Raw genomic sequence first — 72,089 nt, 5'->3', positions numbered from 1 at the left:
TGTTTTCAGAAAGTGTAATAACTGCTTAATTTTTTCCCAATGTATCCAATGTATATTTCACATATATTGGAGTCTAGTTTTTACATTTAGGCCAGAAATCTGTCTCCAATTAATCATTATGTATTGTGTGATATGGGAAAAGGTCCCTTTTCTCCCCATATAGACACACAAGTACCATTTGCTCAAAAGACTTTTCTACCCCCATTGAATAAATTTGGCACCTTCATGAAAAATCAATTGATCAAATGTGTGCAAGTCTTTACAGATGCTCTATTCTATTACAATGGAATATTTTTCTTTCCTTATGCCAACACCACTGTAGGTAACACATCACTGTAGATTCCTTACATTTCTGCATGCCTTATGGGCAGAAGTACTGATGGCCTTTGTTCTAGTGAATGTCTCTTCCAGGATATTTACGTAGCAAACAGTCTTGGGAAACAGAAATAGTGTCTCCCTCCAGAGTAAAAGGTATACTTGTTTATTGCCTAATATAATAAATATAATGAAGATGATTCTCTTTCCTAGACAAAGGTCAGGTAGGCTTACTGCCTTTTATAAAAAGATTTGGGTTGTCTGAACTCTTAGGCTCCTTTCTAGTAGTGCATCCCATGCCGTGTGTAGCTGTCATCTGACCCTCTTGTGGGAGTAGGTGCTCAGTGAACTGGCACATGTTAATATTCTGCTATAACTTGCCTTGAGTAATGAAGTTCTTTATTTCTGAACCTGGAGTGTTATAGCTTTTGTCAGCATCCTTGAAACTATGGCTATAGGTTCATTATACAATTCTTATGTTCTGTGTTGGTGAATATTTCATGGTGTTAGTAAAGAATGTGTATTCTCCCATTGTTGGATATAGTTTCCTATAATATCAATTAGTTTAAGTTAGAAGCTACTATTCAGATCTTCCCTATACTCCCTCCCCCATATACTTATTCCATCAATGACTTAAGTTTTAGTATTGAGATTCTAATTTGTATATTTTTACCTTATTCTTTCAGTTTTTGCTTCAGATGTTTTGAAGCAAATTCTAAAATTGTGTTTCCTCTTGTTTTTCATTAGAAATCTTTTTGTGGTATGTGGTTTCTTTAGGGTTTCCTATATGAACCCACATCTTATCACAGTCAACTTGAAATTAATATAATATCAGAGGGTACATAATTTAAGAACCTTAGAATGTTACACTTGATTTACCACTCCCAGATAATTGTGCCAATGCTGTTACCCACTTTACTTGTACAGTGATGAGATTCCCCACAATTCATTTTTATTACTTTAAAAATATTATCTTTTAGAAATATTAAGAAACAAAAAAAATTTAATATATTTGCCCAAATACTTATTTTCCTGTGCTCTTTATTCTTTGTGTAAGTATGAGTTTTTACCTGGTCTTATTTTATTTCAATTTAAGAAATTTCCTTTTATTATTTATTATAGTATGGGTTTACCAATTTTTTAAAAGGCATTTAGGTATTGTTTACTCAAAAAATGTATTTATTTTCTTTAATTTTGAAGAACTTTTTGGGAGGAAATACTAGATTGATAGTTTTTCTTTTGGTGCTTTATAGATTCCATCCCATCATTTCTTGGTTTTTATTGGTTCTAGAGAGAGATCAATGATAATTCAACTTATTGCTATTCTTGTGTATGTACCTTTTTTTCCCCTTGACAGTCTCCAACATTTTTCCTGTATCTTTGGTTTTCAGCATTTTTGGCTATCAGTAGTTTGTTGAATTTGGCATTGTGGGTTGATGTTTAAATTAAAGAAAATTTTGGTCCTTATTTATTCAAAAATATTTCTGCTCAATCTTGTTCTCTTCTTCTGAACTCTGATTATTTCTGTGCTAGATTTCTTGGTAATCAGCTACAAGTCACTCCTTTTTTTCCTTTCAGTCTTTTTTCTCTTTGTGCTTAAGTTTGGTGATTTTTTTTATTGACCTGTTTTCATGTTTAATGGTCTTTTTTCCCCCTGCAGAATCCAAACTGCTATGAAGATCATCTAGTAATTTCCCCCTACATTACATATTTATTAGTTTTGAGATATAAAATACATACATTTAGAGTTTTCATTTATCTGTTGAGATTTTCCATTGCTTCACTCATTTCATATTTTCCTTATAATCTTTGAACATATTATACTACTTTTTTATAACCCTTGTTTGATCATCTAACATCTTTGTAATCTTTCATTTTGTTCTTACTGCCCTTTTAGTGGCTATAGGGGTGATCTGTTGCATTTTTATGCTGCCTTATATGTATTTTAATTTGGATTGCTTGCTTGATGTCCTGAACATTGTAGAGAAATCTGGATTATGTCTTCTCTTAATGAATGTTGACCCTTTCAGAGGTGAGTTAATTTAGTGGCAACTCTGCTTGTTAAACATTTAGTTTCCATTTTAGGCTTTAATAAGATGAATCTAAAACAATCCTTACTTTAGGACTATAAAACCCTATTCTTAAGCATGATTTTGCTGAGATTTCAAAATGTCTAGTGTCCAGTAAGGTCTCACTATTTCTGTGGCCTTGACTGCATGATGTTCCAGGTTTGTGCAAATATTGACATCTACATTCAGAGACACACCCCCACCTCTACCCTGCTGTATTTATTTTTTGCTAGGTTTAATTTATTCTCTCCCTGTACTAGTAGAGCTCAGAATACAACAAAATGCTGAAGGGGTGCACTATGCAAATTTCTGCAGTTATAACTCTGTACAGTCTCTACTCTTTGCTACTTTGACAAAGTCCAGTCACCTCAGGATCCCTGAACCTTAATCTTTCTTTTCCCTTCTCTCTGTGTGGGCTCTACTAATCTGTGTTACAGCTTGGAAAGTGTCCTCAGCCAGAAACCTGACATTTACATCACATATTTCTTTTCTCTCCAGGATCAATCAGCTCTTTTCATCCAAAGTCAGAAAAAAAAATTTGTTTCATATCTTTTTCTTGTCTAATAGGTAATTACAGTGGAAGAATACATCTAATACCCCATACTGTGCAATTGCTGGAATCAGAAGTCAATGATGTTCTTAACTCCTGATTTCTTAACCCTTCTCTTTATGCACACATCCAGAATCATCAGACACTGCATCACCGAGAATCCCGAGGTAGCTTCCTAATTTGTCTTTTTAACACTAGTCTCATTTTCCTGCTATCTATTATTTACATTTCTGAGGCATAATCTTTCCAAAATACGAGTCTAATCAACCAAGTCTCCTCCTTAAAATCTCCAATGATTTCTAATAGCTTTCATGATAAATGTCAACCACTTAATCTTGGCATTCAATATTCCTCATTATCTGGCCTGTGCTTTCCTCTCCATCATTTCCTCTTGCAATTTTGCCACCTGCACCACATTATAATGCTAAACCAAACTCTGAGTTCCTAGAATTCTTTATGCCTTTTTTTTCCTTTAGCTGGCTAACTTTTCTTTATTCTTTGGAAATATCCTCTCTTTGGGAAACTTCTCCCATTCTTTATCCCAAAACATGCATCCATACTTTGAAATAGGTGTTCCATTTTTGAGTTCCTATAGTACCTGTAGTTATCAGTAGCATAATTATTATAAAGTTGCTCTGTAATTTTTAATTGCATTCTCTATCTCTCATACTATTATATAAACTCATCAAGAAAAGGAATTTTCCTTTTATTTAGGTGTGCAATAATTGTTCATTGAAAGAATGAATAGAGCATGATCCAACAGCTGTTCACAATGAAAATCAAGGATCACTGAATATGCCTTAAATTATATTTCATATATTCTACTAAAGAATGCATAAAAGAATGTAATATGGCTTAAAAATGCTTCTGTCCAAAATATTTAACATTTGAAACATGATTCAGATCCTCAAAAATGCAGAAAACTGTATCCCAAATAATACAAGTAACAAAGGTTTGCTTTGCTTTTTGTTAGTTGTGTATTTTTAGCAACACTGAATATAACTTTATATATATATATTTATAAAGAATATATAAAGAATATATACAAAGAATGTATACATAAAGAATATATATAAAGAATATATATTTGAATATATATAAGAATATATATATTACATATATATAAAGAACAAAAGAAAAACAGGTTTTAAGCGAAATTACAAACTACTAAAATATAGTATAGAAGGAAATAGAGCAGCTTTCTTTCAGAGAAGTCTATCAAAATTTGTATTCACCTAAAATTATCACCTTCAAGACAGGCAGGTTTCTACCTTTTTGACCAGGGACCAATAAACCTTGGCCCATTAACTGCTACCTGTATTGTACAAGTTAATAATAGCTTCCATTTGTTACTTGCCATGATCTGGTGCCTTATATCAACAAACTAAGAAGTGAAGCAATTTGTTTCTGGTTAAACAGCTTAGAGGTAGTAGAAGACCAGTATTTAACCTCAGTCCTGTGTGAGTGAAGCCTGCAAGTATCCTACCCAACACCCTGGAGAACCAGAGGCCTTTTGATTTTCATGCTGTAGACTGTTAACCTATATAGTATGCCACTTTTGGTGATAACTGTGGATCAGAATTATAGAAACTACAGTAAATATTGTTGCTACCTGTTTTAGAACAAAGCTCTATTACTGGTTAATAAAACCTCCATCATTATTCCAGTTTCACTTTATCTTATTTTGAAATTGCATTATTTATTATTGAGGTGAGATTAGTTTACAACACTATATATGATTTAGCAATGTAAATTCATCCCTCTTTTGATGGTTTTTTTTTTTTGATAATCATTTCTTCTGGGAAGAATGAAAGTTATTTATCATAAAAGTAAATGCCTGGTATTTGTAAGTTATTATAAGACATTTATAGTCAAAACAAATGTCTTCCAAACTTTTTTGAGCTGCTTGAAGAGATATGCATATCAAGGCAAGTTATTAGTGGTTGAAATGTGTTTTTCACAAATCCCACCAGTTGTATTAAATGCAATATCACGGTAACAGTTTGTTCAGCCAAGATTAACATAAGCCAATATACACATTTGTAGAAAATGCAACCCAATTACTTCACGAAACACTGACATATTTTAGATCAAAATGCCAAAAACTCTAATTTTCTTAATAATTAGTTTCAAAAATGACATCTTTTAGGGAAAAACTGTCCTTAAAAACACCTCTGTGCCCTTATGTTACATCTATTATATCAGATATTGAGTTACATAAATGGGAAAAAATAAGAATAGCAACTAATCTCAATAGTTATAGCTCATGTTTTCTTCTAGTTGACATATGAAACAAGTTGCTTTAAAGGTCATTAGCCACGTGTTTTGCAGATAAATCTCTCAACTATTGTAGTTTAACTTGGCTCTGAAATCCTGAAAGTTTCTATAAAGTCCTAAAACTTGAAAACTTGAAGCTATGATAGGATTTTTTTCATGCTTTAATTTTGAAAAGTGAATTAAGAGTATCTCCTGACTCTCTTACCTTCTCAAATACAGATACAAGAATCCCTTTTTTGATCTAAGAAACACATCTATTCATGTAGATCTGGTAAAAAACTGTCTATTTGATTTTTATTGAGACTTTGTGAGTATGAGGAGAGAGGCATCAGAAATAAACCCATTATCTTACTTTATTTTCAGTTACAAGATTAATGAAAAAAGTAAGGGACTATAATGCTGGGTGACTAAGTTTTAATGAAACATTTTAGAGATTAATATGAGGCAGGACTTACTAAAAATTATTATAATTTCAGATGATGTCTGCATGAAAATTTAAAGTACAATATTACAAAAAATTATTATTATAATTTAGGAGTTATGGATGCCAACGGAGAGAAAGAACTTTAGGAATAGATCAATAGATCAAATAGATTTCAAGCATCATTGTAAAATACATACTGTACTTAGAGTTCTTTATTCCATCACAAATTGGTGCAATCTTTCAGACACAGTTCTTTAGTTCCCTGGGCCTGAGACAGTTTCCTTTCTTTCTAAATACCCTAGTGAGTGTTAAATGAGATAAATCAAGGACAAATCCAGTAGTTTGAATGTTCATATAATAGATGATCCAGACAGATAATGTAGAGAAAAATAGGAAGAAAAATTCTTAACTAAATAATACAAGGAAATTTCCATTAATGAGGAATGTGAAAGCACCTTCTGAGGACAAGGCCAGTTATTTAAAAAAAAAGAAGGTAAGATAGATCCACAACTAGTTACTTTCTTGTGAATTTCAGAATTCCAGGATAATGAGAAAAGTGCTAAAATTCTCCACAGAAGAAAATGAAGCAGGTTACATTCAAAAGATTAGGACTAAGAATAATATATTATTTTTGTAATCTGAAGGAGGAATGCCTTAAAATCTATGATAGAAATAATTTTTTTTAATAGAGGCATGTTTTATTTATTTGTTTGTTTGTTTGTTTTGTTTATACATGCACTGGGTACCGTCAGAAGCGCGGGAGGGTGAGAGAATTCACCAGAGCCAGAGCGGGGAACAGAGCAGGCAGAAGGACCAAAGTAAACTGCTGAGGGGAGCAGCGGGCGGCAGGAGAGGTCTGCGCGCCATGTGGGACCCTCCTCCGGTAGCCGGGGAGCAGCCGGGGATCAAACCGGCACCGCAGAGGCCGCGGGCAGCTTCGCAACCCAGCGCTCAACCGCTGCGCCACCGAGGAGGCCAGATAGAATTTTTACCCTCACACATTATCCACAAATTGTAAAGATAGTGGGAGAATCATATAAACTCACTTTCAAGCATATACGTTCTAAATTCTTACATCTTTCATTCCCTACTTTTCATATAGTTACTCTAAAATGAATTACTCTAAAAGAAAAAAACATGGAATCTCGAAATAGGAGAGCTAACACTAAAGGGATGTGATAGCAGTTCCCAAGAAATGGCAAGAGCAAGTGCCAGGATGAGAGTTGCAGCAAATGTATTAAGAAACGAATTAAGAGGGGTCAGGTCAGGAAAAGCTGAGAAATTGACCTATAATTAAAAAAAAATAGATTTTTAAGTAGAAAGTGAAATGAGCGCCTGTTTGGAAGCTTCAAGAAAAATTAGCAATGGATAACCAAATAATTTAAAATTGTAAAGAAAAAAGTGAAGAAATTGTCCATTCTAGGGAGAAATGTAATTTGATTAAGAAAATGTAACCTTTTTGTGGTGATTTATCAGAAACATTAATGTAGATGCCAACCAGATAAGGTACCATATTTTTAATTTCATGGGATGGGGATGGAAGGAGAAGTTTAAGAGCTAAAGTCTTCATATATAAAGAAGTTAAGAACTTAAGTTTAAGTTGATAACATCAAGACATAATAGATTAGGTATATTTTTCAAAATGAGGAAATGCCAGAAAAAAGTCACAACATCGCAAATGACTGTTTGTGGTTACACGATAGGTTGGGGGGACTGTTGTTTCCATGACAGGACTTTAAACCCTATACACATTGCTTTGACAAATAAAAACATTTAATCAATAATTTTCTGAATATTGAGATAAATGAGAAAGCCAATTGTTTTTACCTTGGTGTCTAAAGATGTCTACACTCTAAAAGAGGGGCACTCCTTTGTCATCTCATCCTGAAATACTGTGTGGAGTGGAAACGCCCATAGTACCTGCATCCTATGATCTCAAAGATCAGCCCAGACTGCCCTGTCTCCAGATAGTCTTTGTGAAGGGAACATTGATGACATTGCAGGCAACACCGGTGATCCCTTTACAGAAACCCTTACTTCCTGCTTCTCTAGTTCCCGGAAGGAAGGTTTTTCTCTTAACGCTTCAGTTACTCTCTAACCCCCTCAACGGGTACTCTCTAACCGACCTCAGCAAGGAGGAAACACTCTACTGGTGGTTTTGAGGAAGAGGAGGAGCTGGGCATGACTATTTCTGCTCCTTCTGCTCATCGTGGCAAGAGGTCACCGCTTAGGGTGTGCCAATCAGAGTCGGCTCTTCAGTGTTGTACCAGGTAGAATCTTCCTCTTACCCGGAGGGCACCTGAATGGGAAGTCTGGCCGTTTGTCCAGAGTTGCCAGTAACTATGGAGTTAGTCCGCGCAACTCTGCAGTTTAAAATTAGGACGTCCACTGTTACCCCTTAATGCTACACAAGATTTCAGTAAGTAGTAAAGGTGATTTGAATGTGTTAGTCATCTCTCCTCTTGTCCTCAGTTGTAGTTGTTGACTAGACTGAATCTAATCCAACGTTCATGCTGTCAGATATCTGGCGGTGGTGCCTTCAGCTTTCTCATTTATCCTGTGGGATCTTCTGTGGTCAAATTGGTGGCGGTGTACAAATACCATTTCTGTAAAACCTAATTTGATGGCCTTCTATAAAATTCTTCTTTGCAGTATTGAAGTAAAAAGTTCAACTACTTAATGAGAAGAAAGGAAGAGATAGTTAAATTTCTTTTATTTGCAAGTTACCTACATTGAAAATGTAAATAAAACTTGTCAATTGAGATAGAACAATTTAGATGTCCTCTCCTAAGGAAACCTGGAAATTAGGAATGTAGAAAAGTTGTTGAAAATGACATGTACTTTCTCATTGTATCCCAAGAAAATTAGGTTAATTCACATTAGGAAGTTGAGTACTAAAATAAGTGTGTTATTGAATATTTTCCACTTTCTTGCAGGGATAAAATAGTGAACAAAACAGACAAAACCCGCTACCCTGTAGAGATTGCTTATTTACTTTTTTCAGCTTTCTTGAAGTGTAATTAACAAATGAGATTACTTTCTAATTAGTCAGATGAATAACAAACCATGAATTAGTAAAATATATTGTATTACAAGGCAGTGAATATGAGGAGAAAAATAAAATTGGAAAGGTGAATGAGGGGTGTTGAAACATGAGAACTGTAATTTTAAAGGACCTTAAGGAAGTAGAGACAAGTAACATTTTCATCACCAGCCAACGTGCTATTTATGTCATTCACTAAGGGAGTGAGTAAGATAGAGAAAAGAATGAATAACTGAACCTCGAGATTCCCCAACAATCAGTATTGCAGGTGACGTGAAGGGAGATGAAGAAGAAACGGCAAAGCAGTATGTTGGAATTCACAGCAGTGTGTTGGAAAGCAGTATGTTGAGGAATCAATCACAAGAGGTCCATTATCATCTGGGTATTGGATAATAGAGGGAGGTTGGAGAAGACTTATAGAGGTGTTAACTGAACTTGGCATGAAAGAATAAGCAGCACATTGATGGGGAGAGTGGATAATGTGGATAAAAGTGATCACAAAGGCAATGACAAAGACGTGAAAAATATCAGATTTGGAGGATGACGAGCATTTGAGTATTGCTGGAAGGAAGATTGGTTGGTGCAGAGGTTAGGAGAAAGGGTAGCTGGGGTGAGTTGGGAGAAGAAAGATGAAAAGTGAAAGTTGAAAAGATGACCATATTTCAAAGAGCCGAGTATGCCATGATTTCTAGTCAGTATGAACATTTTAATGGAAGCAACAAAGAACCACCAAAGCCAGTGTACTGATATTTTAGTACAATTACTATGGTGACCTTATAGTTTTGAACTGAGGTAGGATTAATGGTTTAGAACATAAGAGACAGTTCCCAGACTCATAGCCAGAGATGGTGAAAAAATGAAGCACATCATGGATTCCAAGAAATTGATTTTATGTATGACTATCCAGACCTGTCATGTCATGACAAAGGTAAACTTAACTTTGTAATTCCTTGACCTTTTAAAATTTCTTTTCCTCAGTTTATCTAAATGCTACTTATGCTGTAAGGCCTAGTTTGAATTCCATGTTTCCTGTGTGGCTATTTATTTATTTATTGTAATTCCTACTGATTTCTCCTCTTTATGCTTTATAACAAAAAGCTCTATTTTTTTTTTTTTCCAGTTTTCACTATGGTCGCAAACTTCTTTGTTGTTATGAAGATTTTAAGTCAGAGAATATGTTATTTATTTCTTTATGTTTCTGTCCGTCATACTATAGAGTGCTTAGCATTCAGTTTTATTATTGATTAATTTATCCTTGTGAACATTGATTATGTTTATTAGGTTACCTGCTAACTAGGATGCTTTCATGGACAGTGCCCTTAGCCAACATTTATAGTTTAATCTCCTATCATTTCCCACCATTTCCATGGCTCAAATAGTTAGGGTCTGAAAATATGGAAATACATTTAGCTAGATGTGGTAAGGACTTAGTTTTAGGCAGGAACTCTGTCCTGAGTCATGGAAATGGGGACTTTTTATGCTGTTGTCCTTCACTCCCTAGGAAAAGACCTTTAAAGAGCAAACCTTTAAAGATCTGGTTCCAGCACTTATTTCTGCCCCTCCTTTCATCTATACCAGTCCCTTGGCTACAGTGGGTTTTGGCAATGCCCTAAGGGAAACAGAATGTATTATCAGTTACTCAGCAGGATTTTGTTGCATTCCAGCAGGCTGTTCCCTTTTCAGGACTGCATCTCAATGGAGACTTCCTTAATACTTTCATCAGTGTTTTTGTGAATATTTCTCAATGGACATACAGTGTGGGCCTGCATATGTGTGCAAGTTTCCTTTATGTTTGCAGGGGTTCTATATTCTCTGGCCAGCCCACACTGCTCTTTAGCAATTCTTAAAGTGCTTTAGATAAATTCTTTTTATGTGTGTCCAGCAGTATCTACTGAATGTCAAACAAGTTCCTGCTTCCCATCTATCTTTGGAGGGACTTCCGCTTAGTTAACTGCTCTGCAACCAAACTAAATGATGGGTTCAAGTATTGCAGATTTTCCAGCATGTCATTGTTATCTATTCAGTTTGAAGTTACATAGGACTTAAATACTATACCAGTCTACAGAATTTGTTGACTTCAAAAAGGCAATCAGATATTAAAGCCATAGGTACATCTGGCTTCTTGGCTTAGACCCCTCACCTATATGATTTGACTGCACCTCAGGTGCCAGGTAAAGAAAATAGGAGGAGATTGCAAAGTATTTTGTGTTCTGTAGTTTTCTGATCCGCTTGTGAGTGGAACTCTCTAGCCTTCCAACCTCATTTAAATAAGGTTCTGGATATTAATGTTGACAAATTGAAGCCATAAGGACTCAGGAATGATAGCCAGTCTATCCAGCTGTTCCATTCATAGTATTTGGCTATTGGGGGTGCTCTGAAACTGAAGTCTTAAGCCTTTTCTAGTAGGAAGACATCTCTTTAAGGCCCTACAAGTGAAAATTAGGAAGAGCAATTCCTGACCCCTTTAGAGTAGAGGCAATGCTGTAAAGAGTTGGATATTACAATAATCCTTGTTTTCAAATATCTTTGATAGGCCATTTTTTAAGAAAAAAAGAAGAAAGGAAAATGAATAAAAAGACAATAGAGCTTAGAATAGCGCTGACCTGTACTGAAAAATCTGCTGGCCATTCCAACTGTCTCATTTCACTGCAACCATTTACTTGTAATTTGAAAGGATATTTAATCAATTCAACATTGTTACTGCTGACTTCTTGGCATGTTCATTTTTACCTCCTGGTCACACAAGCACAGAGCCTGTTGATCAGAGAATGCGATGACTAACTACTTATTGTGAAATTTAGTCATAGCATTATAGGTGAGTGAAACTCAAATTGTCACAATATCAAGTACAATAAACACTTTATCTGCTTTCCTGTCCTTCCTGACAAACACACATTTCACTTTTCAGAAAGACTTTAAAGTACTCTGAAGTGAAAATTATTCAAAGGTCTCTAGTTTCTGCAGTAAGAACACACAACAGCAAGGCAATTGCAGATCAAACTGATCTCCTAGGTAATAGGATACTCTTTAAATCCCTTGAACTGTGTCTCTTTTGTATACAACTACAGAATTGTTGGAGATGAGAAAGGATAACACCACAGTATCTTTGAACCTTACATTGTAAAAATCTAAGTCATTTCATTTTCAGTCATTAAAACGTCTGAAATCCTGATTTGTGACATTTTCTTAATAGGATTGAATTGCTACTGAAATCTGACAGTGAACTACTTAAATAGTAGTCTTTTTTGTCCTACCTACCCTCTCCCCCTTTTCTCACACCAGGGCCTGCCCTTTGTACCTAAAAATTTCCTACAAACTCATCATTTTTATGCTGCTTTCACAGATAGATGGTCCAGGGCTGGGTTTCTTAGCAATGGTATTGTTCTCATGTCTGATTCTTTGGATAAGTGAAACTACCGATGTATTTTAGTATGTGTATTTATATACTTATATGTTTATTCTCTTTGACAGTTAAGTAATATACTTTTTAAATACAGAAAACATACCTACTCCCTTCACATCACTTTGTATATATTATTCTAAAGTACTTCTTTGATCTGAAATAAGGATTTGGAACCACCTAAGAAACATAAAAAATACCAATGTTTTGGTTAGGAGCCAGGCTTCAGTAGCTTTCAGACCTCCTCAAGTGATTTCAGTGTACAGCCAGTTTGGACACCGCTGATCTTCACTTTTACGAAGTGTGTGACCCTGGGTACTTCTTAGAAAGGCAGAATCTTGGTTCCACCTCAGGTCTACTGAATCAGAATCTGCATTTTCACAAGGTCCCCAGATGGTTTCTATGTTCATTAAAGGTCAAGAAGCACTGGGCTAGACAAGTTTTAAAGACACTGGACATTAGCATCACCTTCAGAACAAATATATACGGACAGTTATTCCTTTGTTCTCCCTTTGCCAACCAGCTGCTTTTTCAGGTATTTCTAGCCTCAGTAGAGATCACTATACCATCCCTGCTTTTTAAAAACCTAGTCTCTCAGAAGGAACTCTCCTGCACTGCTGGTGGGAGTGCAAATTGGTCCAACCACTATGGAAAGCTGTATGGAGATTCCTCAACCTTCTAAAGATAGAGCTTCCATATGATCCAGCAATTCCACTCCTAGGTATTTACCCAAAGGACACAGAAACATTAATTCCAAAGAGCACCTGTTTATAGCAGCACTATTTACAATAGCTAAGCTTTGGAAACAACCCAAATGCCCAAAAATAGATGACTGGATCAAGAAGATGTGGTACATATACACCATGGAATATTACTCAGCAATCAAAAAAGATAAACACATGCAATTTTCAGCAACATGGATGGAGCTGGAAGGGATTATGCTCAGCAAAATAAGCCAGAAAGAAAAAGACAAATACCAGATGGTCTCACTCATAGCAGGAATCTAGAAAACCTAAATAAGGGACCAGGAAAAAGAATAACTATAAGAAAAAATTCAAAATCAACAAACAACTATGAACCAGAGACACACTATGGGGGGGTGGGGAAAGGAGGGATTGGTGTCAAAATAAGGGGGTTGCAATTGTATGGGGAATATAAAAATAAAAGAAAAAAAAAGAAAAAAGAAAGAAAAAAAATCTAGTCTCTCTTTACTCATTCATATTGCCTTCTTCTTGTTCCATGTTGTCCTTTTAGTTATAGGGAATTTCAGATTATCTAGTCCAGTTATTAAAGGCATTAGGACTCTTCATTCTAACTCTTGGCCCTTTCTTTGACATTACACCTAGACAATCCTAAGCAATGAGTAATCCTTTCTGACTGCTTAGATCAGGGTACTTCCCTTTTAAATAAGGCAACAGAAACAAAATAAAGCTAAACTATAAACCTAGAACTCTCTTTGTCTCTGAAATAGTCATTTGTCTATACCTACTCATTTCAGAGCAATTATTAAAAATTCTTCCTGAGGCATCCAGGTAATTTTTTATTAAGCTTGGGTATCTATTCCTATTCATTGTGGCTGTATCTTGTGCCTAAGATATTTAAACAAAAGGAATATTAGAATATTAGCTGTGGTAGCAAGAACTTAGATTATTGAGGAAGATTCTCTAGGGAGGAAATGCTTTCCTGATTTCATCTAACCTCTCCTGCCTTCTTTCTGAAAGAAGGAAAGATGCAGAAGAAATAGAAGTTATGGAAGAGATGCTAAAAGTTAGCATCTGCAATATAATAGTAGGCAGTTCAGTCTGAAATCTGAAGTCCTCAATGACCTTGAGACATTCATAACATTTGCATGATGCTCATGATAAGGACTGTGTCACAAAAAAAAATAGTGGGGGTACATTCTATTTTGTATGTATATTTTAGCAGAGAGGAATATTTTATGCATCTCAATGAGATTTTCATCATAATGATTACATTCTTTTGTAATGTGAATTAAAGTCTTAAACTTTCATTATTTTGCTCAATTACTTATAAGATCTACCCTCTATCTTCCTGGAACACCACTTTGGATAAGTGCAAGGACATGAGCATTTGATCCTCTCACTTGTCAAATACATGCTACTTCCTCAACTACTCTGCTGCTTGCATCTGTACTCTTAACTGCATATCAATATCAGCAGTTCAAATTAACCTAAAATTATATTTATTTGGTTGCTTATTAAAGTATGTTTGTATAAGCTGCTCTCTGTTCCCTTCCCTTAGTCATACCTTTTTCTCACTTTTCTTTCCGCACACCCTTCTTGAACCCTGACTAAACATAATTTGATTAGATTGCTTCCTTACCTTCTCTCTTGCCTCTCTGCTCTGTTACTTATCTCCTGCATTTTTAAAAAAAGATTTATTTATTTATACAAGAGCTGGGGTACAGGCCAGAGGCACGGGAGGGTGAGAGAATTCACCAGAGACAGAGCAGAGAGCAGAACAGGCAGATGGACCGAAGACACTGCTGAGGGGAGCAGCAGGCGAGACAGGAGAGGTCTGCTGTGCCATGAGGGAATCTCCATGGCTGGCTGGGATTGAACCTGTGCTGCAGAGGCTGTGGACAGCTTCACAGCGCTGAGCTCAACCTGCTGTGCCACTGGAGACCCCTTATCTCCTGTATAGAAAGTAACACCTAGAGAATGTCTTTCTTGGTCATTGTCATTGTTCACCTCCAATTTTAGCTCTTCAAATTATATCACACTTCTCACTCAACACATATGCAACTAATTCAGCCTTTTGACATGTTTACTCCTCACATTTATACAAAACATATTTAAACTTTCACTTTTCATTTAGATCTGCATTTCATCCTCTTTAGGAAAAAAAGTCACACAAGAGAAGTATCTGCCAGAGTTCCAGTTCTTGTTTCGATTTAAAATGTGCTTTTTTTTTTCCTTGTTTGACTCATTTAGTAGAGAGAGAAACTGTATCATGATTATGCAATTCTTGGCTCTTATCATCGCAAATAAGATACCAATCTCATTAATATATTTATACCTATGTCTTATTTCTATGTGTGTGTGTATACATATGATTGGATGTGTGTAACTGCACATACAACATATTTATGAAGAGATTAGAAGATTGGCAACTTGCCTGTCAATTCCTGCCAGGCAGGAAATACATCAGCCTCTTTCATAGAGCAAAAATACCAGAGACAGTGCTTTCTGGCAGTTGCTTGCAGGTGAGTGATCAATTGTTCTTTCATTTCCAGTTCTACCAGTCAAATTTCTACCTTAGACCAGAAATACTCTAAAGCCACAATTTACCTTTCCAGTATTTTCATGTTGTAGTGCAGGCTATAGATTTTATCATAAGCACTCAAGAGTTTTTTAAAATTTTGTTGTATAATTTCTTGGTCTCTACTTCAGAATTTGCTCAGATATATTTAAATAACTAAAAATGATGCTGCAGGCAGTAGAGGGGTAAGACAAGCTGTTGGTAGCTAAGCAACAGGCCTAGAAGTGATAATTTATAATCTGCATTGCTTTGTGACCCTTCATCACTTTTGCCTAGGTTTGCGTCTAGTAAGATGGGGCTGGTGGACTGTTAGAGAAGATTGAAGTGATTATATTAGATAACAGACAAAAAGTAATATGTGCTTCTTATATCACAGAATCTCATTTTGCTCCAATCTTCAGTAAAACTCTCTCAGATTATCTGGATGTTATGTCCAAGACCCCCTTTGTGCATGAGGATATCTAAAAATTGTCTGCGTGTCATTGTTTTATCCCCTGCAGAGTTAGGGTTATCCATTGATTCTATCTGCTGTTAACCTCGCTGTGCTATTTGACCTCAGGAATTTCATTAACCTGTCCACTTGTTTGGGCTACTGAGTCTTCTACACAATAAAATACCCAAATCAATCTTTTCTTCCGGTGACTTCTATTCATTTGTCTTTGAAAGACCCAGCTCTGCAATTATGTAGAGCCTGGGTAGCCTGTTGGCTGGCAGTTTCAACTCTTGCCTTCCTTCATAAGATTTGAAAAGCTGCTCTTGTTTTATCAACATAGTCTATTAGGAAGGATCTGTATTATATCAAGTATCCTATCTTGGTTTAGAATATCTTGTGGAAACGTATGCACTTGATGAGCAAGAATTTTAGTGAGGGATTTTTTACTGTTTTATACCAGTGATGTTAATAGAGCTAGGAAACACCAACTGAGTGAGCAGGGAGTAAACGCCTGTGATAGTGCATGTTACACTTTCCTCCTCTGGAAAATCTTGTACTGTAGCTCACAGTGCCTGTCAAACATGGTAATGTGTCTGTAAATTTCAGTTGACAGAAAACACATCAGCTAATCAGCAACCTCAGAAAGTAAACAAAGCTGAGCCACAGAGAATGATTGCTGAGCAGTAAGAGTGGTGCTTGGAGATGGCGTTAGGAAAAGCATACCAAGACTAGAAGAAATAGCAAGCTATTCTTGTTATGCTGCATGGGAGACTGCCATTAGGTGCCCCCCCCCCAATGGTGTGACACCAAATACTTGCCTCCTCCTTTAGTTGGTAATTAGCTGCTAGAATATATGCCTTGATGCTTTAAACTTTGTCACAAAACCCTTTTGTATTTCTTCTTTTTCTATTCTATTTTGAAAAGCTAAGCACACCCACACACACCCTCACACACACCATAAAACTACAGAGAATAGCATAACAAATACCTATGTACCCACCTGCAATTTAAATATGGGGCCATTTTCATATTCTGTTTTGGTCTTAAAGTACAGATAAACTTGACTTTCTTTTCTTCATCTAGCCAGTTCCATTCTTCTCCCTAGCTGCCTCACAGAGGGAACCATTTTATAACTTGATGTGATCTTGCCAGTCAGTTTTCTTCAAACTACTTATAAATGTACCCCTAAAACAACAAATAATTGTGCTTGGATATGTAAAAATGTACATAAATGATAGTCTTCTATATTTCATGTAACCGATTATTTCCTCACATTCCACCTTTATTATGCTTTTGTTGCCTTTTTTTTTTCTTTTGCATGTACTTATCCCTATTTACACCTATATCTGGCTCATTCTATGTCCTTCACTTTCTTTCCTTCCTCATTTTTGTTGTTTTCTGACTTCCAAGACACACGCGCTCGCATTCACACACACACACACACACACACACACAGACACTAGCACACATGCATGCTATCGTCTACACCTTGCAGTTATAGAAACTGCATAGCAATCCCTACCCATCCTCTTGCTGTTGAAAATTCTCGAGATACATTACAGTGATGTGATTCTCATTACTGCAGAAAGAGCACTACGACCATACAACTAAAGGAGAAGAAAAGCATGACTCTCCAATCTCTTGGCTAACTCAAGCATCTAATGATTCTTTTAAGGAAAATGACCCATCTGTGGATGAGCCATACACCTTGTAAGGAATGATCACTGCAGTGATCAATTTAATAATGAATTAAAACGAATGTGCCTCAGTCTTATTTTGCCGCTTTCCTGGTGATTGAAGCAGCTGGAGTTTCTGACTACAATTTGTACAGGGTTATGAGGAATTAGACATTTGAAAGGAACTCAAGACCCACTTTTCCCCAAATAGTTTTATGACTAGGTTTTAGAATTTCCCTAGAGAACAGCAAAATCATTCTCTTTATTATATCTACCTCCTGTTGCAAATTTCTAGTTCATTTACTGGACTCCCACTCAGATCAAAGGACCATATTTATTGACTCACTAAATTCTTGACCAACTCCTGCCCTCTCCTAGGTTACCTGATGCTTTTGCCATGTGGCTTCTTTCCCAGATGCTTCTACCCTCAGTCAAATACTGACACTCACTCGTGTTTCCTTATGTGCTTTTGATTTATCTCTTTCTCTTGCAAGAGTACCATACTTATACTGAGAAAAATGTTAAACCTCTTCCAAGGAGCTTAAATCATTGTGGGAATCCTGTTCTTCATTTTCACGATATTTACATACTCCTTATATGCTGAGGAGAGGGGCAAAGATGTAAGCTACCCTTCCTCCCACTGATTTGGTTGATTTTGTCTAATTCTCTTTTGTATAGTTAATTCTTGATTTACAGTTTAGTATTGTCTGCCCCCAAAGACTTAACCTCTTTGAGGATAATGCTCATGGCTATGTCATTCAGTGTTTTCAGTTGGAGTAGGCCCTATTGAAGCAGCTCCTATGCCATAGGCATACTAAACTATTTTTAGTTTCTTGAATATAGTATGAATATAGATTGTCCCTTTGCCTAGGATATCTCCCATAAATCCTTGCTGTACTCCGACTCTCTTCCCATTTCATCCCAAACTCCATCTAGTTAATTCATCTACAGTAGTATGTCTCAGTTTTGATGTTGCTTTCTCCAAGAAATCTTTGACATTCCAAGTCTGAGAGCAATCGCCTCATCTTTTAAAACACTTTGGTTTTATTGCCAACTTACTTGAGTGCCTCCCCTAGTACATGGCAAGCTCTGTGTCTGTCATGTTCAGATTTGCACCTTGAATCTTCAAGTGAGATAGTGTTCTAGATTAAGGGAGTTTTTAATTTTACTCTGTCCAACAACCTTGTAAAAGCATTTAACTTTTTTCTATCTCTCTCTCTTTTTTTAAACTAGTTTTTTCAACCTATTACAGAGGGAAGAAAATTGTTTTCTTCTCAACCTGTTTTATGAATTAATAGGTTCCATAGCTGCACTTTAAACAAAGGAAGAAAATATCTTCACAGATTTTTTTAGCTACTTGGGTTTGCCTGGCTAAAATCTTTGAGTTTAGTGAGAGTGTAATTTATCTTACTAAATGCTCATCTTAATGAATATGGAATTCCTTAAGTAGAATCCTTGGTTTGAGAAAATTCTTCTGATGACACTTTTACCAGTATTTCATATGTATAATGTATATAACCTTTTTACCTTAGGATTTTACATCACTTTGCTAATATGAATTAACCAGTGAAAACAAATTCCTGGCAGAGAGGTAAAGAGATGGCATTGATAACACCTCATATTATGAACCAGGAAACCCACTTACTCTTATTCACTGATGAGAAAGTATCCGTTAATGGCATATTAGTCCAAGTCTTTTTTTTTTTTTTTCATTCAGGAGACTTTCTTGCCTTTTGCCTAGTTATCCTATATAGATTTTCTATGTGCTAATTATTTGAAAAATTTTGAAATTGAGCTCTAAGAGGATAACCAACCTCCACAATTTCTATTTCAAGTTAAATAATGATTTTTCATATCTCTTCCTTTGTATGTGAGAAGAAAAAAAAATCTGGTAACTCATGGCAAACAAGTAAAGAAAAATGGGCCTGAAATATCCAAAATGGCAGTATACTGAATCATCACATTTACACTTACATTATAACTTATTTTAATATAAATTCAAGCTGCTAAAAATTACTTCCACTGGCAGCTTTGTAAAGTCACTTTTTTTCTCACACACTTCCTTGCAATAACTGAAGTCTTAGAGTAATTCCTTTAAATAGTTATAGAAGAGAAAATGAAGAGTGTGTGTCAATTTCCAAATTAGGAAATTTCACCTGAGGGTGGTGACTGTTTCCTAAAGAGGTGCTCTAGGGAGAGGAGGTTCCTCTTTCCCAGGAGAGCATGTCTTTCCTTGGCTGCTGCCAGGCTCACCTCCTTGGTATGTGGAATAGATGTCAAGGGGGAGCAGGATGCTACAGTAAGTTCAGGATTCCCGAAAACTTTTCCTCAGATATTCTCTCTGCTGTCTTCTGTGTTACTTTAACAATTTATTTGTCATTTATTCTTACCCCCAGGCTTGCTGAGAGGGCCTCCTTAGAATGTAAGTAAGGCATCCAGCACTCTCACTGGCACAGAGTAGTTACTGCCTGCTAGTTCCTTCCTCTTGCCTCTCTTTGTGCCATTGTACCTTCTCTCCCCTTCTTGGTAAATTCTCTTCTATCTTCTCACTTGCAAGAATCGGCACTTACAACACTCTGACAATGTATGATTCCAGTCCATGCTGCTGGCATCCTGTTTTAAGATGCTCTTTGAGTTAAATTTTTCTAGTTTATTCTTAAGTTTTTCCTGAATACTCAACAATGACTGTAGGTGTTTTTTTCTTTTCTTTATGCAGTTGCCCTCACATCGTGAGTAGGCAGTCTAGGCGCTCCAAACTATGTGATTGATTATTATTATCTAAGAGTCAGGGAGATGTATAAGATGTTGAAAAGACTAATCTCTAAAAAGATAAGCACAGTGGTTTATCTGCTTTGAGGTTTCAAACTTTTAGTTAATTAAGCAGCCATCCTTTCATTCTGTGAGCTGACCTACTTTTTAAGTTACACTATCAGCTGGTTGAGATTTTTTATTTTCACATTTTGTCCTGCAAAAATCAAAACAAAACCAAAACTTCCCACTCTGTAATTTCATTTGAATTTCAGTGACTGTCGATAACTAAACATCTTCTTGCTCTATCCTTAACTACATAGATCATGGTTTAAATTTTGGTGGCATGAGAAACAATGTTCAGGGATGATAACCAGTAATAATCCTGTGAAATACACAGAGAGAAGACATCATAGAGACAGTTCTTTGGGGTCTCCTAATCACATAAGTTAAAGAAAGAGGAGGCTCAGATTTAAAGTTAAGTCTTTCTGTGTACAAGTGCACTAAAAGTTCATAGCAAGAAGAGTTGAAGATGATGAGATCGACTAAAATGCTCTTATACTTTTAAATAATTTATTTCAATAAACCAGTGTTGCACTAAAGTAATTATTACCCATCATTAAATATATAAATTCCTGCTGTGCCTCACTCTAGTGCATTGTCATGGAGTTTGCCATTTGAGAAGTAAAATGCAAAATAATACATGCAGTTTGAGTCAAATATTGTGATGTTTTCCTTTAGTATTAAGTTCGTTCAGGGTAGTGCTAGGTTATGCCTGTTGTCCGGGCATAATATTCACCACACCCACTGTTAGCATTAGAATATCTTAGTTTAGACAATGTGATTTTTCTTTATCCTTTTTAGAGGTCTAGTTGCAGTCCTATTTGTGCTCTGTCTTTATAGTGTGTTATAGGATTTTCCACCCTTGTTGATTAAATGGTTCCTGTTGTTTGTCAAAAATCTGTTAAAGTTCTAACTTTATGTACCATATTTGGAAATATGACCTGATTTGGGTATTTGCAGATATGTTAAATGAGGTCTTACTGGATTAGGGTGGTTCCTAAATCTAATGGCCAGTGTCTTTGTAAGGAGAGAGATTTGAAGTAAGGAGGAGACACAAGAAAGGCGGCTATGCATAGACTGAAGCAGAGACTGGAGTATTGTGGCCACAACCTAATGAATGTGAAGGATTTCCATAAACCATTGAAAACTAAAAGAGGCAGGGAAGTATTCCTCCCTGAAGCCTGCTAAAAGAGTGTGGCCCTGCCAACACCCCAATTTCAGACTTCTAGACTCTGGGAGAATATTTGGCAATTTATTAGAGGAATCCTAGGAAATGAATACATGTCCTCAGTTCATCTGGATGGTGATCCAATGGTTCTTTGGTGTTCACAAAGCAGAATTTGTATATTTATATAACTCAAGTTTTAAGTTATATAGAATACCAAATGTATACTTCAGATGAGGTGAAAATCTAATCTATTCTCAGTTTTAACTACCTTAGAAAGTCCCAGATTGAATTTTGCATTCGATACTGAGTCTGTATTTTAAGTCAGATCATCCCAAATATATTCAAGTTTATTGAAAATCTTATATAGTTTGGCAACCACAGGTAAACTGATAAATTGTTAGAAACTCTAAAAATGTTTGTATAAATATGGATATAGGTTTATCTATACATTTTTAAACAGGGTGTCTATACAGTTGTTAATTAAAAAATTATACCATCTCTATGTTTATGTAGCTGTACATAAGGACATTTATCTATATCAATCTTTACCTCTATATGGCATTTTCGTATGGTTTTCTTATGGTTTCTGTTCATTTGTCAATCTGTCATGACTACCTGACAATTGATAGATAGACAATTGATAGCTATAGATGTATAGATACAAAGGTCATTTACAAATCCAGGAAAAGCTGTCAACAAAAAACAACTTTCAGAATATGCCACAAGTAGATTATTTACATTATATAAAGATATTGTGCCCTTTCAGAAGTCTTCCTTCTACTACTGACTCCATTCTATGGGAATAAAATCCACATGCTTTATTAAGCTGCTGTTAGGATTTAGGGAAAACATTCAAGGCCTGATGGCACTAATGGCAGAGAAACCAGGAAGGGGTGGATGCTGCTGCAGCCCTGCTGGGGAATAAGGAATGAGCCATCTGGACCTCCAGCTGAGGCCAATTGGATCCAGACAAGAGCTGCCAGCGGGAGTGGTCTGGATCTGGATGAAGGCCATCCCTGCCTAAGGAAGTGGGCTGGCCCTGGAGCAGAGGGAAAGGGATGCTCTTCTCAGGAGAAAGGAATTGGAAGACAAGTTCCCTCAGAGGTCACAGCAGAGACAGACATCTTATAATTATTAACATCAACTGAAGGCCAGCGAGATGACGAATACTGTTGAGAACATGGAAGCATTCTTGATTTCTGTCCAGGGAGTCATTTATTCTGGTAAAGAGGTCAACATGTTGGTGATCTTGTCCCTTACATTTTAACAGTGCAGAGGAGTCCTTTCACCTGTAACAAAGAGCTCCTAACCATTCTCACGCCAGGCATTAGGTTGCCATAGAAAATTCATTTCTTTTGGTGCTGCTGTTCTCAGACCTTCCTGTTCCATTACTTTGGCATCAACTCCAGAAGAAAAGAAACACCCCCTGGTTCATCCACATCTCTTCCCATAGTGGCGACAATATTCTTAAATGATGTGACTTAGTAGAATTATAGCTATTCTTTCATGGATTGTCCAGTTATTAGAGTTGTATAAGCACCTCTTTAATTCTAGAGCAGGCAAAGGGGAAAATGAAATGAACTCTCACTATCCACTGTAGTTTGTTCATTGGGCTTAAAAATGAGCTCTCAATGAAACTTTGTTTAAATATATGATTTCTCTTAGTCTCATTTATATGAAAGGTGATTGCTGTATTTATTGATCCTGCAGAGTAAATCTGTGGTGTTGGACCCTTCTCTGTACATCAACATCATGAAGGGCATAGTAAGCATTTGCCATGTGCACCATGACAGAGAAATTGAAGGAAAAGTCCTGCCAAGGAATTATTGTTAACTACCTAAAATCATTTTATTCATCAAGTTAGTTGGTTTTGGCATTATATAGGCAGTAAGTGATGGTTAATTATTATCAGAAATGTACATCTAACCTACTTGGAAGTTTTTTTGATTGATTTAAAAATACTTATGTCTGGCCCCTCAACAGCTTCTGACACTTCTGTTTTAGGGTAGATAAACAATGGGTAATTTTGCAAACCTATCTCAGATGAATCTGACGTATAATCCTGAATAAGAAGCATTAAAGAATGTTTTTCTGTATATCACACACTAAGCAATTCAGGGCTTCTGTGACATTCCTTCCACCCTCCTTTCCTGAGAACGCTAGCCTGAACACTGTGCCTAGTGACAGGCTGCTCAGTTGTATCTGTTTGCCTAACCTGCAAACTCAAGTGCATTGAATTCTATATTCCTATTAGTCAAACCTCTCCATAACTGTGAATAACAAAGACTTTTATTAACTAGGCGATTTAACCTTCTCCATAATTTGAACTACAGACAATAATTATTCAAGATGAACCAATCTAGATATCTTTTTTGTTTGTCCTTTCCTTTACCTGATACTGAATAGAAGTGCTAAGAGGAGGGTTGGAGAAATAAACTGAGGCAGGGGTCTCATCACTCAGATAAATGAGTCATTGGACAGCTGTCTCCTGGATATTAGAGAATAGTAGAGACAGAGACAGAAGCAGCAAAGTAAAAAGAGGTGGCTACATAGCCTGCTACCACTGAACACAACACCAAATAAAACAGCAACAAAGGATTAACAAAATAAGAGAGGGTTAAATAGTATTGTAATGGACTATATTTCATTTGAGACTGTTTCTACTGGAACACATCACATGACTAAATTGGAAATAAAGGCTATTAAGTTTCAGTCAACCCATGAAATTATTACAGCAAACATTCATTATTTTTCCAAGCAGCCTATTGACAGCCCTTTGCCTGAGGAAAGAATTATAAACCCAAGTCACAGTGAAACACAATCACTGAAATCCAGATTATAAATTCATCACTAAGCTCATAAACCCGTGCCATTGTTTCAAGTAATATTTAGGTGAAAAAAATATATATATATTGCACTATTTTACTCTTTGGTTGAGATATGTTGCCTCATGGAAATCATAATGCTGAAAGTCAAAAGGTACCAAATTATGAACAGAAGTCAGAATTAAAATATCTTTGTATATTAAAATATAGGACAGCAAATAATACAAAGGTCTGAAGATGTAATTTTTGACATATGTACAGAATGATATTACTATTATTTGAATAATAAGTTTCAAAGAAACTTATTGGGCAGATACTGTTCCAAATACTGAGTGAGGCAAAGGGAAAACAAACTTGAGTAAATCATGCTTTTTATTCTTAATGACAAGTAGACAAGTGAACCAAAAAATACAGGATAGAGCAAGCAATTGTTGTTTTAGAGTCCTGCTCCTGCATAAAGGGTTATGGGAACACAGAACAGATGTTTCAGTGGAGTGTGCTAGTCAAAGGAAGACTTGCCATAGGTGCTTGAGCAGAGTTTTAGAGGACTTAAATATCTTATTTTGTAATTTGCTTGGGTGGAGACAAAGGCCAAGAAAAAGTGAGACTTATTTTGAATGTTAAATAAAAATTCAGATTCCTACCACCTTCTTAAGTCTCATATAATGTCACAAAGTGACACAGAGCTATTCATCTTAGAGTTTAAATACCTACCATGACTTTGAATTCTGATCTTCCAGGCTGCGAGATCGTAAACAATCATTTGAAAGTTGTTTGTTATTTTTATTTCTGAGGAATGCATTTTTGAGGATGACAGACTTCAAGAATTATCTTTTTGTTGTGATCTACAAAGAGACATCAATTTTGTAGATTAAAAATTCCACTTTCTCTCTTCATTCTGAGTTTGGTGGAGTACCGTATGCTGCATTGCAAACAAGCTAAGTAATGGATAGTTCTGTGTAACGAGGACATCATTAAGTGATCTGATACAGCAATTCTGATTGGAACAAAGTAAACTTCAAGCTGAGATATCCATTTACACAGGGCTCCTATTTATCAGAGCAAGACAAATACTTTTTATAGGTCAGCGTATTTTAAGAGTAGAATTTGATATATTTTCAGCATAAATAATGTTAAGAGCTTTTAGATTTCTGTGTTACATTTAAAAACTTCCATTTTAAAAACTTTTAAAAGGAAAAACTTTTTTTTTTAAAGACAACATAAGATTTTTTTTTTGGATTTATTTATTTATTTATACAAGCACTGGGTATAGTCAGAAGCGCGGGAGGGTGAGAGAATTCACCAGAGCCAGAGCGTGGAGCAGAATAGGCAGAGGGAGTGAAGTACACTGCTGAGGGGAGCAGCGGGCAGCAGGAGAGGTCTGAGCGCCATGTGGGACCCTCCTCAGGTGGCCGGGGAGCAGCCGGGGATCGAACCGGCAGCTTCGCAACCCAGTGCTCAACCGTTGCGCCACCGGGGAGGCCCTTAAAAGGAAAAACTTGATGAACATGTATAGAAGGATTTTTTCTTATAGTATGGATATGTTTGACTACAGTGATCACATTATACTAAGCATACACATTGTAAACCAGATATTTGAGGTAAACATAACCTGAGAATAAATTGAAATATGAAATAATTTTTTTTAATTTAAATTTTATTTTTTATATTCCCCATACAATTACAACCCCCTTATTTTGACCCCAAGCCCTCCTTTCCCTGCCCCCCCCCACCTGCCATAGAGTGTCTCTGGTTCATAGTTGTTTGTTGATTTTGATATTTTCTTTCTTATAGTTATTCTTTTTCCCGGTCTCTTATTTATAAGTTTTCTAGATTCCTGCTATGAGTGAGACGATCCAGTATTTTTCTTTTTCTTTCTGGCTTATGAAATAAGTTTTTTAAATACTCTAGGAGTTAGGTTGAATTTGAAACCTCAGTATCTGACATTAGCCAAAGAGAGCTTCATTTTTCTGATTTTTTTTTTAATATTAAAAACTATATGCCAAGTGCCTTTATTCCTCCTACCCTATTTTCTGAAGTTTTGTGATAGGTTTACATGTGCTAGTGATAGAATTTCAGGTGTCTTGAAGACTGTATAATCACATGATGGATTTATAATAATCTGTGAATTTGAATTTTCTAGGCTATATTTTCCCCAGTCTCATGTTCCTCCTTTCCTTTCTCTTTCAAGTCATATAACTTAAGTTTTAAACTATTCTAGTCATCTCTTATCTGATTATAAAAAGAAAGCAGATATAATTTTAATTATCTATGTAGATGCAGTATCTAACATATATGCTCTAATTTAGAGGAGTCTCTTAATGACTGATCCAAGGGAGGAGGAGACATAGATAAGCAACTGGGGGAGACACCCAGGATTTCAAAGATTTGAACTTTTTATATCTCCATTTGTCATTTAGAACTGTTTTTAATCTCATTTTCTACACCCACCCATGTGTTGATACTTTAGAGTCCTGCAGAAGGGGGTTATTGGAGCAGAGATGTTTCAGTGGAATTTGCTAGTCAAATTGATACAGGAACAAAATCAAGATTAAAATCTGTTATTGTTAACCTCCTCCTGGGTCTCTCACCCACATCTCTTTCAACCAGTTCAAGGCCAAGAAGCAACTGCAGCTTCTTTGCATGTCTTCCTGCTCCATGTGCCTCCTCCAGGTTTCCTTCTAACTCTCCATCTTTCTTCCTTCCAGTTCCCTCTCAAGCTTCTCTAGCTTCCTCAGCTCCACCATTTGTTTGTTTATTTATTTATTTTTTGGGTGGGCCAGGGAATCTGGAACTTCCCCTTTTCCTGGGGACCACCCGTTAGGAAAGGAGTACTTACCATGGGCACTTGAGCTGAGTTCTAAATGACTTAAATATTTATCCCATAATTTGCTTTGGGGTAGACATGTGTTTGATACTCCAGTCACCAAATTTGCAGCGCAAATTGCAGCGCATTTCTACTCCCCTGTGTCTGCTTATGTTGATTGCTCAGTTTCCATGCAGGAAAACCCTTCCCATCCTGACAGTCCAGTTCAGGGGTGACTGTCTAGATCTGGTGGGAGGACAGGGCAGACACAAAGAGGCACAAGTTCTGTCTCTTACAGTTTAGATGTCTTGGGAAAGTTATTTAACTCCTTTCAGCTTTACTTTCCTCATCTGCAAATTTGGGATAAATTGAGTAAGAAAAAAATGTTTCCCTCTGTCTCCTCCTTGACCAACTCTTGTGAAGCTTTCTCTGATGATGCTAACAGTACTTCCACATCAAAAACCTTCCTTCTTGAGAGTTACCATTCTTAATAATAAAAATACCTTAATTATAAAAATACACTCTTTTTTCTTTTCTAACAGGTGTTTACATGTCCATTTTCTCTAATGAGTGGAAAGCCCCTTGAAGGCAGGGACAGTATTTTGCCTAGTGTATATTAAATATGCAGTAAAAACATGGTAACACTTGATAAAATGGGAGTTACCTGATTCCTATTCTCCCACCCAATTTTTTATACCCAGAATTGTCTTTAGGCATTTGCTAAGATCTGATATTGTAACATATATAACACTAAAGTGGTAACAGACAGTAGCTAAATCTCAGCTCAGTTTTGTCTACTTGGTAGTATGTTTTGTTTGTGTTTAGGATCAGAGGATTACATACTCCTGGGTGAATTTATTCTTATATTGTTACATTTCAGGATGCCTGAGTTTCTTGTTTGTGTTTCTGTCTGCCACTGCCTACACGTAGATTAAACTGAGCACACAGTTTGGGCAGTGATGAGATAAAAAGCATGACTGACCTCTTCCCTGTGCCCTGTTTTATGCAGAGATTTAACACTGTATTAAAGTAAACCTTTCTTCCTCATTTTGACTCTGTAGGCCCCTTCCAGAAGTGCAGGCAGGAGAAAAGGTGTGGGTGATGAGTATGTGTGCGCTGTGTGTGACTCAGGGAGAGGGAAAGCAAAAGAGCGAACACTGGGTGACAGTGAGAGAACATTTGGCGTGCTTCTTCTACATCTGTTGGAAAGAAGCAGCCAAGCCACCTGTTGTATTTCAATGCTTCATTCCTCAGGGATCTGGCTGCTTGCAGCAAAAGGTTTAAGATAGCAGTAATTCACAAGAATTGAGAAGTTATAGGTCACCCAGTTCTTTGCCCTGGGGATCCCTGTCAGACCATTCTCTACCCTGTGCTCTTTAATACAATACAGAACATTTCTAAAACAGTGCACTCCTTGTCTAGCTTAGTTTAAAACATTTTAAGGGACAAAGGTTTTACTCTTTTCTAAAGGAGATAGATCCAAAAATCCCATTGTTTACAAGGTCGAGAAATGTGTCCCTGATTGTCAGCCAGCAGAGTCACTTTCAGAACTTCCTGGTTTTCTCCACTTCATTTCTTTTGTACATTGGGTCTTGAATGGAGAGGCTCTGACTTATCTTTGCCATAAATACCCTGCAGGATGTTTTAATACACTGAAGAAAGGTTTAATCTATTTCTGTTAAAACCTGTGGAAAACCTTTTCACCCCTCTCCGGGAGCTGCTAACCCTTAGATACATTCTTTCTCTCTGACTTGTTTTCTGTTACCTATTCTTCCTTTCTTAGAGTCACTGAGCCCTGCCTCTGTTGGCTTATTTGAAATGTTAACTTTCTTTTGCTTCTTCATTTCTTTTTATAACATGGTAAAGGTTAATAGTAAAATGTAAAAGTTGCTTTCCCAGTTTTCTAATCCAGAGAGTCTTAATCAAAGAGATTCAGAGGTGGGCTATTCCAACTCTTTCATTATCAATACAGGAAACAAAGAGAGGATGTGCTTTTCCAGGAAAAAAAAGGTAGAATTCCAGTCTCCCAGTCTGGCTCAGGAAAGTGCCCATAATAAGTCTTCCCAGCATGCGGAGTAGGACACCTCTTATCCACATTTAGGGGGTAAGAACTCCACGAATGTGCTAACCTCTGTGAGCACTTGCCCTGGGGTCTCACAGGGGTGTGGTAGCAGCTGCAGGAGCTGTCAAGCATTCTGTACCTGCCTCAGCTACTCTGGCTGGAGATCAGGTGCCTGTTCTATGCTGTCCACTTACTAGGTGATGGCAATGCTCTGGCTCACTTGAGAGTGGGGTGTTGATCCCCATCTTTTTGTAGTAGATGCTCAGCTAATATTAAACACCTGCACCAATTCTGGCCTTTGCTGGGATGTGGAACTTACATGCAGCTTTTACAACAAGCTCTCCTGGCTCCTCACTAGCACAAGCAGGTATTAGGTATAACTCACCGGTGACCCATCAGACTCTGGTACCACACAGCCTGGCTTTGAATCCCCAGGTTATCTCATTGACCAGCTCCTAGCCTTGGGTCCATTACTTAATATCTTTAAGATCAGGTTTCTCATCTTAAAATGAAGAAAATGTAGTGACAAGCAACACAAGGGGCAGGTTCTCCATGGATCTGGGCAGATGGGTAAAGGAGAGTCCTGGAGTCCTCAGTGGCTTTTTCAGGCTTTTAGAGATACTTCTACACCATTTGTAGTGAGGCAACCAGGTTCAGGGAAGGCAGGAGGGTTGGGGGGCCAGGAGGTTGGCAGGCCTGCTAGTCCCCAGTGAATCTTTACTTTTTGGGCTCTCTCTGGGCTTGCCACATGGTTTCTTCCTCTTGTAGCTGTTCCACCACTGTCCGCTGCTCTCTGTCCACCATCCTCTGCGACGCTGCACTTTTAGCCTCAGTCTTTCAGCGCAGGTGTGCCCACTTACACATGCCCACACCATGCTCCAGGAGTACATCTTCAGGCATGTGTACCCTGAGCCCACACTCCCAAGTGCCTCCTGCATTCAAGGCCGCAGGTGATAGCCACAGAAGCCTCTCCCAGAATTAACTTGATGATCTAAAAACACTGGCATGTTCAAAGCACTCAGTAAAAAGCTATTTTTTTTAATCAAGTCATGGTTCCTCTGCAAGCACCACCACATTTCACCTACGATTGCTGTATAGTGGCCTTTAATCAGCTTCACTGCTTTTATGCTGATATGTTTGAGAAAGCAAGGGTGTTTCTGGTGCTCATGAATGAGACCAGTTGCCAGACGGATCTTGCAGGCACCTCTGATGCCTTGCACAATACTACTGCCTCTTCTGCTGGGGTTGCTGCTGCCTCTGGGGTTATTCTGTAGTGATTTGGGGTGGGAGAAATGCCTCTCTACTATTTTTGGATGATCATTTATTAAGAATTCTTCCATAGTAGTAGTAATTTGCTCTCCGAATTATTTTAGTTTTTAGTCATGGCTTCTGACTTAGAACCCAGGTAGGAATCCCTGGATGCCTAGTATGGCAGTCAGCAAACTGGTTTTATCAGCTGAGGCTTTGGACCTGACTCCCTCTCTTCTTAGGAAAAATTATCTTCCAAAATTTCAGAGACTCTTGGGCAAACAGATTTTAGTAACTAGGGCTCTTTGTCCGCATGGTCTCCCAAGCATGTTTGAATCTCAGCTGTGGGGCCCCTGATAATATTCATTTAACCCAAAATGGCAGAAGTCACTATTCATCCGAGTGAAGTTAAAGAAAATGTTAACTCATTTAAGAGGAAGGTATAAGGCACAGTGTATGTAAACAGCCACTTTCTGAGTCACAGGCATGAAAACCTGCCACAAAGGACAGCTTTGGGCTTAACTTTTTAAATCTTAACAGAGAAAAATCCTATATCTGTCGCAGAATGGCTAATTTAAAAATCTAGTATGTCCAAGTCTCATCAGTATTTAAATAAATGGTATTAGTTCTCTCTCTTTTTTCCCCCTTCAAACTCAGCATCTCTTAGAGCTGCCACTTATTAATGGGTTAGGTGTGGGAGATGCCAGGGATAACAAGGAAGTGATTTGTCAGCTTAAGGGATGTCACTGGTCATCAGAGAGTCTTTTTTCTTTGGTATGAGCTATAAAATCCATCTGAGTCACAAAGTCAGGCAGGTGATACTTGGCACATCTACAGAACTGAACATTTATGCCAATTACAGACTCTGTACATGAGGGAGGACAGAACTTATTTAGCCGCTAGACATGTAGCTCACCTTAGGACCCTGAAAAAAAGAACAAATGTTAAGTAACAAATGAAATAGAAGGGTTTGACCTGACTAGTTCCCAATCTCATGCCACCACTCTATTTTATTTCTTTTAGGGCCATGGAGAGAAATCCTCGCAAAGAGGTGGATTTTCCAAAATAAGTTCAATTGGAATTTTGTGAAACAGATCTATGAATATTTATATCCAATATAAAATATATAATGAGTGTAAATGTATATGTAATAAGTATCACAAAGGATTAACAACATATATGATGTGGTTCTTATTTGCAAGATTCTTTAGTCTAGTTTGAATGAATATGTGCACATGGGAAAGAACTGGTAACACCATGAAGTAATTCTGTGCCAAATAAGTGGACTAGACACCTGACACTGAGGATGCATTATTCTTTTATTTGGGATGGTCAGGGGAGTTTCCTGAGGGAATGGATCTAAACTGAACTTTGAAAGACAGGAAAAGTGAATTTTAAGTTGGTAGTAAGGGAGAAGGAGTTATTTTGTTAGAGAAGTGGACTACAAAAAAAAAACAAGGAAAATACAAGATTTTGAGGGGACTGCTAATAGACCATCAGATTGGAGCAGAGGGATGAACTTAGGACAAGAGCAGTGGAAGAAAGCTGGAAATGTTGGGTGAAAGGCTGGTGTGAATTTTTTTGAATGAAAGACTAAGGATTTAATAGGTCCTTGATTAGTCAAAAGAACACCACTAAACTGATATTTATAAAGTAATATTTGGGGGAATCAACTCTGGAATTGCATGGAATGAACCATGGAGGTGAGGCTAAACAGGCCAATTAAGAAAGTTGGAATATTACATGGGATGATCGTTGGAAGAATTTTTAGTGACTGGTGAAAAGAAGAAAAACCTCCTCAAAGGCTGAGGTAAATAATAAGGGGAATAAACCTATAAATATAGAGTTGCACAGGTTGGGAATTTATTGATTCTCAACATGAAAATATAGGGAGAATGAGAAGTATTTTCAGTTGGATGACTGGGACATGGTGGGACTGAGAGCAGAAGTGGGCAGAAAAGGGGAAAATAGTTGTTGCTTAGATCATTGCTAATACTTCCTAAGTGTCCTTTATTCAAAATAAACCCCTTCAGCTCAACAAATTAAGCTTTAATTCTATTCAAATCTCAAGGCCTGTAAAGGTCATTTATTGAGAACTGCGATTTGGTATGTACAACGTAAAGCACGGAGATCGATGACGTATTAAGTGTATTGGCAGCATCATTGACTACTCCACCCTCAGAATTTGTTAGGAATTATTCTCTGAAAATGAAACTTTTATATGGAACTTCATTCATTTCTCTCTAATAAATTAATACATTTCTAGGGTATTAAAAGCAAAGATTAAGTAGCTAACCCTTTCAATGAACAGGTTTCAGCTATTTATTATTTTCTTTACAAGAAATCTTCATAATACCATTTGAAATTTGAGATTGGTGAATTCTTCTATATTACTAAACTGTTGTTGCCAGATGGGACTGAATTTGAATCCTTGCTCTTCACTTAATAATTATATGTTCTTTTGTCAAAGGAGGTCCTTTTGTAGATAAGACATGGTGAAGATTAAATGAGTTAATACAGGTAGATTAAGTGAGTTAATACAATGTCTGGCATATGGTAAGCTTTGAATACATGTTAGATGATGTAGTTTTATATAGACTCACCAGCAACTATGAACACCTGAGCAAGACAGAGTCTTGTTTCTTTAAATAGTCTATTCAACATAACTTGGAGCAGCTATGTTGGCAGTATAAGAAAATCTCTGTCCTGGCAGAACCCAGAAACCCAGAGGCTAGCTTAGATCCTGTGGATAGCTGGGATTATAATCAATTTGCAACAAGAGGAAATCAGCTTGTTGGTTGTCTTCAGCTTCTGTTTTTAGTGGGTAACTGTTACAAATGGTTTTGCTTCCCTGCTGTACTTTGCTGAGAGTCCTCCATTTCAGGTCCACATGGAAAGAGAAAACCTTCCTTTCCATTGAGTCAGAGTCACTGTGTCCATTGCCAAGTGCTGTCAGAGAGCTGGATCCCCAGTGCTGAGCAGCTTGATCCCCAGTGTCGAACAACTTTAGGTTTCCATATACACACACTCAAACCTACACATGCTCCACATCTTTATTTTTTTCCTGCATCAAATCCACCTGCCAGGGTGGCTGGTGCAGGTAGGTTTTCCACAGAAGCAGCATGTGTACAATACAACCAGGCCCAGTCTGGAGCCTTGCTCTCTAATCCAGAAACTGTTATGATGAATTTTCTCTGAGCAGCTCATGAGATCCAAAATTGCTAGCTCACCTCAGCCATACCAATCTTAGTCACCTTGATGGGTTCAAATAAACTCAACCTCTGTGGGAACAGAGGCTCCATTCCTTTCTTTCCAGAAAAACATCTTAGAGATGTTCCCATTTCCATCCCAGCATCCATAGCACTCTCTACTCCAAGCAATATGTGGTGGAATAGCTTTAATCATTGTGAAAAATAAAAAGGAAACATGTTTACCTTTATCCCATAGCAATGGAAGTGTATTTATATTATACATTTTAACTAAATATGGTTCTTTCCACAGCAAATTGATGTTTGGAAGCTAAAGGGATTGGAATTTTTATTTATTTAGTTATTTATTTGTTTGTTTGTTTGTTTGTTTATATAAGCACTGGGTACAGTCAGAAGCGCGGGACGGTGAGAGAATTCATCAGAGCCAGAGCAGGGAGCAGAGCAGGCAGAAGGACCGAAGTACATTGCTGAGGGGAGCCGTGGGCAGCAGGAGAGGTCTGCGCGCCATGTGGGACCCTTCTCAGGGTGGCCGGGGAGCAGCCGGGGATAGAACCGGTGCTGCAGAGGCTGCAGGCAGCTTTGCAACCCAGCGCTCAACCGCTGGGCCACAGGGGAGGCCCCAGGGATTGGAATTTTTAAAATGCATTCTCTTTCATAAAAAACTTGAATTTTTGCCTCATCATTCATCCTTCTACACTATTATTTGTATTGTTTTATTTCAGAATGGAGGAGCTAAAAAAAGTCCCTTGCTAAGACAACTTGAGAGATAGAGGCAAATCTGACTCTTTCAGAATCCTATATTCAAGTGAATTACCATTATAACTGTGGTCTGTCATATAAAAGACGGTGCTACAGCTTTCTAATGAGGTTTTCTCATATGATACACTGAATTTTTAGTTCATTTTAGATGACCACATTTGTCATTTTTTTCAATTAAATTTTTTTTTAGTCATTTGTCCCTTCAATTAAGCCTTAGGAAATTCTGATTTTCCAGATCATGTGAAAACCAGATAACCACCTTCTACCTGTGGCTTTAGTAAAGGGAGAAAAAAAGTCTCGTTTTCACAATGTGATCACTTTTAGCTTAACATCCCCATCAAAAGAAATAGGTCTCCAAGCAAGACTGTCCTTAAAGCCAAAGAGAAACTTGTCAGTAACTCTGAGCCAGAATAACTTGATTTCCAGAACTGTGACAGATTGTCAGGACAATGCTGCTTCCTTAGGATTCAAGACAAACCTACCTGTTTGATTTTTACCCCCAACATAACTAAGAACGCCAAAGATGAGCCAACCAGCTGAGTGAAAGACATCAAACAATTGCATCACTATTTCCCTTGAGGGATTTCATTCTAAAGACCAAGAAAACTCACTTAAATTAGATCTAATTAAATGCTGTGAATCTACTGTTCAACCATTCAGAAAATGGATTGCCTCATTGTGTTTTTTTATGTTACTAACAGAATAAAATTGAGAGTCTTAAAAAAAAAAGATTAAAAGTAAGGACAGCTCAAAAGGAAATATGAAGTATATAGAAAACAACAACAATGAACAAGACTCCTCAGGATGACCTGTATATAAATGGATGATGGCCCCAGATAATCATTCAGTAGGTGTTGACAGAATTGGTTTACGTGATCACTCAGGTGGTACGCTTGCTAGCCATATTGATTATGGAGTGATAAATATAGATTACTAAGAGGACTAATAGTGCCTTTCACACAACACTGATTGACAAGATCAAGTTATTTTGTATAGACTATTCCTCAGGGTGGAGGGTCGGGGAGGTGGCAGTAGGGGATTCACCATACGCTCTGCTCTAAGTTATTCTTATGAAATAGGGTTGTTTTAAGATTTACTGTGAAGTGTTTCAGCACAAAGGAAATAAGGATATGTTTTGTGAAAGGAATTCAGGGCACCATGCAAGCATCTTTCTTTAATTGGAAACTGGATACACTTTACTAAACATTTTATTGGAATATTTATTTCACACGTTAGGAAGGGTCCTGAGAGAAATGCTTTGTGATTAACTGTGATCATCCATATATGAAAAATGAGTAAAGGGACAAGAATAAATATGCAATTAGTAGGTCAGGTTTCCAATCCTTTATTCATTTCCTAATGTTTTCAGCAGTGGCAATTCTCTCAAAGATGATAATTTTAAGCAGGGCATCTAACACTAAATCTAGTCAGTTTTGTGCCCTGTTATCTCTTATTGTTATTCTTTAATACAATGTGACCATAAATAGAAAGCTTAAGATGCCATTGTAACCAAGCAAGGAGTTTCTTTTGAACAGAGAGGAAAATGAGACCCAAGACCCTTGCTGTTTTTATCTTCTTATATGACACTCCCAGACTCACTTGCAGACTAGTGACTTTTTAATTCAATTTTAGTTTTAATTGTTTCAAAGGGATAGAGCCTGTACACTATGCACAGTGTGATCCCTGGATAAGCAGCTTCCACATCACCTACAAACTTGCAGAGAATCACAAATTCTCAGATCAGTCCCAGACTTAACTCAATCAGAAAATCTGTGTATGTGTGGGTGTGTGGGTGTCCCACAATCTATTTAGCAAGCCCTGCAAGGTGATTCTGAAGCCCACTAAAGTTGAAAACTAATGAACTGAGTGATTTGCTCCCTCCTCTACTTGCTTTTCATCCCAAAGCACATTTCACGTAGGGTGCAGCTGTGACTTCTAAGTACAGCTCACTGCCTCTAAGAAAACTTTGTGTTTCTATATAGCACAGTGCTTTAGATAATTGAGCCAAGCAGACATAGATAAAGGAAATAGGTGAGTTCTCCCCCACTTCCCCCTTTTTGGAAAAAAAGCATATTTAAAGGTCTCATTTTAAGTTCTGATGTGTCTTAGCAGTTGTGGTGTTTGAAACAAGTTATTTAATTCCTCTAACTTTTATGTTCTTATGTTCTTCGTCTGTGAGTGAATGTTCTTCATGGAGTTGTTTAAAATATAATGAGGTCCCACTAACTCTAGCATACCCAGTGACTTTATGTGAGTTAGAAAAAAGGGTGTCTCTCTGGGGGGCCAATTAGTAAAAAGCATTCATTTGGTAGGGCTAACATTGTCCATGTATCTTCTCAGATTTGGCAGTGAGAACCTGGATTCTCACTGGGCTGGATTTCAGATCTGACTTCTGGATGCTTTTGCATATCTATATTCAGAGTTCTTATGGGATACTGTATGTACAAAAAAAAATGGCATATAGCAGTTGTTTTTTGTATAGTCTAATAAGTGCATATATTACACACAAACATAGTTTTCTTAGATGTATCTTTCACAATTCAAGCAGTGTACTTGGTATTTATCTGGTTATCAGTAAAGATGGTTCAACGTCCTAGAAGAGTTTAAAAAGAATAATCTTGTTTCTCATTGTGGTGACACATGGACTGAGTTAATAGGCTGATTGAAAGCATTTAATTTTATCCTCTCTGGACCATTAAAACATGAGATCTGGAAAGAAAACTGGTTTCACATTTGCTACTCAAATGCCACCCATGATTTATCTACTAACTGATGAAATAATTTAAATAAGGGATTGGCATTCCAAAACAATAAATCAAATTTATATGCATATAAATTGTGAAGAGGACATCCCCTGACATGATGTCATCTAGGAGATAGACTTTTTCAAATTTTTTCAAAAGACAGAAGTCAATAGGGATAAATTTCTGGGATTCTGCAAAAAGAGCAGGAGGGGGAAGATACAAGAAGAAGAAGAGTGAACTCTTCACAAGAGTCCTAAGGTTAACCCCTCCTGGAATTCTGTATTTAAGAACTTGAGCTGTTCTCATCCTAAGAAAAATACATAAATTACTGTCACATTTGATTTGTCTTAGATTTTGGTGTTTAGTTTTAGTAAAACTCATTATTACTTATTTTTGGTTCCTTGGTACGAGGAGCTGAGGTCTTATCTAACACTCATCATTACATATTAAATTGGCACAATGAAAATGATGGAACAAAGCACCAATTTCAAAAGCTACATGTTTTTTAAAGACTACCTTAAATCATTGTCTATACATTGCTGGGTTACAGTACTGCTACCATAATTAAATGCTATACAAGGAAATATAACAAGATATTATGTGGCCAAAGTAAAATGCTAACCTAAATAGCATCATAAAAACGTAGTACAGGAAATAAAATTGGAAATCACTATTAGAACACTACTCATGTTACAAGATGTCAGAATCATGCATAATGCAAGAGCGGAACTGCTTACAGGGACTTTACTTAAGAGAATTTAAACTTGATTCTGTGGACATGAGGAACTGTTCTTTGAAGTATGGGCTCTGATGAGATTCTGCCTGGCTCTAACAACATTCCAAGGGAATGGTCTGTTTCCATCTGATGCATATTTATTTATAAGGTGCTGAATGAAGGCGCACTCATACTACATGCCAGCTTGTACCTCCACCATATTCTTCATTAATCACTTTGGCATCTTCACCATTGCTTTCTTATTGATCTGTTTTTAAACCCTCTATGTGAATAAACCTACAATCACAAAATTATCCATTGATCAATGTCAGCAAACACATTCCTGCAAACACAACCTTTAGTCCTTTTCTCCCTGAACCCTCATTCCATTTCATCTCTAGGGCAAAGGCCAGAAAAAACAGATGATCCTTGTATTAATCCCTGACGGCCAACAAATCCAGACCTCACTAGGTTTACAAGGCTTAGTATGAAGCCAATCTGAAGACACACTCCTCTACTGCTCAGAGTTTAATCGAAGGTCTTTCTTTTGTACTCTAATGGTATTCTTTGCTATTCTGTGTTATAGACTGTTGATCACATTTTGGTCTTCGATGCCACCTAAAGAGAAATCACCATCTCTGAATACATGTACCAAATACAAACATATTTATCCACATACCAACCTCTCTAATTTGGACATAATTAGAGAAAGGGCTATTTAATTAGTGAAAAGTCTTAAATTATAGATGGCTGATTACTTTTGAGTACATAAAGGAATAGCAGGAAATGACTAACAAAGTGTTGCCAAGTACAGGACCTGCCAGGCCTGTTTTAATGAATAGCTAAAGATCACTGAAATTAGCACATTAATTGTATGCATGTAAATTGCTTCTGCTAAGTGCATTAAAATGTTCTCTTTGTGATCATGCTGAAATTATTTATTTGGTTAGTACACCCTTTTCACAATTATTTACAAAAGGCAAAAAAGTGAGCTTCAATATGCCCCCTGCCTCAATTGGAACACTACGAATTACATGCCTCCACATTATACCATATATACCAAGGTCGTATGAATTATTTTTAAAAGCTCCAAAATATACATGTAGTAAGATTTTTCTTTGATTTACCTATTTCTTTGGTTCATGTATTTCTCTCACTGTCTCGTGGAAAGTATGATTTCAGGCTCCAGATCAGACTCCCTGATGGGAATCCTGCTCTGCCCTTTCACAGCTATGTGATGTTGGACTCATTCCTAAATAACTTTGAACCTCAGTTTCTCATTTGCTCTTCAGGATTGTTGTGAGAATTAAATGGATACAATTTATGTTTTGAAAAGTGTTATTCAAATCTCTATGATAAAAATCACCTGGGCACCTGATAAAACCAACAGGTCCCCAGGTTCCTCCTCTGAGTGCTCTGTGACTGTGATTTCTGATTCAGGAGGGGCCACCAAACAACCTGGGAGATTCTTAGCATCTGGGAAACACAGTTTGGAATCACCTGTCTCATAATAGTTTCTCTTCTGCCACTTCCTGTGCTCTCTCTGATATGTTAATGAACCAAGAAAAACAAAGGAAAAGGAGACTGAAGATACATGATTCAAAAAATTCATTCTAGCACCCCTGACAATTTTTCCTGTGGTGCCCCAGAGTAGAGAAGTTCATCATTTTATAGAGACAACAATTTTCTCTTTTGAAAAGGTTCATTGGTCCAAAGGCAAATATGTTATGGGAACCTATTTCTTTTGAAATTCTATTCATTGTCTTTGCCTGATATTTGGAACAACCTGGAACAAATCTCCTCACTTGTCCATTTGACAGCCTTTTTGAACAATAAAAGCACTCTCCTATCTTCAGTGGGTCTTCTCTTTCCAAGCTAACTATACCACGTTCCTTTATTCATTATTGGGTATAGAACTTTGTTTCTGTAGACAATATTGGTCACCCTCCTCTGGAGCTCTCTTGAGACTATCAGTTTTTCTCTTCAAATGTGCTTTATGGAAGAATTAAAATGCTGTACATTTCTGAACTAGACAGAAGATAGACAAAGCCTATTTCTATAAAATATGCTAAAATAGATTATTTGAAAAAAGTGGTACACTTAAGTTAAAAGAAAAGTTTCTAACTCCATTTCTTTGACTCATGTGACCTTGGGTTTTGACATTTAACATTTCCAAACGGAATGACCTGGTGTCTGAAGTTGGCATGGCAATGTAGCTCTGTCTATTTACTCACTTCACTTTAGGGTAGTGCAGAGGATGAAGTAGATAGGAAAGCAGTTTGATTATGTGGCATGTTTTGATCAAGCCAACATATGCAGTTATCTTCAAAGTAATGGCAACTCAAGAATTAAGATGTATTTTAAAATCAAAATAAACAAAAAACTACATGAAATTGAGGGAGGCAGGAAGATGGCAGATAGACTGGATAGTTGAGTTGTTGCTCCTCTCAGAAATACTAAGGGTAAGTGTCCAGAGGGAGCTGTCAACTCTGGAACAGAGTTTAGAAAGTAGAGGACCGGTGTCTCGCAAGAAGCAGAGCCAAAAGCCTTCAGAGAGTGAAGGAAAGACTGAGAAACAGGATCATTGCCAACTGGTAGGTATACCTCCTCCCAACAGCCCCCTAGGCTCTCCCAAGGCACTCACTGGCTTGGGAAGAAGAGTGCATACTTCACAGTAAGAACACAGCCTGTTGTTCTACAGTTCAGCGAAGAACACCCAGGGACTGCATTTGGTAGTGGGGAGACCTACGCTGTCATCCCCAGCATAGTCTCTGGGCTCTCAGGATTGTTTGTACCTAGTCTGGAGAATACCTGTCCCCTTTCTGTGCAACCTCCTGTCTGCACCTACAAAGATGTTAAGCCACAGAGAACTCTGCCTGTCCAGTTGCTTTTTGAGGACAGCCTTGGTAAGGAGACCTAAGGGTCTGGAAGTGGCACTACTCCTGGCACTTTTCTCACTCTGTGGGGGTAAAGTGCAGCACCTCTGAGCATACTGCCTATATAGCCTTTTTGGCAGGGGGTGTCAAAGGCCACTGGCTTAGGAAAGACCTCCTTCCCCACCATAGGACCTCTGGACCTGTTCCAGAGTGGATAGTAAAACACTACAAATAACCACAGTGAACAGCACCTGTGAAAAAAGGATATTTTTCCCCCTTTATCCCTATACCCTAATTGCTGGGGCCACTGTGGAGATTCAGGACTGGTAACTGCCTTCTCTTGTGTTCTCTTGGGCTTCCCCAGAAGCTTCCAATTTGCTATTGCTAAAAAGTATAGAACTCCAGGGTAAAAGATCTAATACAGCAAAATGGTCAGACAAGAAAAAAAAAAATACAACACATGGCAACTTGTGACCTCAAGGGAGTGTATCACCATGAGGAGGGAGCAGCTCTGCAGAATCCAACTACAAAGATATGAAAGAGCTTAACTTCCTATCAGAGAGTTCAAAATTGCCATGCTAAAGAAATTCAAAGAAATGGAAGAAAATGCAGCAATGCAGAAAAAAAAGAATGACTTGAGAAATACAGGCAAAACATCCCATGACACTGGCTGGTTTCAAAGATGTCTTTGGGAATTTGTCTCCAATGGCAAGAGAAGCAAAAGCAGACAAAAACAAATGGGATTATATCAAGCTAAAAATCTTCTGCTCAGCAAAAGAAACTATCAGTAAAGCAAAAAGACACCTACCAAATGGGAGAAAATATTTGCACATAGTACTCTGGCAAACGACTATTATTAAAACATATAAAAAACTCATACAACTCGACAAAAAGAAAACAATTAACTCGATCATAAAAATGCAGATGAGCTAAATGGACACTTTTCCAAAGAAGACCTACAGATTGCCAATACTCATCATCACTTACCATCAGGGAAATGCAAATCAAAATCACAATGAAAGGCCATTTTACACCTCTGAGAATGGCCCATATCAAAAATACCAGAAGCAAGTGTTGGTGAGGATATGGGGGGAAACGAACCCTCATTAATTGTTGGTTGGATTTTATAGACTTGTCCAGCCCCTATGGAAAACAATATGGAGGTTTCTCAGAATATTAAAAATAGACCTACCATATGATCCACTTTTAGGTGTCTGCCCGAAGAATGCAATAATATTAATTAGAAGGGATTAATTATTAGGGATTCTCCTAATTTTCATTGCAGCCCTATTTATGACAACCAAATTATGGGAACAGCCTAAGTGCCCAAAGACAGAGGAATGGATCTGAAATATGTGGTACACACACACACACAAACACACACTGGAGTAGTGCTCAACTAGGAAAAAAAAAACAGATGAACTCTTGCCATTTGGTGAGGACAGAGGATAATACTAAGGGAAATAAGTCCAAAAGAGAAATACAAATACTGGATGGTTTCATTTATATGTGGATTGTGAAGAAACAAAAGAAAGGTAAAGGCAAAACTAAACCAATAACATCCCTTGACATTTAAATGCATAACTGAGCAAACTGAAGGGGAGGGTAGGGAGTGGGAATGGGGATGGAGCAAGGTGGAGTATCATCAAGGAATTGGTTGTGGGCATGGTATGAAAACATACATTTGTAGAAGCTGGAAACTATAACTCCAAAACAAGTATAATGATGTAAACCAATTTTACCTCAATAAACATAATTGGAAAAAGAAATCAAAATTAAAAATAAAATGGTTTATCACCTGTAAACACCATACGAAAATTATTAGATTTTTTAATGCTTTATTTTTCTATTATTTTTATAGAAAATCACATGTTTTTTCAATACAAGCTTGTGTCAATTTAATGAAAATTCCTCACTTTTTTTAAACAGATTGTTGCCAAGTCATGTTTCCTTGAGTTTTCTAATGGCAGTTCTGATTTTTAAAAAATGCCTTTTAAAAAATACCTCCAGGATGAGGGCTGATAGTCTACTGTAAAATCTTAAAGTACTTGTCTAGTGGGTCTGACAAGAGATAAACTACCCTGCAGGAATTTTTTCAGAGAGGAAAGTGCATTTTGCAAGAATGTCCTATTTTTCAATTAATTTACAGATTTTATTATTAATTCTTTCCTTTTTCCCTTTTTCATTTGCTGTGATTGCAAGGTCAAGCTTAGAGTAAGTGAGAAATAGGTCTTTCTCTCGCAAAATATTGGAGCTTAGATTAATAGCTAAAATGACTTTAAGTATGGAGACTTAGCTTTTCTGATGTTTTCAAATAATATTTAATTATACAAGAACATAATTTTCATCTAATGATTAAAAAAAAGTAGGGTGCAAAATTATATGCACATGGCATGATCAGAGCTATGCAAAATGATTGTATGTAGATATATATACATACATGCATGGAAAAATAAAGAACACTGGAAGGAATTAAGCCAAAATAGTAAAAATGATTATTGCTAGTCACTTAGATTACAGATGTTTTCTTCTTTTTGTGATTTCCTATATTGGCTAAATTTTATACAATAAATATTCCTTATAATCACAAATACCTTAGCAGGAAAGTAGAAGAATTTAGCTACCAGGTGAAAAGTTGATGTTTGTATTAGAAACAAAATTTCATGATTTTATTTTTTTACTAGTACCAACTTTAGGAGGTGGGAAAAGAATCTCCTTTTATTCTTGTGCCCATTTCATTTTATCTCACACGTAGACACTCTTGATGATATATTTCAATGAGGGGCAGGCACCTGGGGCAACAATTGAGGAAGATTGCATTACAGTGTGACAAAATCTTTAGAAACGCTTTTTTGTCTGGGCCATCAAACAGACTGCAACAGGTGTAAATACTTTCTCTCTAAGTAATTTCAAGTCAACTTCTTATACATTGAGATGCATGTTGAGTATAAAAATAAGTTTCTGGCCTACCTCCCAAGAGCATTAGGATTCTCACTTGTACTTTAATTTTTTGTTATTTCATCTAAATTTAGGAATTCATGGCAATGGTACATGAGCACTAGACTGAAAGCTCCATGAAAATAGCAGCAGTGTTTTTAATTCATCTTTGTATCCTCAGCATCTGACTAAATTCTTAAACTTTGTGTCTGCAGAACCCAGTAGCAGCAAGTCCTAAGGTCAGCTGACAGGAGACAGATTGGAGTGTCATCCCTTCTCCTGGGGTATCAGTGCCTGGATAAGGACAGAGGAACCCTAAGAGACTTGGACCAAAAGGGACTGAGTACACTTTGCCATAATATGAGCCAACTGGGGGAAGAGCCAGCAGACGGAAGACTAGGGAATCTGGTTTGAATTTCCTCAACTTTACTTACTGTGGAAGCTTGATCCTTTGGACAATGAATAGCAAAGAACATTATTAACATTCTTTGGCTTGTTTTGTCCCTTGTTTTGGAAAAGGAAAGGGTAGATAGCTGTACATTGATTCTGAAATACTTGAGAAAGGGTTAGGACAAGATCTGGACTGACAAAGTGATGAATATCAGGATCTGGGCTGACAAAGTGACTGGGACTTTGGCACACATGGTAAATTATTGGAACAGGTGAGCAAAGCAAAGAGGGGCCAAGAAGTACAAGACACTTATGTGACTTCAGATGGATATCCTTCTTAGTGCATTTGAACTTTGTGACCTTTTGACAGAAGTGAGGAAAGAGCTCTGGATTTGGGCATGGTGAAGGGCAGATGGGGAGTCAAGTAGCTAAAGCAGTTGAAACATTTGGCATGGGGAAGCTGAGGAAAGGTGGTTGGGGCATGGCAGCTGAGAGACCTTGGCTGGCTGACTTGACACAGCAAAGCAGGGCAGATCCTATGAAGGGGAGCTAGAAAAGACCACTCAGTAACCATTATGTACTTGCAATTTGCTGACATGCTGTTGTGCCAGCAAGGACTAGAGCAGGTTCTCTGTGAATCTGGCAGACAGGTGAAGGAGAGTCCTGGAACCCTCAGTGACTTTTTCAGGCTTTTAATGATCTTTCTATGCCACTTGTAGTGAGGCAACCAGGTACAGGGCAGGCAGAGGTGCTGGGGGGGCCAGGAGGCTGGCAGGCCTCCCAGCCCCTGGTGAATCTTTACTCTTTCTGGGGTCTCTGGTATTCTCTCATGGTCTCTTACTCTCATAGCCGTGGCTCCTCCATCTTTCTGCCACCCTCTGCTGCACACCATCTTCTATGATGCCACCCTTATAGGCTCAGCCTCCAGGCTCAGGTGTACCCACTTACGCATGCCCACACCATACTCCAGGTGTCCACCATTAGGCATGTGTGCCCCAGGTCAATGTGCAGTCAAGGCCACAGGTGATAGCCACAGAGGCCAATAGGACAAAAGCCTCAGCAATCTTCATTTACCCTACACGTGCTTATAACTCATATTCCAAAGTTCCTCTCCATGTAGCAAAGCTGCAGAGATTCTTATGTCTTAAATTACAGGCTGGCGTAGGGGACCCAAATGATTCCCTACGAAATAACAGTAGGAGAGCTGAGATCCTAATGCTGAAGTTCATGATAAAAACCATTTTTGTCCCCTCATGGTGACAAAAGGACAAGAGTTTCTAATTGAAGGACAGATTATACACCAACTTTTACAAACTTTAGGGAGTTCAGCATATTAACACAAAATAATAATGGTATAAATTTCAAGAACTGCAAGAAACTGAAAAGAAATATATATGCAAGAATTTGGAACCTATCATATTTGGACAATATGGAGAGCTCCATATAAGTCTAGATGTGGCTTCGAGGGGATTCTTTGCCATTCCTGGAGAGATCTGGATACAGTATTACCAATCATCCTGACTGAAGGCACCATTCTGTGCATCAGGAATTTTTTTGAGCTGTCACCAAATAGTCAATTTGATAATCAAGCCAATTCTTTGAAATCCAATTCTTTGAAATTCTGGTTCTGGACCGTTGCCTCCCCCAGGTCTGGTGTAAATCTGTAAACCTCCTTCTGTTTGATTTTTTCCACTCTCTCTAGATTAACTTTCCAAAAGCATTTCTTCCATCATGATTTTCTTTTGCACACTAAACATTCATGGCTTCTCAAAGAGCACTGGATCTCAAGATGTGATTCATAAACCAGTATGATCAGCATTACCTGAAAAATTGTGTGAGACATAGATTTGGGGGTCCAACCCCAGATCTACTGAATTAGAAATTCTGAATTAGAAAATCTGGAGGGGACACCGAATGATCTGTTTCAGCAAATCCTCATGCATGGCTTGAGTTTGAGAACCACTGCCATAGAGCTCTTCAAAATAGCTCTGAAAGCACTCTCTCCTCTCTTACACTTGCCTCTCGTATTTGGCACTTATTGATCCTTGTATTGTGATTATTTTATTTGTGTAATCTGATTTCACTTTCAGAACTCCTTGAGATCCTGCTCTGTGTGTTTTCTAGATTTACTAACTTGTAAAATCATAAAATTGGAAAAGATCTGGAAAAACACCACACTATCTCTTCATTTGGAAATTTCTGAACAATACTGTGTGCATACTGGACATTCAATTAACCATTGCTCAATGAAATAACATGCCCACAGGGGCCAAGTAGGTGAATTAAGACTGCTGAGACCTCAGTGTCATTGCCTTAATTTAGATTGTCCCTTCTGGCTCTCTCTAAGGGGTTATGAATGCCCAGGGAAAACCTTGGATGCTTTTGCTAGCTTTTCCCATTGGCTTTTGCTTGGGTTTTGGAATTTGCTTGCAAAATACAAGGTAGCCGGGCCTCCCCTGGTGGTGCAGGCAGTTGAGTGCCACGCTGTGAGGCTGTCCTCAGCCTCTGCAGCACCGGTTCGATCCCGGTCAGCCGGTGAGGGTCCCACATGGCGAAGCAGACCTCTCCTGTCGTGCACGCTGCTCCCCTCAGCAGTGTATTTTGTCAGTCTGCCTGTTCTATTCCCCACTGGTGAATCCTCTCACCCTCCTGCGAATCTGGCCTGTACACTGGTTCTTGTATAAATAAATAAATAAATATTTAAAAAAAAAATACAAGGTAGCCTGATGTTTAGCGATACAAATGGCAGAGCAGTTGAATTAAGAAGAAGCTAAAGACAAAACTGATCTTATTTTCTTATTACTGTTTTGAAACTGGGCATGTATTATGAATGTGTCATATACAAGAAATAATATCTTGCATGATATCTAAGGCACAAATAAAAATTAATTGCAGCACACAGCTGTTAATTATCAGGCTGTGGAGCATTCCAGGAGCAGTTGCTCATGAATACCTATCCAACTGAAGATCCCTCACCCATTAGGACATGCTGACATCAATTAGGAAGGCGCTTGCCAGTTGTTGATCGGCTGCATTTGCATAGTCTAGAGATCCAGACTGCCCATGGCCAGTGCCCTTGTAAAGGGTAGGCTGCCACAGCTGCAAAGGGGCATGTTTGGCTTATGAAATGACCCTTTCTCCATCTCATGAACATTCACATCTAAAAGAGAAGATGCTTGACTGCCAAGGATGGTTCTGTGGTTAGTCTTCTAAAAGAATTGGACCCTTAATATGACAGACATGAGTGTGTGTGTATCTCTTCGTGTTAGGTAGTAGGTTCACATTGGTGTACTAAATATTTTTTGTATTGCTTTTTTTATATAGTTTTATATAGTTTGGTATAATTTTTGAATTGCTTTTTTGTTATTAGAGTTCAGTGCCTTAGGGCCTGATTTTTGTGCCAAATTTTTTCCTGATTTCATGGCAGGAACTCTGAGCCTAATTAGTGTACCCTTAATCTAGATATAAAAAACTAAATAATGGGCAAAAACAAAGAAAATATATGTATGCAAAAGTGCGTGTTTGTGTTGTGTGTATTGAAAAGGTAAAGGCTGGGCTGGGTAAGGATAGGGGAAAGCAGCTCTGTTGTATTTGACAAATGTAAAAGGAGTCCCTGTTAATAGTTATCAATGCTCCCCATACTTATGGTATATCAGGCAGTGTGCTAAATACTTAGATTTCATCAATGGAGCCGCCTTAAGTCAGTGTAATTTAGTTTCCACTTTACATGAGTGAGAAATGAAGTTTACAGAGGTTAATTAACTTACCTGAGTCCACACAGAAAATAAATGTTGGATTAGAGATTTGAACCCTGTGGTGTGACTCCCCCTATGTCTCCTCTAGACTACATTGTTTTTCTTTTCTTTTCTATGACATTTCCATATTCTTCTTCTTTTATTTTTAAAGATTTATTTATTTATTTATACAAGAACTGGGGTACAGGCCAGATTCGTGGGAGGGTGAGAGGATTCTCCAGAGACAGAGCAGGAGCAGAACAGGCAGACTGATGAAATACACTGCTGAGGGGAGCAGCAGGCATGACAGGAGAGGTCTTCCTCACCACGTGGGACCCTCACTGGCCAGCCAGAATCGAACTGGCACTGCAGAGGCTGTGGACAGCCTCACAGCACAGTGTTCAACTGCCTGCGCCACCAGGGGAGGCCCTCCATATTATTCTTAAATAACCAGAGAAGTAATAGAGGATGTAGGAGAAAATAACTAATAGCTACTAGTTGTAATTTTCAAAGGATTTTTATATATAATCTCTGCTTAATCCTCAAAAAAGGATAGGGTAGATGGTATCATTGCTAAGCAGGCAAAACAGAAACTCAAAGACATTAAATGACTCGGTGGCGGTGCAGGTACTGGAGTACTCACTTGATTGTTGTTTACTGTTCGATCATGAGCGTCTGTCACCCTATCCTGTCAACGGACATTTGGATTTTTTCCAAAATTTTTATGTTATAAATAGTGCCTCTATGAATATTTATATGTATATTTCTAGGGTACATTTCGCATAACTTTTTTTCCAATATACCCTAAGAGTATATACATGAAAAAAGAACTTGTAAGGCAATACATAAAAAAACAGACCATGCATGGAACAATGGTAAGAATGTGTCATGGTCCTGTGAGTCTGATTTAACTAATTCTGTGGAACTGAGGTAAGAAATAGTCTGTAAACCTGACAGCTCACTTTTCCCTCCCCAACAAACAGTCACCTGACTTGATGTCTTGTCTAGGCCAACAGAGTGGTGGGGGTGGAACTCAACCTAAGTTCTATAATTACAGATAGTCCTCAGGCCTGTCCCACTTAAGCACCTGATATTATTCACACCACCCTACTTGGGTGGCCTGAAAACTACAAACTTCACAGGTTCAGAGGAGAGATTATACACCATTGAGTTGCAAGTCTGTTTTTGCAGAAGAGATTTGGTTTTGAGTAATTACTCTACAGTGTTTATATTGCTTCACCCATGGGCCTGTGAGCTAAGCTTGAAATGAAAAGAATGGCTTCGTGGTTCAGTTTTATAAGGGAACCAACACCATAGAGTTATGATCCAGTGTATACAACACTGAAAGATAACAATTTAAAGTTCAATAATTCTTGTCATTTATCTTCACCAGAAGATCTCCAAGAGTTTTATGAGAAATTATAGACTAAGAATTTGGAAGAGTTATGTGCCATTTATGGTTAAAGAAAGGAAATACTAATGTTTTCTGGAATGCTCCAAGGCTGTCATTAGCAAAGGCATGAGGAGAGCCCAGCATCATTGACTCTTTGGCTAGAAACTCTGGCAGGATTAGATGTGACCAAATGATCCAGTAATTTTGAATGGCCCCAGCTTGCATAAAATGGCAATATTCCTTTGCCAGGGATCCTGCTGATTGAAGGAAGACTTAGAGGAACCATGGATTCTCCAGAACTTTTAAGTGATGTTCTGATGGTCATATCAATACAACTCTAATATGCTTTCTGATTAGTGTTTCTCTCTCTTTAATTGGAATTTTAACACCATAATTATGTCAGCCAGCTGAGGTTTTTAAAAAGCATAAATATAAATGGTTACAATAAATTATATTTGGAAGAAGCTCTACTTAAGTGTATAGGTTAATAAAGACACCAAATTAATATAGGCTATTTTAAGACCAAATATGTAAATCTATAACACTTTGGTGATCTGTATGCATTCTGGTGAATGACCATAGGATTTTTAATTGAATTAATACAAAAAATTCAGCGCAAAATATTATCAGATTTAACCACCCAGTGAGTGTATTATTTGTTCCTGTTTTACTAGGCTAAATCAAAGTTTATAGCATTTCTTTTTTCTGCATTGATTTTCAGCCTAGAGGGGTAACGTTTTAAAATGAGATGAAATTTTAGACAAGAGCAAGAACTTAAAGGGATAGTAATCAAATAATTTCTTGGAAAAAAAATAAAACTATTTCATGGCTACTTTATATGTGCAATTCTAGCTGTTTAATAGAGAGCTTCTTTGACATTCACATTTTGAAGCTCATAACTAGTCTGAGGTTGAAGCTGCAAGGAGTGTTGTGGAAGGACAGAGGCACTTGTGGAGTAAAGCTCTATTGGCAAGACAGTGTCAATAATATCTGCATTTCCAACATACTGCCTTAGAGCCATAGCCTAAAAACTCAAAATGCAGGTGGTAGGGCAGGATGGCTGAATGGTTCAACCTAGCAGATAATCATTTCAGAATCATTACATCTTCATTTGGTTATAAGTGGTTAGGAATCCCCAATAAGTTCAAAACCTGTAGTTGAAAACCCTGTTCTTAGTCAGTGGATCTCAACTTTTGAAATCATTTACTTCAGTGGTTCTCAAAGTGCAGACCAGAAGTGTCATCTTCTCATTTGTTCATCTAGACTTATGAAAGGAGAAGTAAGTATGAGGTGTAACAATCAGTTTTAAAAGCCCTCCATGTGTTATACACGATGGAATATTACTCAACAATCAAAAAGGATAAACACATGCAATTTGCAGCAACCTGGATGGAGCTGGAAGGGATCATGCTCAGCAAAATAAGCCAGAAAGAAAAAGAAAAACACAGGATGGTATCACTCATAGCAGGAATCTAGAGAACCTAAATAAGAAACCAGGAAAAAGAATATAAGAAAGAAAAAATCAAAATCAACAAACAACTATGACCCAGCGACACACTATGGGGGGGTGGGCAGGGAAAGGAGTGATTGGGGTCAAAATAAGGGGGTTGCAATTTTTTTTTTTTAAGATTTATTTATTTAGACAAGCACTGGGTACAGTCAGAAGCACGGGAGGCTGAGAGAATTCACTAGAGCCAGAGCAGGGAGCAGAAGAGGCAGACTGACAAAGAAGTACACTGCTGAGGGGAGCAGCAGGCTTGGCAGGAGAGGTCTGCGAGCCATGTGGGACCCTCGCCCGGTGGCCGGGGATCAAACCGGTGCTGCAGAGGCTGTGGGCAGCTTCGCAGCCCAGCGCTCAACTGCTGCGCCCCCAGGGGAGGCACAAGGGGGTTGCAATTGTATGGGGAATATAAAAATAAAATTTAAAAAATTAAATAAAATCCCTCCATGTAATTCACATGCATGATAACATTAGAAAACAACCAGTTTAAGTTATATTGATTATTGTAGCATTTTTGGTAGTCATGCAAGAGCAACTTTCCCAGTGATTGATTCCTAGTAGGTTCTCAATAAATGTTGCCCTGAATATAATCATATGCTGAATTTATAATACAGCAGGCTATGATATTTACTCTCATATCTTACTTTCTTTTTCCCTGATACTTGGGAATGAGTAGTTGCCCTCACTGATTATTCATTTTCTTTCCCTTTGAGACTAGCTCTTCAGCTTTTCATTTAATATGAAAGGTCATTTTCAAAGAAAATTGTTGTCTGATGCTTCAGTTATTTAATTCTCCAGAGTCACTGAGAAGCTAAGTTGGTTCATGCCAATCATTTATTTCCCCTTTCTAAAGAAGGATAGTCATTTCACTGTCAATAATAATTAATGAAATTTCTCTCTAGTCTCTTCTGTAGGACTAGCCAGAAGTCCAGTGACCAGGAGTTGGTTGTTTCAGGCTTTTAAGTTGGCTTAGAGTGTGTATAGGCAGCAAATTCATCCAAGGGATTTAATAGTCTCAGCTTTGCTTCAAGTAATATATGACAGTGGGGGAAAATCACTCACAAAGTAGGTGAAGTTACAATAGGTTTGTGGAGAAAAATGAGCTCAGATTTTGACACGTGAATTCACAAGTATTTTACACCCAATAATTTCTGATGTGAAAAAAAAAATAATTTCTGATGTGTGAAATCCAGGGGAATCATGGATGCTAGATCCAGAGAGATTCATGTTGTATAACTCAGGCATCTTGTCTGGCAACTGACCTCTGTGGATTGAACAACATCCCTCCCTATGAGTCTATGTAGCCTTTGGGGAGAGGTTCCTCAGGTAAGGATACCAAAAGGGAGAGGCAGAGCTTGGAGTTGGGTGTGTGTCCTATGGGAATGTGGTAACTGATTGTGGCTAACCACTCCCAGCAATCCAGGGTTGTGGGAAGATCTGCATGATGCAGGAGGTAGAGATGGGAGGTGGGTGCTAAGACTCTGCCAAGAGGCAGACTGTGGTAGCAGTGGGAGGGAAATGGGCCTGTAAAGAGCCAGAGGTCTGAAGAATTGTAGCTGTTGGACCTCCTGCAGCTAGTCTTCCTTATGATTCGGGAGGGGCAAAGGGAGGGAGTAACCTAGTATAGAATTGTGCTGAGTACTGACTACTGCCTCAATAGCTCTTTATTTTCTCTGTGAAGCCAGCTACTGACATCACAAGCTCTTGATTGGTAGTTGGATTTATAGTGTTGAGTCCTGGCCAGTACTGCTTATCTTTATCCCCTAAGCTCTAAGGTGTTCGAGCATTCCAAAAGAGGGGCGATTCAGCCTCTGGAACCCAGGCCCTGGGAGACAGCCTGTAAAGACCTGTATTTGAAGTCCACAAACACGCTGACTGAGCACACTGCAGATGCCAGGCACCAGGGAGACACTAGGGACCTAGAAAGTCACAAGAGTTCCTACCCTCAAGGAGTACCAGAAATAGTGAAGAAGACAGATAACTAAACAGATTATTGTAATTCAGTGGGAAGACTTTTGAAGGTATACAATTTTACTTGAACCAAATCATTTTTTTTCTCCCTGATGCAATAGGCTGTTTGCTTGGAAGAGGTTATGCTATAGGTAGGCCAGATAGTGAAGAGGAGAAGGAAGAGGCATTTCAGGCAAAGCAGAATATTCAAAGAAATATGATGCTCTCAGGAAATGGAAAGTGGCTTGTTTTCATAGAATCTAAGATATCTGAGGGTGAATGATAGACTTGAAATTCACAGATAGTGTGAATCAGATCACAAAGCCCCTGTGTCTTGCTGGGGGAATAGGGAAAAGAGCTTTAAATAGGGGAGTGTTTCATAAAGATCATTCTAACAATGATCACTCCTCAATGGCAAATGGGTTAGAGGGAGTAGAGCCTTGTCAAAGGGCAGTTGAGGCATGAAGAAGACCTGGCCCAGGGCCATTGCCAGGTGGTGCAGAAGCCAGACTGACTTTCAGATTTGCCCCATTAACTTCTTTTTTTCTGAAATATTTTACCAGATTTTCCTAACAGGGTAGAATTGATGCTGTGATAATAAAGAATTCCATGTTAGTATATCAGTAAATATAGCTGGTCCTTTACCATCTTTGTGGCAAGGAATGTCCTTTGGAGTTGACCTGTAATTTAAGTGGTTTACATCAAATACATTAATTCACTCATGAAACTTGTATTGACCTTTACTGTGTGAAGGCACTGTTAACCTCACTGGAGGGTAACTTAAAAGTATTGGATATCTTCTTACAGAATTTACCAATGCTGCTTCATTCTTAACAGCCATAAATCAAGGAACTTACTTAGAGCAGAAGTTTCATTCATTCACTTACCCATCAGTCAACAAATGTTTGCGAAGTACCTACTTTGTGAAGGCAAAGTAATTACAAGAGGAACATGTGGACATTAAAGTAGAACAGAGAGTTCTGGATAGACTTGAGCTTTTAGAAAACCCAGAATATAAGAATAGCCTCAAGACTCTGGGCAAGTTAATTCTTAATATTGGGGTCATTTTCATTATTAAAGAGCATCTTGGGTTAGGCTTCTTAGATAACATATCCCTACATCCATGTTCCTTGAAACATGTGATCACTGCACTGTGGAACTATATTCAGCAGGCCACAATAACTACAAGAAATGAATAATGACAGTATTTCCATTACCTAGCCGTAGGATTTTCTCTTTAGTCAAAAAGAGACCACAAAGCATGCTTTCGTAGGCAAATGAGATTAGAAAGTATTCACTAAATTCCCCCTACTTATCAAGTGATAGATCTGTTTGAAACTTGTTTCAGAATTCAGTTAGCTAGTTGTTTGTGTGAATGACTAAGGGTCACAAATGCTAGCTCAGAAGTATTGGTACTACTTAGGAGTACATGCTCAGGCATATGTTGACTTCTGCTTTAAAGCTCCTCTTTGAACCAAAAAAGCCCTTTCTCATTCTATAGTCTTCCCTCTTTGGAAAGAACATTTGCTGGGAGTTAGATGACTTGATTTAACCCCTGATATGCTGTTAACTAGTTGTAGGTTTCAAATTTTAGGATGCATGCAGATCACCTAAGTTACTTGTGAAAGATTCATGGTATCCTGCTTTAGAGATTCCGATTATAGGTCTGGGCTACTTCCCTGAAATCTGTTTTTTCAAAGAGCACCCGGGTGATTCTGATGTACATAATTTTCTTACTTCCAGAAATACTGCTCTGAAATTTTAGTAAGTTGTTAAACATGGTAGGTTTGTTAGAATCTTATTAAGCCATAGTTTTTGTGTGGCTAAGAGAAACACCATGGTCCATAGACCAATTACATCAATGACTTTTTCTCTCCTTTTAGGAAATCTGTGTTCTCCCAGGCCAAGAAGAATAACCGAAGACTTTACTTTTCAAAGCTGTTGACCTCCTTAAGATAAATCTAGAAGGGAAATCTGAGATCGTTACAGCTCTTATGGCTATGATGGCTGAGGATAAATCACTGGGAAAAAACAGGGTATAACTATTTCCTTTAGGATTTGATTATTGGTCCTTCTGTTGCAAACTCCTTGTTCCTGAAAAGCTGGCCGGGGTCAGCATAGTGGGTCAAAAAGAAAAGCCAGCCCTTAAGGAGAGAGGTTGGGATGCTCCAATCTCTATCCCAAAACATGTCACTGGTGATTTGAATGTATCTCCAGATGAACAAGACACAGAGCATGAATTCTACTTATTGGAGAATGACCCTCTGAAGAGAAGTTTGAATTCATCATCAGAGTCACTGGAGGGGACATCTGAGAGTCATGTAGGTGACATTTCACATGGTCCTGTCATGCCTCCAGTCCACAGGAAAAAGCCAGAGCCACTCCCCCAAAACAGAGATATCTTAGGAAGGTTGTTAGAACAAAGAGAATGAGAGAACAAGAGAAAGAAGAAAGTGGAGACCCACTGGCCCCTATCGTTCCAATACCTTTGGTGCAGCCACAGAGCGAAGATGATAAGGTGGTAGATCCAAAGCCAACCCTATTCGCTGCCCAGCAAGATGATCCTGACCACTGAGGTTGGGATGAGGCATGGGCTAGTGAAATTCTGGGCTTATCATATTTCCAAAAGAGAAATAATGACAACTCTTCACCTGGAGGGGGAGAAATTGGAAATGGGAACTTGAGAAACAAAATAAAGTCCTTGAATCCTGATAAGAGTGTGGCTCAGAGAGTCATCTTCTCTCTACATATGTGCCTTAAACACTGAGGACTTTTAATTTCTTCTACTTGCAGGTCAGAATGCAGAGTCAGGAGGATGAGGGTGCCTGTGTGAAGCATCTGGAATGTCAGATCCAGTCCTGTGAGCTCTTGGTGCCCCAGGAGCCTAGAACCTCTTCTCCTACAGTAACATCTTTGGCATCACCACCACGTTGCTTTGTTCGTTTCCTAAGCTGTGTTTGCCAGACCCTCTCAAGGTCTAGGAAACGGAAGCCTCCTAAGAAAGAGGACACCAAGCAGATTGAGGGAGGAGGTGATGCTAAGACTCTGAGACCTGGCCTGCTGAGGGGCATAGGTAAAAACAGGGTGCAGCCTCACCACAGCCTGTAGCAACCTGAAGTAGATACAGGTTCCCCCCGTGTTTGGTTTTCTGGTTTTCTCTATGTTGTTAGTGTTAGTTGAGCTCTTATCTGTCAAAGAAAGAACTGCTTTTATGCTGAAAAACTCAAGCCTAATGTGGTAGGAAAAGCAAAGTAACCCAGAGAATTTTAACACAGTACCAAGTAGCGAATTGTTCCTATTTCCTCCCATTAGGCTGAAGTGAGATTTGCTCTGGAGCTGTGACTCCCAAATTCATGTATATTTCACTCAGGTATTCAGTGGTCTTAATTTTTCTTAACTCCTCTGAGGATGGAACCTATACAACATCATTTTGAGTAATATCTCCTGGTATCGACCATCAAGTGGAGACTCCATCCATGCAGCTCCTTTCCTTTTCTTTTACCTTTGGCTAGAGATACGTTTTGCATTCTTCATCTTCTGTCTTTTGTTGAAAATCTGCCACATTCTACTTGATTTCGATGTGCTGGAGGGGATGATGTTTGCTACTGTTCTTGAACAGAATGCCACTGTCCTCTCCACCTCTCACCATTCTTTGCTTTTCCTTTTGCCACTTGTTAGTAAGATACCTGGCTCTTCCTTCTGAAGTGTTCTCTAAGATTGTTTTGAAAGCACAGTCACACAAGGTAATGCTCCTTTCTTGTCATACATAATAGCCAGAGTCCTAAGTTCTTCTGAGAGTCCTAAGGAAAACAAGTACTTTAAAAAAACTTTGAGATCATTTCATGTCCACTTTGTCCTGACATGCTAGTTTCATTCTCTACCCAGGATAGAAAGTGATAATTTAAATTACTCTTCTGGTCTTCTTTGAGGGAGAGTTACCCCATAGCTTGAATTACCTTTTATTTTTTACTTGTCCCACTTTCTGAATTCATGTAAAAATAATAAATGAAGTACAAATATGAATTAGTGTGTGAAGACTCTTCATAAGAAGGAAGTTGTATGCTTTCTTCCATCCTCAGGACTACCTTAAAATTGGGAAAGTAACCAATATTTTTGTTTTTTCTCTTTTCTTTTAGAACATAGGGCTTTCAAAGTTGTAGTTGGGAAGGGAATTGAATACATTGCAAGAGCAATGGCAAACATGCTTGTGATTCTTCTGGAGATAATTAGTACAAACTGGTCTTGAAGAAGTCTTGTGATGTGGTGAGGATCTCAAATTAGAATTAGAAGTTGCAAAACACCATATTCAGTGATTGGTCTAAAATGGAGCACCTTTAAAAGTCAGTCATGACTTGATACCTTTACTTGTTTAAAAATGGTTGATTTCTTGTTTTAGAGAATATGGAGTTTTAATAATGCTAATTGATCACTATAAATGGGTTCAAGCTAATATATGAAATTTCAAATTATCTAGACTATCTTATGTATCTCAATTTAATACAAATGGCATATTCTCTAAAGTATGCAAAGTCCTGAGTCATAGAGCCTATTATTAAAAGTGCAAAGGAAAATGGGTCATAATGTTGCTGCTATTAGTACTTTATTATTGTTATTTATTATAAAATGTTTCAAGACAAGTTGTTAGATCATAGAAAAACTGTTAATGGAGTTTAGTTAACCACTTCTTCAATCCCATCTACAATACTGATTTTCACATCAAGTCTATTTACCCAAAATTTAGAGTACAGATTTCAGATAAGAAAGGTCTATACAAGCACTTTGCTTTGTATTCAAACAAGAGAAACAAGCAGGAGAAAGGGTGTCCCCTCTGATACCTTTGTAAATGAGAAAATGTATCCTCTCAAATTTCAAATTGTGTGTTGCTGTTTTTATGGTTTGAATTATTAAACATGGTTTATGGCTTAATCAAATTGTTTTTGCAAAATATATTTTAAAAGATTATACAGCACTTTTGCAAAATATATTTAAAAAGATTGTACTTCTATTTTTAGGCATTTGGGTTGTTTCCATAGCTTAGCTATTGTAAATAGCGCTACTATAAACATAGGGGTGCAGGTGCTCTTTTGAATTAATGTTTCTGTGTCCTTAGGGTAAATACCTAGGAGTGGAATTGCTGAATCATATGGAAGCTCTATGTTTAGTAGGTCAAGAAATCTCCACACAGCTCTCCATAGTGGTTGGACCAGTTTGCACTCCCACCAGCAGTGCAGGAGAGTTCCTTTTTCTCCACAACCTTGCCAACATTTGTTGTTGCTAGTTTCTTTAATATGACTGGATTAAGAAGATGTGGTACATATACACAATGGAATATTACTCAGCAATCAAAAAAGATAAACACATGCAGTTTGCAGCAACATGGATGGAGCTAGAAGGGATCATGCTCAGCGAAATAAGTCAGAAAGAAAAAGAAAAATACCGGATGGTCTCACTCATAGCAGGAATTTAGAAAATTTAAATAAGAGACCAGGAAAAAGACTAATTAATACAAAGTGAAAATCAAAATCAATAAGCAACTATAAACCAGAGACACACTATGGGGTGGGGGGGAGACGGGCAGAGAGAGGAAGGACTAGAGTCAAAATAAGGGGAGGGGTGCAATTGTATGGGGAATGTAACCAAAATGAAAATGCATACATTGTGCAAAGATGAAAAATGATGTAAGAATTATATAAAATATTAAAAAAGTCACAATCAAAAAAAAAATCCCCCCCCCAAAAAAGATTGTACAGCAAAATCAAAGTAAAAACATTAAAAAATAAAGCCTACTACTATAGATGAGAGATAAAACTTAAAGACCATTTAAAAAAATTGTTACCTCTGCCAGGCAGATAAACAGGATACTATAAACATGTTGGAAACAGAAATAATTGATAAGTATAAAGATGATCTTATTTAATGTATTTAGTTCCTTTTTTCCCATGGGAATGCAAAGAAGTGGGTAGGTGGCATGTATACTATTGCTACAACATAGATTTAACTAGATTAAGCAGGTTGACTAAACTTTTCCAGTGATTTTTTTTTTAAGTTTCACTCATTAAATCTGATAGGGAATCATAACACAAGTTCTTCAAACAGATGATTTAACCACTAATCTATCTTTTATCTTCCAAATGTGATTGCTCTTGCCCTGGTTCTTGTGCCAGCATTCCATCCTGAAAATACTTCTGCTGACCATGTTGGTTTTGTCACCTTGTGTTCATATTGTCCAAATTCCAACCAATGTCATCTTTACACACCTAGGAAATTCTAACATTGAAAGACCCTGATTAATATAAAATTATACAAATAATCAACAGAGAGGGCTTACTTATTAACTGAGTTTTGACTGAAAAGATAGAAATTATCTAGTGATGCCCTCTTATCTATGAGATAAACCTGAAACTCAACACAAAGAAACGAAGAGCTCTCAGGATAAACACAGCAGTTCAGTGGCAAAACTAAAACCAGTCTTTATACACATCGTCTATAATCATTAAGCAATCTGCATATGGTCGGTGCTAATATTTGTACTTTACAGATGAGATAATTTACATTCAGAAAGGTCCTGGATTGATGAATCATGATGTGGAATCCAGACTCAGACCTTGTAGTCTCTGAAGGCTCTACTCATTGCATTCTACTTCTCAGTGTTATAGTAACTCTTTTGTTTGCAGTCTAACTCTGTAATGTCATGAGCAGGCAATATTTGCCAAATTTAGATGTTTAGACTTCATGCACATGCAACAAAAGTAGTCTGGTAAAAAGGTCCAATTTAAAAGTACTCTTTCTTCCAGCTAAAATTTCTACATTGGGAAGTAAACGAGAAAATAGTTAATTGTCAGAAGAAAATTGCAGTGTAATTCTAATCACTGCAATCAATTAAACCAATAGTTACTTACCTGAAAAGTGATCAACTCAAAAGCAGAACAGGGGCGTTAACTTGACAGTGTCACAAGGCCCCTCACAGCAAAGATGAATTATGTCCACGGAAAGCTTACAGTGTTTCTAAACCATTTTTAGGTGAATGATTTGGGACATGTGTGACAAGAGAAGAGATACTCTTCTTCATAACCCAGTGATCCTTGAAATAAGTGAATATACTCCTGCTAATGAACTGCAGGCTCTAAATAGGAAATCTGAATTTTCTCATGCTTCAAAACATGTGTCCTTCTGATTTAACAAGCTCTCCCTCAAGACAAAAGAGAACAACAGGACTGGAAGATCCAAACCACTGCATTATATGCTAAAGGAATGTCATTCTTCATTTTTTCAAATTCAGGATATGAAGATAGCTTTAAAACATGGCAGCAAAAATGGTACAGTTTCCTTGAGCTTTATTCTGTCAACTATACAAATTGCAGCAAGTTCTCATCATATAAGCTTTGTGATGGGCTGTCTTGGTCATGTGATTATTACCTCTCCAGTGCTGGAGGATGATGCTGGAGGATGTCTTTGACTAGGATCCATGTGCCCTCCCTACATCCACCACTACTTGTACCTTAGAATTAGTCCTGCAGTTGGTAAGAAACCTAAAAAAAGCTGTTTTAATAGAGATTTAAATATTCTACATAAAGATGAAACCTCAAAATAGATTACAAAGATCTTAAACAAGTTAATTCAGTCAATAAATTCAGAATTCTGAGTTTATCACAAATTATTTCCTGTGTGAACTGGACTCCTTTCCTAGTTGTAAAACTGTTCTGATTCTTTAACACTTGTGAAAATACAAAATGTTGGCCATTCCAGTGGTAACCCTTCTGGTGAGTGGAGAATAGAGCCATTCATAGAGAGGAAAGACACAGTAACTGGAGTTTTTAATAACTACTGTGAAAAACATCTTTTTTACATCTGTATCTTTACTTGGAAGAATTCTACATATTATAGAACTATATACATTTTGGAAAATATCTGAGCAGATAAAAGCTAAAAAAATTAAGCACTAGATCCTGGTTTTGCATTTTGTTACTGCACAACTCGGCTATTTATTTAAACCCATTAATCTGTGATCTCATCTAAGAAAGGAGGATATTAACACCTCATAGGTAGTTTTGAGGTTTTCATGAGATAATGTCCTTGAGAGAGCCTACTGACTGTTTTGTAGTAGAAAGTTTTTGCCATTTTAGTATCTAATGAATGCTTAGAAAATGAAATAAAGCATTATACTAAGTGCTATATAATGGTAAGCTATGTTGATCTTTATTTCAAATTGAACAAAATTCATTTTTTGGAGGGATCAAATAGATTTAATATTTGTTTATTCTCAATTCAATTATCTCTAGAGAAAAATTTTAACCGAGAATTTGACAGACCAAAATCCCTTATTTTTACAGCCTGTGAAATCAATATTAGTTGGGCTTTCATTCCTGATCTGCAGGGCTGAACAGATAATCATCTGGCCCTAAACTGCCATAGTTTAATGCAACATATTTATAAGTCATTAGCATTTTCTGAGAAAACTTCATTGTAAAGAGAGTTTTCTTGATGGCTGCAAAAGAGTAGTGATTTTGAACTTCTGCTCCAACTTGCTGAACGATAGGAGAGGAACTATCAATACCATTACTTCACAATGGCAATGATTATTAATGAAATGATAATAAAGGCACCTTCCAGATGTATTAGAATTTTTGAGAAATTATCATTTGGAAAAACCTCTAAGTATACAATCCCCCCCCCCTTCCTTTACTGTTTCTCTTATCTACTGATTGACTATTATGCCCAGACTGACTATAGAAAGGGTCCATTAACTTCCAGTGTTTTGTGATCAGGAATTTTATTATGTTCTACTCACTGAGCACATATGGACCATCTGTGCCTAAAATGAAGTTATTTTATCCCAAAGTAATACAAAGGAAACATACGTAAAAAGTAGAAGAAACTGCTGTGAATTAATTGGCAGTCACACAATGACTGCTTAACAATATCAAAAAAATCCAAATATTCTCCAAGTGTAGACAATGTATGTAATGTATGTAGGTTCTGATGGAATGCAAAGTAAAGGAAAGAGCATAGGAGATGCCTTCTCCCATATGTCAGCTAAATTTTGAACTGGACCTTTGAGGAAGAATATGGTGTAGATTTATACAAATGCCACATCCAAAGGGTTAAAATTATTCATTGGATGAATTTCTACAGATTGGATGGAGCCAGAGCACAAGTGTAACCAGATCTAATAGAGAACTTGTAGAAATGGTGAGGATAAGTCATTATGTCTAAGGGTAGTCAATCTAACTGAAGAAAGAGCTGGAAAATTGGGTGCTGAGTAAAGGAAGAAATGGTGCAGAGGCATTCATGAAGAAGAGAATAAAGAGAGGGCCAGAAACTTTTTTCTGAACAATAGAAAGACCCGTGGGGTGTTTCTCAAGAAGTATTTTTTTTAACGGAGGTCCCCTCCAAAGGAAAACAAGATGGATTACATTAAAGGTATAAAAGCAAAATTTCAAGCTTTGGAAACAACCCAAATGCCCAAAAACAGATGGATCAAGAAGATGTGGTACATATACACAATAGAATATTACTCAGCAATCAAAAAAGATAAACACATACAATTTGCAGCAACATGGATGGAGCTGGAAGGGATCATGCTCAGCGAAATAAGCCAGAAAGAAAAAGAAAAATACCGGATGGTCTCACTCATAGCAGGAATCTAGAAAACCTAAATAAGGGACCAGGAAAAAGAATAACTGTAAGAAAAAATCAAAATCAACAAACAACTATGAACCGGAGACACACTATGGGGTGGGGGTGAGGAAAGGAGGGATGGGGTCAAAATAAGGGGGTTGCAATTGTAAGGGGAATATAAAAATAAAATTTAAAAAAGCCAATTTTCAGATGGAAAAATCATGAAGAAAGGTACAGATGTTACAATATTAGGTCCCATGTGGGGGTCATGGGGTAGTTTAGAAATGTGTAAAGGAGAGTAGGGAGAATAAAATGTGACCACTTGAACCCCGTATTTATTTATTTATTTATTTATTTATTTATTTATTTATTTATTTATTTATTTATTTATTTATATAAGCACTGGGTACAGTCAGAAGCACGGGAGGGTGAGAGAATTTACCAGAGCCAGAGCAGGGAACAGAGCAGGCAGACTGACAAAATACACTGCTGAGGGGAGCAGCAGACGCGGCAGGAGAGGTCTACCCACCGTGTGGGACCCTCGCCCGGTGGCCGGGGATCAAACCGGTGCTGCAGAGGCTGTGGGCAGCTTCTCAGCCCAGTGCTCAACTGCTGTGCCACCGGGGAGGCCCCCGTATTTATATTTTGTGTGCTTTTTTAGATTGATAGTTGAGAGGGAGTCGTGGTAAATTCCTGATCATTTCTAAGGAAGGAACACTGCCCACGTTAGCAAGTCCAGAAAGGAATAGGGTGGGAATAGAGATGTGCAAGGGCATCGATCAAGATTTAGTAATGGCCTCTAAGAATATTTTGTCTGGTTAGCTGCCTTCCGTTATAGGTCTGTTCCAGATGATTGTCTCATTTTTACCCCTTATAAATAATCTATTTTTGTAAGAGCCCGTGGGTAAAGTTAAAGGAACAATTACAAAGTTACTCTTATGTGTAAACACATTATATGGTATCATGAATAATGTAGAAAAATCATGATCAGGCTTGGAAGTTCTTATTCTGCAATAGTAGAAAATTAAACAAAAGTGAAACATAAATTTGATGAAAACTTTGAAATGCTTATTGTTCATAAGATAACAGTTAGTATAATCTAGTATTTGCAAATGCCTCTGCAAGCAGAGCTGTGTTCAGTTTCTGGCATTACCATTTAATAACTATGTACCTCAAACTAATTACTTTTTTTGTAAACCTATTTGCTCAACTGAAAAATAGGAATAACTATACCTCATACAACTTTGGTGAGAACTAAATGAGTTAATAACCCTTTTAAAGAATGTTAGGCAGATTGTGAGCTCAACAAATAAGCATCTGTTGCCTTCAATGGGCAGGGTGCTGAAATACCATTTAGTGTGGGGAGAAGATATGAGGTCTCAAAGAGGAGGATGGTAGGAAGGACCTGGGAGTTTGACCCTGAGTGGGACCCTGTGGTCCCAGCCTAAAATTTTTGAGCATGACTCAGGAATAGAATGACTACATCTAATGACTGTGCGTGGTGAGGAAAAGGTTATCATAGACAGAAATCCAGTTATTACATGACTAAGGGCATGTTTCTTAATATCTAATTGTGAAGAAGTCTAATTTATCTCTTATCCCCAGTACTTAGCATAGTACCAAGCACAATAAGTGCATAATTACTTCTGGGTAAATGTCTATCAAGTAATGAGTAAATAATTCAGTGAAGGAAAGTGTTTCAGTAAATGTAAAATTAAATGTACCAGTCATGGAAATAACATTTTGTTTCACAGTCAGATAGCTTTTGTAGTGCTCGGGCACCGAAGATAACTGTCACATCATGCCACACAGAGGGAGAGCACCAAAGTGACTGAGTATGAAGTTTTCATCAGTTAAGTGGGATGGGTCATGGGATCAGCATCAGGTGGCTGTAATAGATTTAGAACTGCTATATTCAGTGATTGAGAAGTAATGCATTTCCCTTCTCAGCAGTCCTAGTACTTTGCTTTGCAATGCACATGTGTGTGCATTCACACGCACACACACCTACTTTGGCATAAATACACAAATGTATCACAGACACAGATGTAGCATTCTTTTATTAAGTGCTACGTAACAACCCACTTCAAAAATTGCTCACTTAAAACAATGACATTTAGCTCATGATGCTCACATTTTAGCTCAAATTTGAGCTCATAACCTGCAGTTTGGTCAGAGTTCCTAACAGGGAAGGTTCATTTTGGCTCATGCAGCATAGCTGGGGAAGTCCCATTTTTGGCTAAGATTTCATTTCTAAGACAGCACACTCCAAAATTGGAAAACACTGGCTATCATCAGTTGCTCAGCAAAGCTGTGGTCTAGGAGCTCGTCATAGACTGTCTCCCACTCAGTCTGGTTGGCTGTGTTCTACAGTGAGCTACTCAAGACAACCAGGTAGAAACTAGGCTTTATGACCTAGTTTCAGAAGACACATAGCATCAATTCTTACACAATCACCAGCCACCAATGTTAAAGGGGAAGGGATATAGGAGCCCCTTCCCTGGAATGAGCATCAGTGTCACTTTGTTAGAAGTGTGTGTGGAATGGAAAGCCTAGTGTTGACAATCTTGGAAAATATAATCAGTATTTACAGAAATGCTAATCCGTGCCCCTCTGAAGTTCTCCTAATGTGACAAAATTATTTTGGTTTGTAAATATGTTCTGGAAGAGGCATGCTCAAAGGGAAGAGATAACTGTGGAGATTTGGAAAACATAGTTCCAATTACATATGAGGGCACCATGACACTCATCTTCAAAGGAAGATAACAAGCAATATGAATAGGACAAAGAGGAGTATTGAATAGTTGCGGTAATGAAGAAGTGAAGAACATTGTGTCAACGATCTGAAAAATAAGGTTTGGAATCTTCATTTTGTTGATGCCAGTGGACGGAGCTTCTGGGAATAATCAAGGAGCTTTAGCTATGACTAAATGTGCATAATTAAATCTAAATTTTACCTCTCTGTGACTGTACAAAATCTTCTATCATGACTAGAGGCTCAGTAAAACCTTACCAAATTCATCATTCATTTAGGGAAATCATTGAAAAATCTGTATCTGAAGTATGCATCAATATCCTTGATACATATTCTTTGATAGTAAATATTTATTTAGCTCTTCACAGGTGAAATATAAATAACGACAGCTCTTCTCCTTCAAGCAGATAAGAACAGTAGTATTCAGTGAATCAAACACCAGCAGCCTTGACTTCTTTGACAGAGGAAAGGCTTTAAATCATTTTTGATATTATCTATTTTAGGACTTTGCATAGAAACCCAGCAAAATCAATACCCATTGGCTCAGGTAACTTTCCATAGTCTTTATGGCATCTATTTAAATTTCAACACTTTCTGATGCTACCATGGTGTAGAAATCATGTGCTTGCTTTTGCTTCCCCTATACCAGGCATAGATTGAAGCCAAACTTGTTTTTATTTCATTTCCTGTAGTGATGATGATCCATGGAGTTGAAAATTGTATAGATTTTGTGAGTTCCACAAGTTATTTACCTATGACCTGGAACTAATTGAATACAATTAATACTGTGTTTGGAAGCATGTTCCAAAAGGGGTTACTTTGATCCTTGGTACTTTGTCTTTTTTCTTCAAGGTTAATTTTCTTTATATTCCAAGTTAAAATTCTGTTTTTGAAAAATCACCATGTTTTTCAGAAAATTCATTCTAAGATGTCTTGAGATACTAATATGACACAGACCATATAAACAGTTTAGTTTTGCATTGTACATACTCTTCTTTCTGAAGAAATGTTAAATGAACCAGTTACATTTTACTTTGAGGAGTTGAGCTTAGAAAAACCCTTCAAGCAGTGTGACTTCTTTAGACAGGTGGTAATTTATTGTTAGGCATTCTGAAATGGTTTGCCAGGCAGAAATAAACATACAATACAATTATCCAAAAAGCATTCATGTAAGTGTTTTGATTCAACAAATGACAGTAAAGTTTGGATTTGAATATTTTGTGAATCATAGTAGCAACTTAGCAGTTGAAGAGATATGAAGACAGATCAAATGGAAAGGAATTTTGATTTTAATATAGAAAATGTGCAGTTATGTAGAAGATGCTAAAGTATTAGAAAATGACTTCAACAAGTAGAAATTATGTTTAACCATGAAAACAAAAAGCTTATAGTGATTGACAAGTATGACACTTATTAATAGAATTATTAAAGATTCTTTTAAACAAATGCACATGACATATTTCACTATCTCTCCAATGATTTCAACATAATTTTTTTTTGTTTATTGGTTGAGGTTTAGCAGATGATATGTAAAAAGTAAAAAGGTTATATGGTAAGAAAAGCTTTTTAATTGTCTTGCTGTCAATCCTTTAAAATTATATATATGTGTATATATATACACATATGTACATATGTGTCCACATATCCATGAGTGGATTAAATTAGTACTGTAATAAATAATATGGAGTAGTATGTTTATCAGTTTTAACTAGACTCTTCTTTAACGCATAATTATGCTTTTTATATGCTATTTTGTTCCTGGAAGGAACGTGAGAAAACACACCTGTTTATTGAGGTAACATTGGTTTATAATATTACATAAATTTCAGGTACACAGTTTTATAATTCATATATCTATTTATACTATATCATCACAATCACCACCAAAAGTCTAATTTGCATCTATCACCATATAAAGCACTTTCTTTATCCATTTTCACCCACTTCCTAATCCCCTACCCTTCTGGTAACCACCAAACTGTTCTCTGTAAGAGTATTTATTTGCTTTGCTTACTTGTATTCCATATGAGCAAAATCAAATGGTATTTACCTTTGACTTATTCCACTTAACATAATGCCATCTAGGTATCAAAAGTGAAGCTTTTGTTCTACCCAGGACAGTCTATTAGGAAAATAAACTGCCCGCAGGCTGGAAGAACATATCTGTGAATCACCTATCACACAAAGCATTTGTATCAGAATATATACAGAACTTTCAAAATTCAAAAATTAGAAAATTAACAATCCGATTTTAAGAAAAGGAAAAAGATTTAAAAAGGCACTTCACAAAAAAAAAAAATTAGAGCTGGCACATGAAAACATGTTCTGCATCAGTAGTCATTATTAGGGAAGTAAAAACAAAAACTACCATGAGATAGCATTACATACCTATTAGGTGGGGTAAAATGAAAAAATCCTGATGATAAACAATACTGACGAGGATGTAGAGCAAAAGGCATTATCACACATTGTTTTCCACTCTGGAAAACAGTTTGGCAGTTTCTCAAAGACTTAAGAATGTACTTAATATATATGGCCTAGCAGGGCCTCCCATTTGTGCAGTAGGTTGAATGCAGCACTGTGAAGCTGTCTGTGGCCTCTGCAGGGCGGGTTTGATTCCCGGATGGCCAGGGAGATATCCACATGACAAGGCAGACCTCTCCTGTCTCGCCTGCTGCTCCTCTCAGCAGTGCTTTCAGTCCGTCTGCCTGTTCTGCTCCCTGCTCTGTCTCTGGTGAATCTTCTCATCCTCCTGCACCTCTGGCCTGTACCCCAGCTCTTGTATAAATAAATAAATCTTTATATATATATATTTATATATACACACATGACCTAGCAATTCCACCCTTAAGTATGTGTATTAGAGAAAGAAAGCTTATGTTCACACAAAAACCTTTACATAAAGGTTTATAACAGCATTATTGTTCATCTAAAACCAGAAGCATCACGGAGTCCTTTAATGGGTGAATACATAAATAGATTATGGTTATTACCATATAGGAATTCATATAGGAAATATTATTCACTAACAAAAAGGAATTGAATTATTGATAGATACCAGAACTTGGAATGAACCTTTTGAGAATGATTCTAAGTTAAATAACTCAAGCACAAAAAGTTACATATTGTATAATTACATTAAAATGACATTCTGGAGAGGCTATGCCCCTCCAAAAAAAAAAAAAAAAAAAGGAGCGAGAGAATACAGAATAAATCATGTTTTCCAGTGTTTAAGAATGAGAATTTCTGGGCCTCCCCTGGTGGTGCAGGTGGTTGAGTGCAGCGCTGTGGAGCTGTCCACAGACTCTGCAGCACCGGTTCGTTCCCGGTTGGCGGGTGAGGGTCCCACATGGCGCAGCAGACCTCTCCTGTTGCGTCTGCTGCTCCCCTCAGCAGTGTATTTTCAGTCTGCCTGTTCTGTTCCCTGCTCTGTCTCTGGTGAATTCTCTCACCCTCCCGCACATCTGGTTTCTGTACCCTGATTCTTGTATAAACAAATAAATAAATAAATCTTTAAAAAAAAAAGAATGAGAATTTCTTCTTATATTGAGCCCTAATTTGCTTCTTGATCATAATTCTGTTTTCCAGAGCAAGAGAGAATAAGTCTTTTTAATCTGCCATCTGAGAACTTCTTTGTGTATGATTATGTTGCTCTCCTTTGGCCTCCAATGCACAGAAACACATACAAAATCTTATACTCACACATAATCTTATACTATCAGGTTTCTCTTCACGCCAAACATCTTCAGTGTGCTCATAAGACTTCCAGGATTCTAGGCCCTTTGCTGATTGATTTTTCTCCCCTGAATGGCAATGTGTCTAGAGTGCCCATGCATCCAGGATTTCCAGGGGGCAGGGGGCAGTTCTGTTGTTCATTGTAAATAGTAACAATGCTCTTTTTCACCTTTCTTTCTTTCTTTCTTTCTTTCTTTCTTTCTTTCTTTCTTTCTTTCTTTCTTTCTTTCTTTCTTTCTTTCTTTCTTTCTTTCTTTCTTTCTTTCTTTCTTTCTTTCTTTCTTTCTTTCTTTCTTTCCTTCTTTCCTTCTTTCCTTCTTTCCTTCTTTCCTTCTTTCCTTCTTTCCTTCTTTCCTTCTTTCCTTCTTTCCTTCTTTCCTTCTTTCCTTCTTTCCTTCTTTCCTTCTTTCCTTCTTTCCTTCTTTCCTTCTTTCCTTCTTTCCTTCTTTCCTTCTTTCCTTCTTTCTTTCTTTCTTTCTTTCTTTCTTTCTTTCTTTCTTTCTTTCTAGATTTATGCATACAAGAGCTGGGGTACAGCTGGGGTACAGGTATGGCGGGGTGAGAGGATTCACCAGAGACAGAGGGAGGAACAGAACAGGCAGACTGACCGAAGTACACTGCTGAGCGGAGCAGTGGGGCGAGCCAGGAGAGGTCTGCTGCGCCATGTGGGTTGCTCCCTGGCTGGCTGGGAATCGAACTTGTTCTGCAATGGCTGTGGATAGCTTCATAGGCTGTGTCTGAAAGCTTGCGCCACCAGGGAGGCCCTCGCCTTTCAACTATCTTGTGTCAGTGATAAATTGTAATGTCTCTGTTGCACAGATAAATTACAAAACAACTTGCACATAAGGCCTATTAGAGCCTTATGTTCTGGAAAATTCATTGGTAGTGGATGTGCATTTGTGCCCCTTCCACACCCATTTTTTTTTAGAGCAATGCACAAAATTCCATCGGGGTCCTTCATCAGACTCCATGAAAGGGTTGTGGGCTTTTAAGCTACATGATTAGCTAAATGTCCATCTTGCTCTTGTGATCAGGGGCTGACTCAAAAGCTATGTGACATGTCAGCATGTTGTCTACAGCTTTACCAGCCACCTCAGTGAGTTTCAGGATGGTTATCGTATTTTTCTTGTGACTTGTTTCGGGACCTGGGACCTAAGTATTGCTAGTGACTGTAACTGATTGCCTCAATCATTCTACCATATACAGTTTCCATAGAACTCTGCAAGAGATCAACTCTTTTCATGTAATATTAGCTTTTAGAGGCTCAGTCAAGCTAAATTTTACCTCTCAATTCTCCCTGCTTTTCCCCAAAGCAAGACATGGTCTTTGGAAGGCATGAGCTAACACTTGAACTCATAAGATTTATGTGTGCTTAGCCACAGCATCACTCTGATTGATACTGGAGAACAATTAGGAATGACAGTCACTACTGCCAAGAGTAGTTCATGCTTGCCTAAGGCAGTATGGAAAGGCTTCCTTGATTTGTGAAGCCTTGGGAGTATCTACTGGGAAATTGTAACAGGGCCATTATCTGTGTTTCATTGTAGTTGAGGGCAGGTTAACAGTACAACAGCATTACTTCTGGTAGCATCTCTCATATCTGGGTATCTCTTGTATTTCTTCCTGCTCATATTTATATGCTGTCCAACATAATCAAATTATTCTGAATTTGAATCTGCCTTTCATCATATAAACTAACATTGACGTCCTGATATCACCTGCAGACTGGCTATGTCTACTTTCTACATATTCATCTTAGTCACTGATACACAGGTTGAACAGGCATTTTCTTTGTATCATAGGCTACAGCTATAGGAAGGAACAAAAATGCAATTGGCTCCACAAAATTATCCGGAGTTTTCATACATATTAAGCATATTTATGAAGAAACATTCAATGTTTTGGATTGACTAAGCTACATAATTACCAAGAAATAAGGAAATAACTGTTAAGACTTGCTATTAATACAGAAATTCATTAAAAATTTATTTGGTTCTTGTAGTTAACTATCTTGGCCAATTCTGGTTCTTAAACATGAGGGATGGTGAGTACACTGTTATACTTCGGTCTGCCAGTAGCTTATTTCTGAAGACTTACAAGGTAATTCTTAAAAGAAGAAAATAAGAAGGAGGAAACACTAATCTTTTTAATGGATTAATTTGTCTTCAAATATATAAAAAATCTTACATTTGTATCATATACTAAATGATATTAAAATGATATTAAACTGAACTAGAACATTAAACATTCTACTGGTGAAGTATTTAGATAATTAAAAAAAAAAAAAAACCTAAACTTGTTAAATGTGTAAAGAATGAAACTCTTAGACCTGGAAAGTTGCAAGAGACTTGTCAGGGTTTAAGTTCTGAATAGCATGTACATTTAAAAAGTAAAAAGATCTTTTATTTCCTGAGAATAAGCAAAAGCTGAGAGTGCCATTGAGTGTGCAAGTTACATACACAGTGCAACAAGTAAAGAGAAAGTTTTTGGTACATTTGACTAATGCAGAATCATCAAGCTTCAGGATTGAGAGGGACTTTTACAATCATCAAGTTTAGCAGGAATAGCATAAAAATTATGATACTTCCAAATTATAGTTATCTTGCATTGTACAGTTATTTTAATTTTTTGTGCCATTAGTCATATGATTATAAAATCGGTTACTGAAACAAATCTTAGAGTAGGAAACCGGTTCAAACTAACTCCTATTTAACTCACTATCTTGGAGACAAACTAAAAGATTGCTCAAAAATTAAAGATAAGGGCCTCCCCTGTTGGCACAGCAGTTGAGCGCTGGGCTGTGAAGCTGCCCACAGCCTCTGCAGCGCCAGTTTGATCCCCGGCCACCAGCGAGGGTCCGACAGACCTCTTCTGCCACGCCCGCTTCTCCCCTCAGCAGTGTATTTCGTCAGTCTGCCTGTTCTGTTCCCTGCTCTGGCTCTGGTGAATTCTCTCACCCTCCCGTGCTTCTGACTGTACCCAGTGCTTGTATAAATAAATAAATAAATAAATCTTTAAAAAAATTAAAGATAAATTGTGGTTTCAAACAAAGAATTGTTTTTCTTCTTGTTGTTGAAAAGTGCAGCAATGGCAAGATGACTTTGGAGCACTTAGTTTGGCAACCCTCCTCTTATACTTGAAGTTGTGCCTTCTTAGACACATGGCTTAGCCTTTTGAATCTAACTTCCTTCAGTGAGGCTAAAATTGGCTTACAGAGACTCAAAGGAGGCCTAGCAACAGAACAATAAGGATACCCTTGGCCATGACAATAATAACAAACATTTATTTAGCCTCTCTATGTGCTAGATAAACTGCTAAGTGTTTTAAAATTTCATTCTGATAGAATCACACAGGTGGGTGCTATTTTCATGTAAGTGAAGAATT

This window comes from Talpa europaea (genome assembly GCF_964194135.1).
Source record: "Talpa europaea genome assembly, chromosome: 4".
NCBI classification, from domain to species: Eukaryota; Metazoa; Chordata; class Mammalia; order Eulipotyphla; family Talpidae; genus Talpa; species Talpa europaea.
Note: the sequence above shows the minus strand (reverse complement) of the source record.